This window comes from Brassica napus, chromosome C9, assembly GCF_020379485.1.
Source record: "Brassica napus cultivar Da-Ae chromosome C9, Da-Ae, whole genome shotgun sequence".
NCBI lineage: Eukaryota > Viridiplantae > Streptophyta > Magnoliopsida > Brassicales > Brassicaceae > Brassica > Brassica napus.
This window is the reverse complement of record NC_063452.1, coordinates 37,466,350-37,538,438: the sequence shown is the minus strand read 5'-3', so window position 1 is coordinate 37,538,438 and position 72,089 is coordinate 37,466,350. Positions and strand designations below refer to the sequence as shown.

General features: G+C 41.4%; 4 protein-coding genes and 1 non-coding gene across 6 annotated transcripts in view; 3 read left to right on the top strand and 2 right to left on the bottom strand.

Annotated features, from left to right (window-relative positions):
* Positions 1-3,001: 3,001 nt before the first annotated feature.
* On the bottom strand, positions 3,002-3,106 carry LOC125593714. The gene has a single exon (XR_007329612.1). It is a non-coding gene; the product is annotated as a small nucleolar RNA R71 (small nucleolar RNA).
* Positions 3,107-22,103: 18,997 nt separating this feature from the next.
* On the top strand, positions 22,104-22,627 carry LOC106383219 (uncharacterized protein K02A2.6-like). The gene is made up of 2 exons (XM_013823346.1): positions 22,104-22,436; positions 22,541-22,627. Exons 1-2 carry the CDS (start codon positions 22,104-22,106, stop codon positions 22,625-22,627), a joined length of 420 nt encoding a protein of 139 aa, XP_013678800.1.
* A 21,029-nt stretch (positions 22,628-43,656) lies between these two features.
* On the top strand, positions 43,657-49,783 carry LOC106382734. 2 transcript variants are annotated; one of them, XM_048768614.1, is made up of 4 exons: positions 43,657-43,907; positions 44,002-44,214; positions 44,547-44,604; positions 45,973-49,783. In XM_048768614.1, the coding sequence occupies exons 1-4, from the start codon at positions 43,672-43,674 to the stop codon at positions 47,044-47,046; spliced, it is 1,581 nt and encodes a 526-aa protein (XP_048624571.1). In that variant the 5' UTR covers positions 43,657-43,671; the 3' UTR covers positions 47,047-49,783. The 2 variants fall into 2 exon arrangements, with proteins under 2 accessions (XP_048624571.1, XP_048624572.1); XM_048768615.1 differs by lacking the exon at positions 44,002-44,214.
* Positions 49,784-65,782: 15,999 nt separating this feature from the next.
* On the bottom strand, positions 65,783-67,767 carry LOC106383075 (squamosa promoter-binding-like protein 13A). The gene is made up of 3 exons (XM_013823188.3): positions 66,799-67,767; positions 66,592-66,725; positions 65,783-66,520 (listed from the first exon to the last, which is right to left on the bottom strand). Exons 1-3 carry the CDS (start codon positions 67,251-67,253, stop codon positions 66,030-66,032), a joined length of 1,080 nt encoding a protein of 359 aa, XP_013678642.1. The 5' UTR covers positions 67,254-67,767; the 3' UTR covers positions 65,783-66,029.
* A 1,531-nt stretch (positions 67,768-69,298) lies between these two features.
* The window catches only part of LOC125592643, a 3,065-nt gene continuing 274 nt past the window's right edge, over positions 69,299-72,089 (top strand). The window contains exons 1-4 of the mRNA XM_048767969.1: positions 69,299-69,748; positions 69,947-70,786; positions 70,829-71,371; positions 71,689-72,089. The exon at positions 71,689-72,089 is cut by the window's right edge and continues 274 nt beyond it. Of these exons, the coding sequence (XP_048623926.1) occupies positions 69,299-69,748; positions 69,947-70,786; positions 70,829-71,371; positions 71,689-72,089 (2,234 nt within the window). The remainder of the gene's footprint in view (positions 69,749-69,946; positions 70,787-70,828; positions 71,372-71,688) is intronic.

Genomic DNA, 72,089 nt, shown 5'->3' with positions numbered 1-72,089 from the left:
AGCAATATGAGAAAGCGTTAGACTTAGGGTTTCTATTCAGTTAATCAGGATTATAATAGTATAGAAGCTAGGGATGTATATTGGATATTCTAGAACTCAAACTAAATAATAATCTATCAACTTCCGTTTCTTTAAACTATATATTGTCGAGATCTCAACTCTCGTTTGTTGATATGGAGAAAGTGTCGATCGATACTATCAATGGATAGTCTATCGATACACCTTTCAGAACGTTGATCGATACACCTATAGGGTTTTCGATCGATATTCCTTCCAGCAAGCTTTAGCGAGCAGGTTTGAATTATGTTCACTAGGTTTCCTAGATCAAATTTCGTTTGTTTCTAGCAATCGTAGCACAATATAAATAAGTTCAGGTAAAAGACCAAACTTCCGCTTGCGCTTAATTATCCGAATATCCGGGTTCTAATTAGCTACTATAGAACCCAAGCAATAAAATCACCTCAATTGATGGATATCACTAACCACTTAGCAATTCTATATTTGGGGCTAATCCTTCATAATCCTATTGAACAGTAAACCTAACAAGGTGAACTACTAGAACATAGCAAAGCAATTCATAACAAAATGTAAATAAAAATGCACAAAATAGAATAGAATAAGAAAACTGGAGTTCCAATACAAAGCTCTGAAATGAGTCTTGGATCTTCTCTCCAAATCTACTTAAAACTCTAGAGGTTGATTGCTGAGAAAAACTAGAAAGTAGGAAAGATTTTGTTGCCTAGAACTATGGAAAAGCACATAAATATTAGGTTAAAAGTCGGTCATGGGTATTTCTGTAAATATGTATTGACCTGAGTTTTAAGCCGGCTGGAAACGTAGCTAGATTTTGCGCGCTTCGCTGTGAATCGATGGCACAAGATGTGCGTTAATAGACCATGGATTTTACCCATTATTAGCCATGGTTTATAAGTGTTTTAAGATATATTTACTAATATATAAAGTCTATTTAGAGTATTTACAGGTCAAGGTACTATCTGCAGGGAAATGATGTATTTGGAGCTATTTGGAGGTTTTTTGAGCTTAGCTGGAAGCAAGAGATGATCGACGGTCACCACTCAATATTGACCGACAGTTATCACCAAATATCGACCGATGTTGAGCTCTTCATATCTGTCGATAGACAAGCCACCCGAGAATTAATGACAAATTAGAAGATTTCAAGTTTCACAAAAGTCTCAATAATTACATCATTAGTCTCTGGCCGCCTGTTAAGCTATTTATTAGGGTTTTGTATCATTTTAGAGGCAGACTTGCATAGAGACCTTTTAGACCTAGTTAGGACGAGGCAAGAACCCATCATTCTGAAAGAGGAGAGCTTAAGATTGGAGAGATAGATCATCTACTGCAAAACAGAGAAGATCTTGAACTCCTTTGCTTTCACTATTTCTGTTTACTTTTTGTTGTTTATTTTATCTAAGTATTATTCAGATCATCATAACTATGTGTTTCATGAATATGTCTGAGTAGTCCTTACTGTTAAGATTTAGGTTTCTCAAATGGGTTGACAATTGTAATACTGACACAACAATTGTTAGGGTGTTTAGAAATATAGTTCATTCATCTAGTTGTGCTTAAAGCTAAGTTTAGGATTGATCACCCTTTAAACTTAGATCTTAGGATTAGTTGGGATCAAGCCATTGCTTGACTCAATACCTGAAAATAACTAGTATGATCTAACTGACTGGATACAAACGAGAGTTAATCTAGTGAGTTAGATAATATAAATCAAACATGTCCGTAAAGCTTTTTGGAAGAAGTATCGACCGACGCAGTGATAGCCCTGTCGATCGATATTTTGAAAGGTGTATCGATCGATATTCATAAAGAATTATCGATCGACACTTTCTCATGATTACCATACGAGAGTTGAGATCCGAGATCCAGATTAGACAATCAAATAGATTATATCTTAGTTTGAATTCAAGAACAATTAATATTAATAAAACCCTAAAACCCCAAATTAAGTTTTACTTATCACACCTGAGAATATACCTGAATCTAGCTACTTTACCCAACTGTTAACAACCTCAAAACAATCAATCGAGCAATAAACTTGATCACCAATCCATTTACTGTTTGAAAACTTATAAACCATTCGATCTAGATTTATTTCAAGACCATAATCTATTGTGTAATCCTAGAGTCTCTGTGGATTCGGTCCCTAAGTACTATATCTGAACCTCTTATTTGAGAGAGTAATTCACTCCTTAGGTTAATTTGAGTGATATCAAATTTGGCGCCGTTGCCGTGGACTCTTTCTTATTGCCATTAGATTACGTTTAGAATTTAATCTAGATTTTGTTACTAAACTTGCTAAAAGTTTTCTCTCTTTTCCTGCTGACACAAGAACTTCAAGATGGAAAACATGGATTTCGGCCGGAGATCGATCGACGAAGTGAGAGCAAGATCGAGCAACAAGTCGACAGCAATATCGGTCGACGTCAGACATCAAACATCGATCGACAACACCCCTCCGGAAGCAGGTAAGTTTTCTCTTACCAATGATGCTAATGAGGGAGTAGTCCTAGGAGAACCTAAAGGTCAACTAAGCAACGCAAATAACCAAATTATGAATGAACAGGGGACTGAAATCCCAGTTCAAATTAAATCTATCTCAGAAAGAGATAATGAATGGACATTGCCTTTGCAAGACTACTTAAACCCTGGTAGGACCTTTTCCAATAGGTCCGCCATTAGATTACCAAAAGATGATACCAAGAAATCCGGGGTCAGCCTCGAGTACTTAATTATGGTACGTAAAAACCCTTTCCGTGGGACCATCTCAGAGCGACCGCACAATCACATCGAGTATCTAGAAGATATGATGGACGACGAATACAATCGTTGTAAACGTTTTCCATTTTCCTTAGAAGGCGACGCCAGGAAATGGCTAGACCAACTATCAACATGATCTTTGACCTATTGGAAGGAGATAAGGAGTACCTTCATAAATCAATTCTTCGATGAGGCACGCTACTGGGATTTAAGGAAGATAATCTCCACATTCCATCAAGGTCCACGGGAATCGTTCAGAAACGCATGGGAGAGATTCAAGAGCTACCAACTTGAATGCCCCCACCATCTTCAGAGCCACAACTCATTAATACCTTTTACGGAGGTATTAACCTTCATTACGAATTCACGCTTGACACAGCCAGTGAAAGGAGCTTCAGTACCAGGAACCCTGAGAAGCGAAGCGTTTGATCAAAAATGTAGCTACGGGTAGATCCTACGAAATGATGGACGTAGAGTTAGGAAGGAAAGTTGACCCAGTTGATGAGTCACCTTTACCCGACATTAAAGAACATCTAGACTCATCCCATCCTGCTTTTGAGGGACCGAACCAATTTCGGATTTACCAAATGGATGATGATACCCTATCTGAACTAGAACCACAAGTAGATTTCGTAGATAGCCAAACCTTGAAAAATAAGTATCCTAATCCCGATAGCTTTACCCAAAATTATGATGCTACTGTTGGATCACGCCGAGGCAGAGCAAAACCAAGCTTTTACGGCAAATCGCAAATTGGCCACTGACCTGAACGGAAAGATAGACATAATCTACAGTGAGCTAATGAGGAAGTTTGACGCTTTAAGTGAACACATTAAGAGACTGGACAGTCAAGTTGCAGAAAATGCAACCGCCATCAAAAGAGAGACAGGACGTCTCCCTTGGCGGACTGATGCGAACCCGAAACGTCAAGTTAATGCCGTGTTATTAATAAGCGGAAAACGCCTCATTTCGAGCGCAATAGAAATCAACAACGCAGAAAAACATGCTGTAGTTGAGGAAGCCGGTAAAAATAGGTCACGCCCTATAATCCTCGATGATCCTAGCACCGAGTCAGGAACACCTCGAGAGAAAGAGCAACCCAACACTGAGAAAGGGGCCATGAACCTCGAGGAGGAAGAAGGAGAATTGGAAGAAGATGTCGAAATCGATCGACAAGAAAGAACAAACGTCGATCGACAAGCCACAGTAAATGTCGATCGACACTCTGGAAACAATGTAGATCGACTCTCGACTCCTGGTGAACCAGCCATAGAAAGAGTATATAGGACTCTACCACCCTTCCCTCCAGACAAGACGCAGACTAAGCGAGAGCTAGATAAAGTGATCTGCAAGAAAGCATTCGATAAGATCACGTTGGAAATGCCATTGAGTGATGCAATAAAAGTATCACCTTCAATAAAAAAATATGTAAAAGATATGGTATCCAACAGTTTTCCAGCCGCTGAGCGCAGCGTCATGATGGTTTCAGAGGAAGTAAACGCAATAATCCAAGGCGAGATCCCGATCAAGAGACCCGATCCGGGCAGTTTTGTTTTGGATTGCAATATACGGAATAAAAATTTTCCTCGAACCCTTTGTGACCTAGGTTCCAGCGTGAACCTCATGCCGCATTCTGTCGCAGTATCCTTAGGATACAACAAGTTCAAATTTACAAAAATAACTTTGGTTATGGCCGATAGATCCGTTAGATTGCCTGAGAGAGTGCTTGACGACGTGCCAATAAGAATTAATGAATGTCACGTCCCGACGGATTTCGTGGTACTGAAATACCAGAATGAACCAAAGGATCCCCTTACTTTGGGTAGACCATTCCTAGCTACAGCAGGTGCGATAATCGATGTCAAAGAGGGTAGAAAATGTCTAAACATTGGAAACATTCCGATGACTTTCGACATGGATAAGCTGATAAGACGACCCTTGTTCAATAGCAGGTGTTTTTGAGTTTTGGTGCTTAAAAAGGAAATAGCTAGACTTAGGATTTTTATTCAGGAAAGTTGGAATTATAATCATATAGATGCCTAATTAGTTGCATGCATGATAATGTAAAGCTCAACTATTTGATCAACAAGTCTTTCGGCTCTTGCGGGCATTGACTTGTTGTCTATTAACTAGATCTATGATCTCAACTCTCGTTATATTGATCTATAGAATGTGTCGATCGATATTCCAATGGGCGTATCGATCGATACACCTTTTGCACCGCCGATCGATTATTCAAGTGTGATATCGATCGACGCGCTCTAGTCAAGCTTTATGCGCAGGTTGAATGAATGCTTACTAAGCTCACTAGATCAGCTATCGCCTTGCTCATAGCGAGAAACATAGCTCTATTAGAATGTTTTCAAGATGAGAATTAAGCTATGGCTTTTATCAATCAATCCAATGGTAGGTTCTAGGTAGCTAATCTAGAAACATGCATTAATGAACAATTCTAAAGATGATTATCACAACTCAGCAATCTATAGTTGGGGCTAATCCCTCCTAACCTATTTAAACTCTAAAATCTAACCAGAGAACTACTCAGACATGGCTAAGCAATTCATAACAACAGTTAAGTACAAAAACTTCATAGAATAATAAAATAGATATCAATAGAGTTCCAATCACAAATTATAACTTTGGATCTTCTCTTTTATCTATCAGTAAAACAATGAAACACAAGAAAAGCACACTCTGCCTCTAACATGGCGGCAAAGCTTATATAATTAGGATAAAAACTCGTCAGGGGCAATCTTGTAAAATAGAATCTTGGGCTTCAAGTCGGCTGTGACCAAACGGGCTTCCTGCGCGCTTTGCTGTCGATCGATATCATGTCTTGTCTATCGGTCGATATCTCCAAAACATTCCTGATCTTATAAATATAATAAATAGACTCTATAATAATATAATTATTAGTAAAAACACCTATAAACTATGGATGAAAATGGGTAAAATGCATAGTCTATCAATTCCCCTAGACTTACCCTTTTGCTTGTCTTCAAGCAAAAACAAATAGGCAGTCTCTCTGAAAGAGATTTTATAAACAGCAGGGACTCACATGATTTAAAACTTAGAATCATCACCTTTACAATATTGCAATCCACATCTAAGAAATCCTAATCACAAAAGTACATCATACCATATCCTAGCTTAGTAACCAAATTCATCTAGCCAACAACTTAGCATAATATTGTCTTTCATTCCCCTCTACCAACCTCATTTCCTTAGCATAAAATAAAAGTGAAGGCTTTACCTTGGGAGTATCTCGATCACATGATTCTAGGATTTTCAAACAAGTATCTGGACCTGCAGGTAAAGATTAGTTCATATCCTCTCTCTCTACAAATTTTCTCTCTTGATCAAAGTCTGCTTATATGCAAGATCTTTAACCAAGATTGGACAGGCTTCCATGAATCAAGCCTTAATGGTGGTTGCCACCAAGTCCTGTTCACTTCTTTTTGACCTATATCCTAGGATTATTTGTGAAGCAAGCCTTAATGGTAGTAGCCACCAAGTCATGTTCTAATCCTTTACCTATGAAATTCTTATGAAGCAAGCCTTAATGGTTGTAGCCACCAAGTCATGTTCGAATTCCTTCCTAATAAATCTCTGATATAATATTTTTTTTTTTAGGTATAAAATATATATTTCGAAAATAGAGAGAGAAAGAGTGATAAATCTATATACACAAGGCTTTACCTTCCAGACTTGTTTGAAGAGTCCAATCCCATGTATACCAAGCCCCAAGACAAACAGTTGTGTCAGGTTTAGTGTTGGAGGTCAACTTTGCTTCCTTCAAAACAATCTTAGCAAGAGTGGATAGTTGACAGGTTGATCCACTTTAGTATCTTTAGTACTATCTGCAATCAGTAAGTGTAGAATGGTTCTAAAGAGTGGTTAGATATCTAGCAAAATCTATAAGTTCATAATCCCTTTCTTGACTCAATAATAACTAAATTTCAAAACATTTTTAATAAGACTAATAAGTAAATAAATATCAGTATACCTTCCCCCAGACTTAAACTACACTGTCCCCAGTGTAAATTCAATCGGAGTTATGGTTAAGAATAAATCATAAGGACTCAATGTAACAAGTAGGAACGATATATCAGACCGGAATAGATGTCAACCGATGTAAGTATGTTGATGTCGGTCGACGCAGGTAAGGCAATGTCGATCGATGTCGACTTGTTCGCGTCGGTCGATACTGATGGCAATCGTCTACTTGGATCTTCTTGTTGTTTTTTTTATTATGACCTGCAATAATTAAAAACCAACATAAATAGTAAATTAATAAAAACTTAATAAATATTACATAATAGTGGGTTGTCTCCCACTCAGCGCTTTGTTATAGTCATTTAGCTTGACTTTGGGGGTGTTTTGGCTAGTAGTGTTGAGAACTGGGACTTGTTGGAAAACAAGTATCCATCTCTTCTTTTCGCTTGTTGAACCATGTACCAGTGAAGTCTCTCATTTCTTCATCCCCTCTGCGCCATTTATCCTTCATTGCTGCAGTTGTGTTTTCAATCCTCTGCAATCTTTCACCAAGACTCTCAAGGTTGAATTGATGTCTGGTAAGTGCGGCGTAAGTGTCAGCTGAGATCTCCTTTCCATTGTAAGGTGTGTTGGACATGTCAGATGTCGTCTTTGGTACTAGCCGGCCTCGGTTTGTATCACTGTCAATCGATGTTGAATTGTGGGTGTCGATCGATTTGTTGTTGCGTCCATCGATTGATATCGATGCTTCTGGTCGACACGCAATGCAACTCTGAATCTCCACCAACTCCCCTTGTATACTTCGACCTTGGAGGTCAATGCACTGATTGTAAGATCCATTGGGAAATAGATGTCATCACATCTCCCATCAAGCCTCTCCTCTGTTGTTTCTAGAGCTCTGTAGATCCATCCTACCAATTGATCTATCTCTTCATGGTGTGGAAATCTGGTTGAGACTTCATCGTGTGAGGGCATGGCGGATTGGTGTCGATCGATGCGACCAAACGGTTGTCGGTCGATATATGATGGTGTCTATAGAGCGATGGTGATTGTCTGCTATCGATCGATTGGGGTTGTCTTCTATTGATCGATGGAGGTCGAGCAACGTTGGTCGCGTTCTGAATTCTGGCTATGTCTTGCTTCATCTCCTCCATGCAAGTGGTTAGCCAACTTATGCTATCATTCAATGGATAGTAGACACCATCAAGCTTCATCTGGAAGGCTTCTTTGTTCCTCTCATGTTCACCACAGACTCCAAAGAACATCTCATTGATCTCGTCCTTTGTGTAGATCTCTGGTACCAACTGTGTCTGTGTGAATGAGCTAGCATGTTCAGGAAGACATATGTAGGCTGATTCATCTCTTGAAGCTCTTTCCAGAAGTCTTCTGATATCCTTGGTGTGAACAGGAATGGTGTCCATCTAGATCTCTGGCAAATTCGCGGTCATCTCTATAGACTCCATACTCATCTTTCTCTTCCCAGTAAAATTTCATGTTACCATAAAGGTCATAAGCTCTTTTGCCGAATTCTGGCCGTCTGGCGACCATTGGGACGTCTTTGTTGTTCGATGGATGGGTTGTATGGCGAGATCGATGTTTGAAGCTGTTTTCTATGCCACCAGCTGTGTCATAGAACTCCTTTGTAGTCTTCTGTTCGCGGTTGCTGCGTTGATGCATGAACAGATTGTCTGCTCCATTGGCTGTCTGAAGGATATCTGCAATATCTTCTCGAGAAACGTGTAGTGTGCGGCCGTCTATGGTTTTTTTGTAGCCATTAGGGTCCATGAAAATACCAAATTCGTCAATTCGTCTGGAGTTAGATACTGATTAACAAATTTATCTTTTTCACTTACAGTGGTTTTCGGTATTGGATGGTTGTCGATCGACGTGGTATTTTTGATGTCGATTGATTGTTGAGGAAACTTGTCAATCGATTGCGGATGACGAGTGTCGATAAATTGACTAGAATGAGTTCTTTCCCAAGCAGCTTCTGCTTTAAACTGATATGTATCATCGCGTTTTTGCATGTTGAGAAGCTCCTCGTCTGTGAAACTATCTTGTAGTTTATCTGCTCCTGGTGTGTAGGTTACTGTTTCTATTGCAAAGCTCTCGTGGTGGTGTTCATCTGCCCAACTACCAATCGAGTAGTCTCCATCTCGCACACGGTTGAAGTCAATGTCGACCGATTTATTGTAGGCAGTGTCGGTCGATTTCTGGTGACCATTGTGGATCGATGTTGCTGTGTGAGTCTCGATCGATTCTGAATATTCAGTTTCATACTCATCTCCATAGTAGCAAGCTGCAATGATTCATGGATCATTGATTCTTCTGGAGATCGTCTGTGGCTTCTTGACTGGGATAGGGTCGTAGTGGGCATTAGGATCAATGAGTGTTAGACACAACTGGTTGGTTTGCAAGTTGCATACTACTCCCACTGTTGACAAGAAAGCTCTCCCAAGTAGTAGAGAAGAGTTCCAGTTTAACTTGATAACTGCTGGGGTCAAAACGGTTAAGACGAAGTTAACGTCCAAATCCCCGAAGAAGAAAAACGTAGAAAAATTCTTTGACAAATGTTTTTTCGAAATAGATTCTTCTTTGCGAAAAACTTTTGCGGAAGAAACGCGAATCATCGGACAAGAGCTCGAGAAGGATCGTTACGCAGCGACCGAACTCTTCCGAAACGTCGATACGACATCAGTCCATGCATTCTCGTCTACCCTTCGATGCTATCTCCCGAATACCATAGCGAACCCGTCTCACATTCCCCGCCATTTCTAAGTTATCAATCAAACTTTACCGTTAAAACCGCGGAAAGTTCATTCTTTATCGAAAAAAACCGTAATAAACGCTTCGATTCGAAAGACGGCCCAAAGGGACCTAAGACATGACTCGAGGCCCGACTTACGATTTCTTAACCAACAGCCCGTAAACCGCATGTCGGTTTACGCTTGGTTCGCAAGGGAAGATAAATGTCAAGTTTCCGCGGATAAATACGAAATTTGGAAGATAATTACGAAGATCAGACAAAATGGTATATCTCCATTTTTATGCTATGGCGGCTTAAGGGCAGAAGAGGAAAAGCGTAAACCGACCTTGGAGCCAGTATATAAGGGGTCCTAGGCGAGAGGCACAAAAGAAGACTTTTCTCAAAGCAAACTTAGCACTTAGAGCAATTAGGCAACTTTCCGTTTTTGTTATTTCGAGCTGCGACTCAACTAGGTTTTGCAGTCTTAGGTTGTTAGAACTAGAAATCTCGCCGACAGCTCTCATAGCCGAGGCTTCTACCTTGTTGTAACTCTCATACGCGAATTCGGAATAAAACTCCTTTTGCTCTCTTTTACGATTTCTTATTTCTTTTCGTCTTTACTTGCGTGTTCTGATTGCTTGGCGTGTGGTTTAACAGATATCCGGGACCTCTGGGAAATTAGGGTTTTTCCAAACTTTCCTTATTTAAACGGAAATCGACAGTGCGAATTTCGGTTCCCACAGTTTGGCGCTAGAAGGAGGGGGATACGGATCAATCTAACTCTCGACCACATCGCGCTCAACCAGACATGTCAACTGACGACACGGATAACGTACAGACTCCTCTCAACAGAGGCAGCGGCACCGATCTCCACACTCCCGCAGCAAACATATCCGCGGCCAACGCACCAGCCAATGCCGCGGCGCTCGAGGAGTTCAAAAAGATGTTCGCCACCTACGAAAAAAGGTCGGAAGAACAGGATAAGCTCGTGAGTACCTTGACCAAACAAGTTGAAACTTTAACGGCAAGGACTCGAGCAATCCGCCCCCGTGGAACCACTAAAGTCCGCGGGAAAAGACTCGACTTTGCGACCCCACTAGACAGGCTTGGAGCCGCCCAGGAACGACCTTCGGGTCAAAACCCTAGCGAGAAGTCTCCCGTCAAAAGGGGAAACTCAGAAAGCCCTCCGCCTCCCGTGAAGGCTTCAGAGGACAACAAAGTCGAGTAAATCGCCCTGGATCCTAGCGATGTCTCCAATAATATTGATGAGGACGCCGATAGACATCCAAGAAGGACCAGAAGCCGATTCACTCGGGAAAGCTCTCTGTTCGACAAACCAATGACACAAGAGGAGGAAATCCTCTATTGGAACGAACAGGAAGAGCTGGCCGAAAAACAAACCGAGCTCACTCGCAGTAAACGCCGACAAGCGCGGAAACCTGCTGACGAGATGTCGGATATACGCGATCTTCGCGACTATATCACCAAGACTGCGGCAGAAGTAAGAGCCGTAAAATCTCAAATCCATAATGCTACGAGTGCGGCCCCCGAGTTCGACAGACTGCTGGAAGGGGCTCGGAAGACCCCTTTCACCGCTCGAATCTCAGATACGAGGGTATCCAATCCAGGAAAAATCAAAGTACTGAAATATGATGGTACAACCGATCCGAGAGCGCACCTTCAGGCTTTCCACATCACGATGGGAAGAGCGAGGCTGAAGGACGGCGAGAGAGATGCCGGCTACTGCCGCCTGTTCATCGAGAATCTAGAAGGAGCAGCCCTCGAATGGTTCGCGCGCCTTAAACGAAACTCTATCGGGAGTTTCCGACAGCTCGCATCGGAATTTCTCAAGCAATACTCTATGTTCATAGATAGAGAAACTTCCGATGTCGATCTCTGTAGTCTGTCCCAGAGGGAAGAGGAACCCCTTCGCGAGTTCATCAGCCGGTTCAAGTTGGTGATGTCCAGGGTCAGCGGGGTAAGCGACAAGGTGGCCATCGACGCGCTCAGGAAGGCGCTCTGGTACAAGTCAAAATTCAAAAAATGGATATCCCTCGAAAAACCGCGGACGATCCAAGACGCCCTCCACAAGGCGACGGACTACATCATGATCGAGGAAGAAACAAAAATCTTATCGCAAAAGCATAAGTCGGCGAGATCGTCCTCGAAAGATGTAGACCCAAAAACAAGGAAGAAGAACCCTCGTAACGACAAGTATGTCCATCACGAGGGGGAAGAACTCCAAGGAGCACATAATTACGCGATCGGCTCAAACCAGGGTTGAACCACGGGTAATACGTGGACTCGCAACCAATGATATGACGAAAACACCTTCTGCGAGTTCCACCAATCCCGAGGACACTCCACGACTAACTGCAAGGTCTTGGGAGCGAGGCTGGCCGCGAAGCTACTAGCCGGAGAACTCTCGGAAGTAACCAGCACGAAAGATCTCATCCTCGAGACCAATCGCCCCCCGAAGCCGGACAGAAATCTCCCGTTGGAGAAATCTCCCGTTGGAGATATCTCCCCAAAGAAACCAATCCGGGGATAAACGCGGCAAGAGGCCAGACGACAAGGAGAACGATAACAATCGTCGTAGAGTCAACATGATCATCGGAGGATCGCAATTCTGCAACGATACGGTCTCCCCCATCAATGCTTACCAGCGGAAGGCGGAGTCGAGCGCAAACTGGCCTACATGGTCTCCTACCAAAGATGATCAGAACTGCTCAATCCCCTTCACAAAGGAGGAAGCCAGCGGGATCGATCAGCCTCACTGCGATCCGCTCGTCATACGAGATCTGGAAGTCGGAAGAGTTCTCATTGACACAGGGAGCACGGTAAATGTAATCTTCCGTGACACTCTCAATCGGATGAGCATTGAACTCGGAGAAGTAACTCCAACTCCGAAACCGCTCACAGGCTTTTCTGGCGAAGTATCGATGACCCTCGGATCAATTCAGCTACCTGTCATGGCCAAGGAGGTCACAAAAATCGTAGAGTTCGCGGTAGTCGATCATCCTGCCATATACAACGTGATCATGGGAACCCCGTGGCTCAACGCTATGCAAGCCGATCCATCGACGTACCACCTGGGCGTCAAATTCCCGACCCCAAACGGAGTCGCAGCTATCTCGGGATGTCAGAAACAGTCGCGACTGTGCTTCCTCGCAGAACACAAGTTAAGACAGATGACAGCCTCTGCAACGGAAAATCGTAAACGCACGAAGATCGATAAATCTTCGACCAACAACGTTTCGAGAAAGGACGATTTCACATCGTCTGCCGACGCAGACGCTTCGGGTGTCGAAACTCGACACGAGGCCGGAGCCGACACTACAATTCAACCGGAACATCCGGAAGAGAACACTGACCCTGCCACGATCATCTCGATCAAGGCGGTCAGCACGGTGAAAACCGCCGAGTAAAAACGCTCGCGGCATAAAACAGAACTACGAGATGGCTTGATCCACGAAAGGGGTACGTAGGCAGCTCGTCGAAGGACGAGTTCAACTATCCCCCTCTCCAAAAAGAGGGGGGGGGAGTGGGTGTGCATACTCGTATACTCCCACATAGAAAAAGATGCGTTATTTGTAATCGAATTCTATCAAGATTTCTAAATTTTTTACGAAATATGCGTCGCAATTTTTATGACATAATCGCAAAACAATCTCACTTCAGCAATATACGTATAGTCTTCGAAATAACTACGAGACGTCGCCAAGTTAAAAATCGAGATGATATGAACAAATTGTCCGAACGCGACCACTACAAATCTTACACTCCGTTCGTCGATTGGCCCCGACGAACACATCAGCCGTCTTAAACAAACGCAACCTGATCACTCTTTTGATCTTCAAACGTCCAACACAAGGACAAAAGCGTGCTACAAAAAAAAATCCGAAATTTTGGTCTAACACTTCTAGTTTGCTTAAAATTGTCTCTGGAAAGATGCTCGATTCGTATCATACAAGTCGTATAAGCCGAGAACCTATCGCGGACTTTAAATCGGTACGAATCAGGTAGAAATCGCAACAGGAAAACCGATAGCCGGCTAGTCACCGCACAAACCTTAAAACCGAGAGTAAACCTAGGTCTTGCCCTAAACCCATCGAATTGGTCTCAAACATCACAAAGACATGATATCTAAACGATACGAGATTCCTAAAACATGTCTCTTCGTTCATAACTCAACGTTCCCGAAAAACTGTATATGATTTTTACGAAAACTCATGTGTCGAACGAACTAACAGATTGAACGCCGCAACGAAGATGAATATGAGACGACAACTCATGTTCACTTCAAACCCACTCTAACAAAGTAACCCAAACAAACATCCATTATATAAACCGCATAGCGGTAGGGGTTCAAGGCCACACTCGGCCAGACATATATGAAACAAAGGCCACACTCGGCCACTAAATACTAGATAAAGGGAAAAACTCCTTCCCATCAAAACGCTCACAGGTCAAAGTTAAAACTCCCGGACAAGGAAGCTCCGAATGCATCAGTGGGAAAGTTCACTTCCTCGTCGTCACCAGCAAAATCAGTCGTAGTTTCTACGGTGTCAGGGGAAATCGGGATGGGATCCCAGAATCCCTGGATCTTCCCAGCGATCGAAGGAATGGTCGCCTCAGCGTGATCATGATCCTTCATGCCACCCTTCATTAACTCCATCTCCCTCTCGAAAACGTAGTCATCTTCCTGTGTCTTCCAAAGGCTCCCGACAGAGACGCGACACTCACGGAAGTCGCCCAGCGAGTTGAAAGCACCCTTAAGATTCCCGTACTCAACCTGGAATTGAGAAGCGCGAGTCTTCATCACCTCGACAATTTTCCTCTTGCCCTTCCGTTCCACCCTGCAAACAGCCCTGGCATGATCACGAACGAGTTGGGCGTCTCGCGCCAACATCTCGTCTCGCATGCGAGCAAGATCCTTTTCCGCCTTCTCCGCTTTAAAGCGATAGATCATGGCCTCTCTATGGTTCGCCTCAATGGCCGATCCAAGAAAGTTCAAACCATGTAAAACCGATTGACACGTTATAAGCAAAACATAATAACGATCGTCAGCATTCTTAAAATTTATACCCCGTTAATGATGCGAGATCCTTCCGCAACAACTTTCGGCCTCCCTGACTCGCTCGTGGCCTGAGGAGCGTCAAAGCCCGACGGAAGACCAGCGAAGAAATCATCGAAGTCCGGAATAGGGACCTTGTTCGTACCACTTCCATCGCCAAAAGCAAGGTTCGGATCCCATCCTGGAAGCATGCAATCGTCCACCGAAAACACCAGGTCGCCGAGATCAATATCTTTCCCCGACACAATAGTGGGAGCGGCGTTGGGACCGGCGTTGGGACCTTGGTCTTCAGGCTCGGAATTACTCCTTTTTTCTCCGCCCAAAGCAGGACCAGGATGCACAAACCTCAACGCCTTTCGAACTTTCTTCGGCGTAAAAGAAGTCCAGAAAAAAGGACCATTCTTGAGCAGATCCCTAATCGCAATAATGTCCTCAGGAAACGGAGCAAGAGGGTTGATAAAGGGACGATCGTTCGGCAACCTCCGAAACAGTGGGATACAACTCTCCTCAACGGACGCTATGTCTACCAAGACATGGAAATCAACTGGAACTAGGGCATTACCAATCTGCACCCCTAGGTCTCTCACAATTCCTCCTGAGTTCTTCTGGGAACAATCCACAAAAGTGAACAATTCCTGCGAAGGCTCCACCTGCAGACCCAGATGGTCTGTCATAACTCTAGGTAGGATGCTGACTGATGCTCCTATTTCGCACAAGGTACGTGGGAATTCAATACCCTGCACTGTGCATGGTATTGCAAATTGCCCAGGATCACTCTTCTTGTTTTAATGTAATCCTTTTCCTCATCTTTTCTATAGCTTCACAGAACATTCTCCTAATGTCTTCTTCTTTCTCTCTATTTCCTCCGAAGAACATCCACAATCTGTGGCTGTAATAAGCTTCTTCGAATGGCTTATGTAGAGGAATCCTGAAGACTCTCTTTAGGAAATTTTCTTTTTCTTTTTCCTTTTCATTAGCCCCCCTCTTCAGATGTTTCGCCACTTTTTCCTTTCTTCTCCTTAGGGTTCTTCCAGTAGAAACCCTATCCTCTTCCATAGGATCATCTCCATCATCTGAAGGTATCCTGACAGGCTCTGGTGGTTGTTCTGAAGGTTTAGGTTTGGGCCTGAGTGCGTTAAGTCGTGCCACATCTATCTTCGGCATTTGTGATATACCATGGATTTCACCCATTTTTAGTCATGGTATATAAGTGTTTTAAGATATATTTATTATGTTTTAGAGTCTTTTCAAAGCAATTACAGGTTCAGCTACTTGATAGAAGGAAATGATGCTTTTGGGACACTTTGGAGTACTTTTACGCGTAGAGAGTCGATCGACGCTTGAAGAGAAATATCGATCGACCAGAGCCAATTAAAATCGATCGACAGCCGTTGAGCGCCATCGATCGATATTAGATTACTCGAGGATTAATCACGAAATTAGAAGACTTCATTTCCATAAAGTTTATTAATTGCAACCTAAGCCCTTAGCCGCATGTGAGGCAATATGTACTAGGGTTTTGTATCATTTTAGAGGCAGACTGGCCTAAAGACCTTGTTTGGGAGAAGAAGCATTTTGTCTACCATTAGAAGAGCTTAGGAATGGAGAGATAGATCTGAGACTGCATAACAGAGAAGATCTTGAACTCCTTTATTTCTATTACTTTTATTTTCTGTGTTCAATATTTCATGTGAGTTCTATTCAAACCATCATGACTTTGTCTCTCATGAATATGTCTGAGTAAATCCAATTGTTAGATTTAGGTTTCTCATAAAGGATGAATGTATGTGCTGCTAATAAGACTGTTAAAAAGGTGTTTTGATTGTTCTTTCACGCTTGTTAAGCTTAATGCTAAAATTAGGATTGATCACCCTAATTTTAGGTCTTAGGATTAATTGAGATAACCAACTATTACCCTCAATACCTGAAATAGCCAGCATGATCTAACTGACTAGATAACAACGAGAGTTGGTCTAGAAAGTTAGAGAACAGCTCCAAACCCTCTCGCAAGGCTTGCTAGAAGAATCATCGATCAACGCGACTATCGTTGTTTCGATCGATTGTTTGAAAGGTGTATCAAACGATGTGCATCATGTCACATCGATCGACTCTTTTTCGAGATCAAAAGACGACAGTTGAGATCCGAGATCTAGTAAAGAAAACCTATCTGGGTTTACCATTGTTTGAGTTTAAAAACCGTCAAACCCTTTAGTCTAAATTAAGTTGCATGCTTTCATACCTGAGATTTTGCCTAAGTTTAGCTGTTTTCCCATCCTTAAAACAACTTCAACTTAAACAGCCGAACAATTGCCTTGTTCGACTCATCATTTACAGCTTTTAAACAAACAAACCTCTTAGTCTATCTTTATTTCTAATCCCTTAGATCTGTTGAGTAATCCTAGAGTCCTTGTGGATTTGATCCCTAAGTACTGCATCTGAGAGAGTAATTCACTTCTTAGGGTAATTTGAGTGATATCAAATTTGGCACCGTTGCCCGGGACTCTTTCTTATTACCATTAGATTTAATTTAGAATTTAGTATAGACTTGTTACGAAAAACTTACTAAGTTTTCTTTCTTTCCCTGTCTACGCAGACACTAAGAATGGAGAACATTGAACTCGGCCGAGCATCGATCAACGAAGATGTAATGTTATCGAGCGACGTGGAGACCGAAGAATCGACTGACACGGAGCTCCCGACATCGATCGACACCGCCCAGCCGGAAGCAGGTAAGTCTTCTCTTACCGAGCTTATTGATGAGGAAGTAGTCCAAACTGAACCAATAGGTCAATTGAGCTATGAGACTAGCCAAACTAAACAGGGGACTGAAATCCCTGTTGAGATAAATCCAACCTTGATAAAAGGTGAAGAGATAAGATTGCCTTTGCAAGACTACCTAGACCCTGGTAGAACCTATTCCAATAGGTCCGCTATTAAAATACCAGGAGACGATACCAAGAAATCTAAGTTCAACGCAGATTACTACTGTATAGTTCGTCGAAACCCATTCTGTGGATCTCTCCCTGAGCACCCGCAAGATCACATCGAAGGATTGGAAGAATTAATCCCAGATGAATACAATCGTTGCAAACTATTCTCATTTTCCCTAGAGGGAGAAGCTCTCAGATGGCTAAACTGTTTAGCAACATGATCCTTACTTGTTGGGAAGAGATTAGAAACGCCTTCCTTAAGAAATGTTTCGATGATGATCGATATTGGGAAGTAAGGAGACAAATCTTTACATCCCGCCAAGATCTACGTGAATAGTTTAAAAACGCCTGGGGAAGATTCAGGAGCTATGAACTTGAATGTCCCCATCATGGTTATTCAGAACCACAACTCCTTAACATCTTCTATGGAGGTGTTAACTTGAGCTACAAAACTACACTCGACACGGAGAGTGAAGGAAATTTCGTCACTAGGAGCCCCGAAGATGCTAGACGCCTTATCAAAAATGTAGCAACGGGAAAATCCTACGAAAAGATGGATGAAGAAATAGGAAATTCGATAAATTCAGAAGATAATTAAGATTTGGTAGAGATTAAGAATTCCCTCAATTCGCTTCACTCTTTTCTTCAAAATCAACACCGATCTGATAAAGCCCAGATCGAAAATGATGCCTTGTCTGATATGAAAAATCAATTAGAAGAAGAGACAAGCTATTCAGACCCCTATCTCGTATTTAACATTGATAGTTTTACCCAAGCTTATGACATTGCTGTGAAATCACGCACTGGAAAGGAAAAGTTTAATATCAGACAAGCACTTACTGGTAACCGTAAAACAAAGTCAGATTTTTATGGCAAAATAAATATGGTTTACGAAAAGTTAATGGAGAAGGCAGATTCTTTGGGTGAGCTTATCCGAAAATTAGAAAGTCAAGTAGCTGAAATTGCGACTGCCATTAAAAGAGAAACAAGACGTCTTCCCGGGAGAACTGATTTAAACCCTAGATGTCAAGTCAGTGCCGTAATGTTGCGTAGCGGAAAACGTCTCGCGACAAACACGAAGAACAACACCGAAATTGGGAGTTCTGCCAATGCTGATGAAACAGGCGAGAGCAATTCTCAGCCTATACTTCTTGATGACCCTGACCCAAAAACTTCTCCCGAAAACGGGAAGTCTACCGCTGAAAAAAATATGGAAAAGACCATAGACTTAGAAGTAGAAGACGATTCGTATATTGAGGCTGAAATCGATCGACACTATGGTAACCACGTCGATCGACCGGTGAAACCTGTCGTCGATCAACTTTCAGATAACCCTATCGATCGACATTCCACTCAACCGGAACCAACGATTGAAAGAGTCTATAGAACCCTACCCCCTTATCCTCCTAAAACGCAGACTAAGAAATCATTAGAATATGCGATCTGCAAGAAAGCATTGGATAGAATTACTATGGAGATGTCTCTTAGTGATGCTATGAAAATAGCACCTTCGATAAAGAAGTGTGTGAAGGGTATGACTTCTCCAAATTATCCAACTGCGGAACAAAGCGTGATGATGGTGTCAGAGGAAGTAAGTGCCATGATTCGAGGAGAAACTCCAACTAAGAGGCCTGATCCTGGTAGTTTTGTCCTAGATTGCAATATACAGAACACGCGTTTTCCTCGATCACTATGTGATCTTGGATCTAGCGTGAATCTTATGCCTTACTCTGTCGCAGTAACCTTGGGATATAACGAGTTTATGCCAACTCCGATAACTTTGGTTCTAGCTGATCGGTCTATCAGGGTACCTGAAGGGATTCTCGAAGACGTTCCCGTAAAAATTAATGATTGCTTCGTGCCTACGGATTTTGTTGTGTTAAAATACAGACAAGAACCAAACTACCACCTCATTCGGGGTCGGTCATTCCTAGCTACAGCTGGAGCGATCATTGATGTGAAAGAAGGACGAATAAATTTGAACATCGGGGACATTTCGATGACCTTTGATATGGACAGGCTAATCAAGCAACCTTTGATAGATGAGCAAGCCTTCTATGTGGAAGAAGTTTCTGAGGTAGATAAGGAATCTTCCATAGACATGTGCTCAGACGACCCCTTAGAAAATGCTCTTACCAATATGGAAAAGGAAATCTTCAGCATAGATAATGGGACAGACGATTACGTGCGACTGATGGATGCAAGTATCGAGGTCGTGAACATCGAAGAAGATGATGACTCAGACATTATCTTCGATCGATACCTCAGACAGGCCGTCGATCGACAACCATCTTCATTATCTAATTGGTCTAAAGACAAAGCACCAAAGGTTGAATTAAAACCCCTCCCCAGTGGTCTTAAATATGCATTTCTTTATGACCAATCCTACCCTGTTATTGTCAACGCCAATCTCACTAGTGGAGAACTTGTGTTATTATTAAATAAACTACGCAAGCACAGGAAAGCAATCGAGTATTCTCTCGATGATATTCCTGGTACTTCTCCTGATCTTTGCATGCACCGTATTCATTTGGAAGACGACGCTAAAACGTCGATAGAACAGCAAAGGAGATTAAATCCAAATCTAAAGGAAGTAGTCAAAAAGGAAATTATTAAACTCCTAGATGCTTGAGTTATCTATCATATTTCGAATAGTAAATGGGTAAGCCCCGTACATGTTGTACCCAAAAAGGGAGGTATTACAGCAGTGAAGAACGAAAATGATGAACTCATCCCGACGCGTACCATCACTGAACATCAGATGTGTATCGACTATAGGAAATTAAATGCCGCTACTAGGAAAAATCACTTTCCCCTGCCCTTTATTGATCAAATGCTGGAACGTTTAGCCAATCACCAGTATTACTGTTTTCTTGATGGATATTCCGGATTTTTTCAAATATCCATACATCCGAATGATCAAGAAAAGACAACCTTTACATGCCCCTATGGAACATTTGCGTATCGCAGAATGCCATTTGGCCTTTGTAATGCCCCCACCACTTTCCAACGTTGCATGATGTCAATTTTTACAGACATGATCGAGGACTTTATGGAAGTCTTTATGGATGACTTTTCAGTCTACAGATCAAATTTTAAGAGTTGCGTCGATAATTTATGCAAGGTATTGGAAAGATGCGAAGAAAAGAACCTTGTCATAAATTGGGAAAAATTCCTTTTTATGGTTAACGATGGCATCGTATTAGGACATAAGGTTTCCTCCGCTGGTATAGAAGTAGACAGAGCCAAAATCAAGGTGATGACCGGTCTACCAGCACCCAAAAATGTAAAAGACGTGCAAAGTTTTCTCGGACACACCGGCTTTTATAGGAGGTTTATACAAGACTTTAGCAAAATTGCTAGACCTTTAAATAACCTCTTGTGCAAGGAAGTAAAGTTCGATTTTACACCAGAATGCATGAAAGCTTTCGAAGATTTAAAAAAATCCCTTATAACTGCCCCCGTCGTTCATGCCCCCATCGTTCATGCCCCCGACTGGAATCTCCCTTTCAAGATCATGTGCGATGCGAGTGATTTTACGATAGGAGCAGTTTTGGGCCAAAGAAAAGATAAAAAGCTGCATGTCATCTACTACGCCAGTCGTACGTTTGATGAAGCGCAACGGAATTATGCAACAACAGAAAAAGAACTACTCGCCGTAGTTTATGCATTTGAAAATTTCCGTCAATATCTAATTGGCACACATGTGATAGTTCACACTGACCATGCTGCCATTAAATATTTGATGCAAAAGAAAGATACAAAACCTCGACTCATACGCTGGATTTTACTACTCCAAGAGTTTGATATTGAAATTAAAGATAAACGAGGAGTAGATAATGGAGTCGCTGACCATCTTTCTCGGATCAGAATAGAGGATAACGTCCCTATAGACGACTTCTTCCCAACAGAGAACGTTGCACAAATAGACACATCTTTTGTAGGTCAAATTTCTCTCACTTCCGATGAGACATCGATCGATGTGAAAGAAAACATATCGATCGATTCCAGTAGTGATAAATCAGCCGATAACGACAGTATCGCAACGCCTCGATCCCCTAGTAACCACAATCACGGCACCTCGTCTATAAAAATAAATATTGACATAAAGGTTAACGTTGCTGGTGATAAGATAAATCTCATACCTAATGAAGAATCGCAACAAGAGGTGCACGCAATTGGTAGGAACTCGAAAGATCGACCCTGGTATGCTGATATAGTAAACTATTTGGCAACCGAAGTCGAGCCTGAAGAACTCAAGGGGTATATGAGGAAGAAATTCTTCAGAGAAGTTAGAAGATATCATTGGGATGAACCATACCTCTACAGGCATTGCTCTGATGGGATATACAGACAATGCGTATCTGAAGCTGAAATTATGGACATTATATACCAATGTCATGGATCTGACTATGCAGGACATTTTGCCACCTACAAAACAGTTTCGAAAATCCTTCAAGCAGGATTCTGGTGGCCGACGACTTTTCGCGATGTCCATGCATTTATAACACAATTTGATAGATACCAAAGATGAGGAAAAATCAGCAAAAGACACGAAATGGAACAGAAGTTCATTCTGGAAGTCGAAGTCTTTTATTGCTGGGGGATAGATTTCATGGGTCCTTTCTCATCCTCATACGGAAACAAGTATATACTAGTCGCTGTAGACTACATATCCAAATGGGTTGAAGCAGTAGCTTCCCCAACCAACAACGCATCTGTAGTTACTAAGCTTTTCAAGAGCATAATCATTCCGCGGTTTGGAGTTCCTAGAATAGTCATTAGTGACGGTGGAACCCATTTCACCAATAAGGTCTTTGATGGATTGCTTAAAAAGAACGATGTTCAGCATAGAGTAGCTACGCCCTACCACCCACAAACCAGTGGACAGGTAGAAGTCTCTAATCGGCAAATCAAAGAAATTCTAGAGAAAACTGTAGAAATATCCAGAAAAGATTTGTCTAGAAAACTAGATAATGCACTTTGGGCCTACAGGACCGCCTAGAAGACACCGTTGGGAACAACACCATTCCACCTCCTTTATGGCAAATCCTGTCATTTACCAGTCGAACTAGAGCATAAAGCAGCTCGGGCCACTAAACTTCTGAATTTTGATATAAAGCCTGCTGCTGAAAGGAGACTCATCCAGCTTAACGAGCTTGATGAAATCAGACATTTAGCCTATGAAAATTCGAAACTATATAAAGAAAGGACTAAAGCGTACCACGATAAGAAACTCTTATCCCGACATTTTGAACCGGATGATCAAGTCCTTCTTTATAATTCTCGGCTAACGCTATTTCCTGGAAAGCTTAAATCTCGTTGGTCCAGACCATTCACAGTAACAGACGTAAAACCCTCTGGAGCCATAACTCTACAAAGTGATAAAGGGGATGAATTCACAGTGAACGGCCAACGAGTGAAACATTATTGGGCCAAACCGCCAGCAAATCAGGCAACCCATTTTCTTTTCAAAAAAAGAAAAATTACTTTTATTGTATTTTTATTTATATCTATATTTATATTTATATTTTATTATTAGTAAAATATTAGGAGTAATAGAAATCAGGAGTCGTTTATATGGAGAAATATCGATCGATGTAGCTGTCTTGTAATCGATCGATGCGGACATATCGAGGGTTAACCTCATTTAACTCGACATCCGCCTCTTTCTCCTCTCATTCCCGAAACCCTAACGAAATCAAAACCTCTCTTTTCTATCTCGATTCTTGACGGAATTCCTCCGTTTCTCGCCCTAATCCACTCGATTTCTCATTCTCTATCTGTTTAGTTCATTCACTCACCCGATCTACAAGGTTTGACTTCAAAATTCTCTATTGTTAGGAATTTTTAGAGTTGTGTTTTGAGATGAACTAGAACTTATGATTAGGTGCGGATTTGAGATGGTTTTGACGTTTCTAACGATTATCTAGTGTTAGGAATTTGGATTTTATGTTGTTAATGCCCTGAAAATACGATTTGGAATTGAGTGATCTTTGCAGGCTTTGCGATTCGACATCAATCGATGCGAACTCTATACCGTCGATCGATACCATTATTTTTGACTAATTCTTCACGACATATATCTATCGATGTCTCACATACTTCATCGATCGATATCACAATATATTGACAACACTATCTCACTTCTACTCTCTTTTCTGATTATTTTCAGATGAGCTCAGACGAATATGCAGATAGACGTGACGAAGAGGAGATACGACGAAGCTAGCACATCCATACAGCACCGCGACCCTTGGCCTCGTGACGATAAAACACCCATCGACACATTCGAGGAGTTCGCTGACCCGAAGAAAGCGGTCAACAGCAAGGAGTGCATCAACCGCGTGCTCAAGGACGAGTGGGACGACTACGACAACATGTTGTACAACACTTGGCTTGGCGTCTCTATCAATCCCACACGGTTCATCGACCCATACATCTTACGGAAGCTCCGGATCGAGACAGACATCAGGGAGATGATCACACAGCTCGGACTTGGTACCATGGCCACTCCCGCATACGATCTCCACGTCGACTTGGTCAACGGATTCTGGGAGATAATCGGCACGGGAGCGGGGGACTCCAACTCCGCTACGCAGAAATCCGTCACCCCACCCTCCGGTACTTTCTACGGGCTCTTGCAAACACGTTGGTTTGCAAGATGGAGCCCAACAAGGTCAGGATACAGGAGCTTACACTACTCTTCTGTGGAGTAAACGGCTTGTTGAATCTGACTCATCTCGTTGAGATCGACGACGTGGTGACTCCAAACCTCGGAGCCATTTTTGCTGCGCACTTTGTGGACCTGAAGAAGAAGCCCTTCACGGGCAAAGGCAGGAAGAAGGAGACGGTTGGGAGTTTGCTGACACCGATCTTTGAGTATCTAGGTATCCGCCTAGACCCGAGCACAGCCGACCGCTCCCACTGCTTCTTGGATGAGCAACACCTGATGAACTCAGGTTGGCTCAAGGAGGAACTTCTCTGGAGTTTTAGGATCGGGAACCAGCACCGTCTACTGCAGATGCCGAACAGGATGATCACAGACTTCGATGACCAGGTCGATAGGCTCCGGTTCATGCCCGATCCCCAGCTCCTCCACGATCTTCCGGCCATCCCGCGCAGACCTCCTGGAGTGCGTCGAGCCAGAGCTACACAGGGACCACCGCAGGCACCTCTTCCTGATTTCCCGATCATACCAGACATCCCTATGCGCGATCAGGGAGACTTTCAGAGGGTAGTTGTGGATGCTCTTCGTGCCATCTGGGCTAGAGTATTTTGCACAAGCAGGAGGACCATAAGATCTCACTCACCAGCAGCAGCAGGACCTTCTAGGCAGCGCAGGGATCCTTCGTCTGGGAGCGACGACGAGTCCAGCGAGGACACCGACTTGTCCTCCCATTTCTATCTATTTCCCTTATGAACTTGTTTTTCTATTTTTCGAACTTGTAGGATTTATATTTTAGACATATCTATGCTTTATGTTTGAGACTGTTTACTTATTTCTTAGGTTTGGAGTGTCAAACAGAGCTAACTACACTGTCAGATCATATGAGTTAGATTCCAGACATGACGCAGAATTTTCTGTTCCTCGCCATCGATCGACACGGAGAGGATGGTATCGATCGATGTGGGGGACAGAGAGGTACGACACTTTGCTCTAACATCTCAAACATCTAACTTTGCTTATCACCACCTTTGGACACTTTACAACGAGACAGTGTAATTTTAGTCTAGGGGCGGTTGTACTAATACCATCTTCTTGAGTTTTGTCAAAAATATTTTCAAACATAATCTTATTAAGTCAAGAAGGGGACTATGAACTTATGATTTTTACTTGAATGTCTAACCACTTTTTAGCACCATTCTAGATTTACTGATTGCATATAATACTAAAGATGCTAAAGTGGATCAACCTGTCAACTATACACACTTGCCTAGCTTGTTTGAAAGAACCAAAGCTAACCTCCAACACTAAACCTGACACAACTGCTTGTCTTGGAGCTTGGTATACACCGGATCGGATTCTTCAAACAAGTTTGGAAGGTAAATCCTTGTGTAGATTTATCACCTTTTCTCTCTCTATTTCGACCCTAGATTTATAGGTAGAGATATTTATTTTCTAAAAAAAATATATATATATATATATATAGGTGACTAGTTAGGTGGAATCCGAACAAGACTTGGTGGCTACAACCATTAAGGCTTGCTTCATAAGGATTCCAACAAAAAGAATTCGAACTGGACGTGGTGGCGGCAATCTTCAAGGCTCAATTCATATGAATTCTTGGATATAGATTAAAAAAAAAATGAACAGGACTTTGTGGCAACCACCATTAAGGCTTGATTCATGGAAGTCTGTCCAATCTTGGTCAATGATCTTGCAATATAAGCAGACTTTGACTGAAGAGAGAAATTAGTAGAGAGAAAAGATAGGAACTAACTTTTACCTGCAGATCGAGATACTTGTTTTAAAATCCTTGCATCATGTGATTGATACTCCCAAGGTAAAGTCTGCACTTTTATTTATGCTAAGAAATGAGGTTGGTAGAGGGGAATGTTAGATAAGATTTGCTAAGTTGTTGGCTAGATGAATTTGGTTGAAAAGCTAGGATATTGCATAATGTGCTTTTGTGATTAGGACCTTTTAGATGTGGAATGCGATATTGAAGAGGTGATGACTTCTATGTTTTAATCTGTGAGTCCCTGCTATTTCCAACCCTCTTTTAGAGAGACTGTCCGTTTGTTTTGCTTGAGGACAAGCAAAAGGATAAGTCTGGGGGAGTTGATATACCATGGATTTCACCCATTTTTAGTCATGGTATATAAGAGTTTTAAGATATATTTATTATGTTTTAAAGTCTTTTCAAAGCAATTACAGGTTCAGCTACTTGATAGAAGGAAATGATGCTTTTGGGACACTTTGGAGTACTTTTACGCGTAGAGAGTCGATCGGAGCTTGAAGAGAAATATCGATCGACCAGTGGTGTGACCCTGATCAGCTCCGTACTAAAGAACATGAAGTCAAGGAGAGAATGAGCTAGGAAATGGATCTTGACACGACCTGATGAGCTTTAAGGAAAGCTAAAAGGCTTGATCCATGAGGTACTGGACCGAGAAAACGCTATGGGCCTTGATGTGGCCTTTATAAAGCATGGACTGACTTTAAACAATCATGGACGACCTGTGACAACCCTGATTGACAAGGAAATGGATAGGATGAAGCTGGTTAGACAGGAAATGGAATGGGAGATTCAGTCTGATCGAGAAATGGACTGGTCAAACCGACATATGCGAGAATTGAGTTGGAAATAGAAGATTGAGAACCAGAGCAGGAACTGGAACATGATGAGGACCTTTATCATCCAAATGAGCATAAGGAGCAGCTTGGTCGGACCTGGAACAAGATGGATCGAGCCCAAGAAAGAGTTGTTCGAAAAAGGCCTTTATCGGCCCAAAAAGTGGAAGGACAAGCCATCTTGGTTTATGATTGGCCCAATATGATTATGCACGACCATTATGGTCTATTTTAAGTGTATTTGGTTTTATTATTTATGTAAACTCATTAGGAAGAGGTTTTGGGCTTTATAAACCCATTAGGAGTCAGTTTTGTGTTTTAAATCAATTAGCAATAGGATTTTGTTTTGGTTTTCCTAAACCACATTGGTTTAGGCTTAGGGTTTTATGTTTTATGCTTTTAAACAGCAGCACCATGTCCATGTAACTTTGAATCATTCTTTTTATCAATAAACTTTTTTTGGTGCAAACCAGTCTTGAGACGACACTGACTCCTTTGTTCACAAGTGGTGAACGTTTATATCACACTAAGGGAGAGTTAATCTTTTGTGATCCATCCTAGACATCAAGCAGGACGCCCCTGTGTCTCAGGAGTAGCATAAACAACCTCTGAGCAATCCATAGCTCGAAGGTGAAGTCCATCCGCCATCCAAGAAACCTACAATCTCTTGATCCTTTCACCCACGCCCCTTCAAGTGATTCAGGGACTAGACAGCCTATCCAGGGCCGCACCAAGTGGTATCAGAGCCTCTTGAGGGTTAGGGTTTGATGTTTTAACAAGGGAGCACGAAATCTATCAGTTAACAAGCTGTATTCTATGTCTGGATATGAACAAGAGCTTACAATTCCATTCTTCTATGGAAAGATTGATACAGAGGCATACCTTGATTGGGAAAAGAAGATGGAGTTTCTCTTTGGACTCAAATACTACACTGAAAAGAAAAAGGTATGTCTAGCAGTCAATGGACTCTGTGGAAGTGCATTCTCATGGTGGCAGAGAGTTTCTCAGACTAGGAGATTTGACAAAAACCACAAATTATTTCATGGGTGGAGATGAAGACCTTGATGAAGAAGAGGTTTGTCTCGCAGTGGAAACTTCCAAAACTAAAACCAGAAGCAGCAACGAAGCTTACTACTTTAGATCAGCCTGCTTATTGGTCTGAATTGACATTAAAATCGGCTGAGAGAAGATTTGTGATTCCTGTTCTATCATTGAAACAAGAGGAGGAAAAGCTGCAAGCTTCTATATTAGCTTCTCCAATAAAACAGATTGAGGAGAGTCATAAAACTGAACTAGAACCAACAACTCTTGGTTTAAAACTCGAGGAGGAGGCAGAAGTTGCAGAAGCTGAGTGTGGCCACGTGCCTGATCAAATAAAACAAGAAGAAAAAGTTCCTGGAGGGTCATCTAAAGCTCTTGAATTGGTGCTTGCTACTGTTGAGCAAGGTGATAACTTTAAGTCTTTAGCTTGTGAGTTACTAATCAGACCTTTGGTATGTCTTCAGCTCAGCTTAGTGGAACATCTGAGAGTTGTTAAGGGCCTGCAGCAAGTTGTTTTTGAACCAGGAGGAAGCTTCAGTGTTAGTATAAGAAGTAACAACAATCTGGTGCAGAAAACAGTTACATACAAGCTTGATCTGCAAGGTTTCTTCACTCCTGAAAAACAAGATTTGAGGTCAAATCTTTTTGAAGGGAAAGAGGATGATGTGATCTTGAGTATCTGCAGTAAAAATAGAGGAGAAATAGGAGGTAACACGCCCTTGATTAGTCCCATAACTAATCAGAACCAGCTGAGATCAACAAAACAGAAACTTGCTGTGGTTAAAAAGATGCCAAAGCTTGAGAATGAATATGGGGATCTTTACACACGACCACCAGACCCTATGCAGCATGAGAACCAAGTTATAATGAGCATTGGGCAAGGTGTATTGAGAGAAATCATAGATATTCTCCTAGGCAGCCACAAGGAGCTAGTTCGGCCACCAGATCAATCAGCAAGGTTTCTGCTTGTTGATACCACTTGGTACGGCCCTGGATAGGCTGTCTAGTCCCTGAATCACTTGAAGGGGCGTGGGTGAAAGGATCAAGAGATTGTAGGTTTCTTGGATGGCGGATGGACTTCACCTTCGAGCTATGGATTGCTCAGAGGTTGTTTATGCTACTCCTGAGACACAGGGGCGTCCTGCTTGATGTCTAGGATGGATCACAGAAGATTAACTCTCCCTTAGTGTGATATAAACGTTCACCACTTGTGAACAAAGAAGACAGTGTCGTCTCAAGACTGGTTTGCACCAAAAAAAGTTTATTGATAAAAAGAATGATTCAAAGTTACATGGACGTGGTGCTGCTGTTTAAAAGCATAAAACATAAAACCCTAAGCCTAAACCAATGTGGTTTAGGAAAACCAAAACCAAATCCTATTGCTAATTGATTTAAAACACCAAACCGACTCCTAATGGGTTTATAAAGCCCAAAACCTCTTCCTAATGAGTTTACATAAATAATAAAACCAAATACACTTAAAATAGACCATAATGGTCGTGCATAATCATATTGGGCCAATCATAAACCAAGCTGGCTTGTCCTTCCACTTTTTGGGCCGATAAAGGCCTTTTTCGAACAACTCTTTCTTGGGCTCGATCCATCTTGTTCCAGGTCCGACCAAGCTGCTCCTTATGCTCATTTGGATGATAAAGGTCCTCGTCATGTTCCAGTTCCTGCTCTGGTTCTCAATCTTCCATTTCCAACTCAATTCTCGCATATGTCGGTTTGACCAGTCCATTTCTCGATCAGACTGAATCTCCCATTCCATTTCCTGTCTAACCAGCTTCATCCTATCCATTTCCTTGTCAATCAGGGTTGTCACAGGTCGTCCATGATTGTTTAAAGTCAGTCCATGCTTTATAAAGGCCACATCAAGGCCCATAGCCTTTTCTCGGTCCAGTACCTCATGGATCAAGCCTTTTAGCTTTCCATAAAGCTCATCAGGTCGTGTCAAGATCCATTTCCTAGCTCCTTCTCTCCTTGACTTCATGTTCTTTAGTACAGAGCTGATCAGGGTCACACCAACCAGAGCCAATTAAAATCGATCGACAGCCGTTGAGCGCCATTGATCAAAATTGGATCACTCGAGGATTAATCACGAAATTAGAAGACTTCATTTCCATAAAATGTATTAATTGCAACCTAAGCCCTTAGCCGTCTGTGAGGCTATATGTACTAGGGTTTTGTATCATTTTAGAGGCAGACTGGCCTAAAGACCTAGTTTGGGAGAAGAAGCATTTTGGCTACCATTAGAAGAGATTAGGAATGGAGAGATAGATCTGAGACTGCATAACAGAGGAGATCTTGAACTCCTTTATTTCTATTACTTTTATTTTATGTGTTCAATATTTCATTTGAGTTCTATTCAAACCATCATGACTTTGTCTCTCATGAATATGTCTGAGTAAACCCAATTGTAGATTTAGGTTTCTCATAAAGGTTGAAAGTATGTGCTGCTAATAAGACTGTTAAAAAGGTGGTTTGATTATTCTTTCATGCTTGTAAATCTTAATGCTAAAATTAGGATTGATCACCCTCATTTTAGGTCTTAGGATTAATTGAGATAACCAACTGTTACCCTCAATACCTGAAATAGCCATCATGATCTAACTGGCTAGATAACAACGAGATTTGGTCTAGAAAGTTAGAGAACATCTTCAAACCCTCTCGCAAGGCTTGCTAGAAGAACCGTCGATCGACGCGACTATCGTTGTTTTGATCGATTGTTTGAAAGGTGTATCGAACGATGTGCATCACGTCACATCGATCGACTCTTTCTCGAGATCAAAAGACGACAGTTGAGATCCGAGATCTAGTAAAGAAAACCTATCTGGGTTTACTATTGTTTGAGTTCAAAAACCGTCAAACCCTTTAGTCTAAACTAAGTTGCATGCTTTCATACCTGAGAATTTGCCTAAGTCTAGTTGTTTTCCCATCCTTAAAACAACTTCAACTTAAACAGCCGCATAATTGCGTTGTTCGACTCATCATTTACTGTTTTTAAACAAACAAACGTCTTAGTCTATCTTTATTTCTAATCCCTTAGATCTGTTGAGTAATCCTAGAGTCCTTGTGGATTTGATCCCTAAGTACTGCATCTAAACCTCTTATTTGAGAGAGTAATTCACTCCTTAGGGTAATTTGAGTGATATCAATCTGCACTCGGTAGGTGATAGGGGCTCATCGATCGATAGGCGGTGATGGCTGTCGATCGATATTAGCTTCTGAGTGTCGATTGACGTTGATGTTGGCATGTCGATCGATTCGGACTTTGTCAGGGCTGGGCGGATGTGGGTGTTTTGCTGCGAACTCCTCGTGAGTTAGAATCTTCACGGCATTGCAAGACGCGGTTGACTCCGTAGGCGTTGTCGATCGATGCTCTAGTACTCCTGTCGATCGATTTGAGTTGGTGTATGTTGATCGATGCTCGGTGGCTGGTGTCGATCGACACTAATGTGACCCGCCGAAACTCATCAAACTTTCTACCTCGAAGTCGCCTTCTTGCAGCTTCTCTTCCTTCACCACTTGCCAAAAGTCATCCTCAATAATGGCATTCACGTGGTACTTCATCACATCATCCCCTACTCCTCTTGCTGAAGCTTCCTGCCTCCTAATAGCATCTCCTGTCTGCACCACCTGTATCTCCATCTTCTTCACATGAGAGCTCAAAGTCTCAAACTTTGTGTTCAGGTTGGTGTAGACAGAATCTATCTTCCCATTGAAGTCCACAGTCATTCGCTGCTGTGCCTCAAGAACCCTATCGAGCATCTCCTCAATCTTGCTGTCTTGAGTAGGCGGCGGTGGCTTCTGGTAGTAGGAACTTCCAAAATTCATGTTGTTGTTGTAGCTGTTGTTGTAGGGTTTCTGGTATAGCGAGTTTTGGTTGAAGCTACTCCTATTTCCATATGAGTTTCTGTTTCCACCCTGGTTTCCTTGGAATCCAGCTCCACCGATGTAGTTTACTTCTTCTTCCTCTGCTCTACCCTCTACAGCTTCTGCATCTTCAACAAAGCTAACCTGCTTCTTGAGAAGCTTGTGAACACTGTCCAGTTTTGCCTTCACCTCATCCATCTGATCATTCCCAAAGATGGTGGCATATCTCTTCCTTTCAAAATCAGTGTTCTTGGTGTTGTTGCTGGATGCTAGGTTTTCAATCACCTTGACTGCCTCCTCTGGATTCCTGGTGTTGAAGTTTCCATTGCTGGAAGCATCAAGAGCCATCTGGTACTGCACCGCGATGCCTCTATAGAAAGTACTGAGTAGCAGTACTTCATTGAATCCGTGGTGTGTACAGTTTCTCTGGTAAGACTTGAATCTGATCCAAGAGCCTCTGAATGATTCTGCAGGCTCCTGAGTGAATGTAGCAATCTTGCTCCTCAAGTCTTCAGCACGCGCCTCATCAAAGAAATTGCATAAGAATGCATTCTTGATGTCGCTCCAGGATTTAAGAGATCCTGGTTGTAACTGCTTGAGCCAATGCAGAGCTTCTCCAGCAAGTGAATATCTGAAAAGCTTGCATAATAGGTAGTCCTCAGAGACTCCCTCGACTCTAATAGCAGAAATCAGATCCTCGAACCTCTCCAGATTGTCCATAGGATGCTTGTGGGATAGTCCATGGTAGGGTAGCTGTCCCACAAGTGTGTAGTACTGCGCTTTTAACTCAAAATCACTCTCAATGGTGGGAGGAAGGATGGATAATCTGTTGGTGTAGTAGCGATCTGGACGGTTGTTGTCGTCAGCCAACGTCCTGGGTTGCGCAGCCACATCTACAGGTAAGGTAGTACCTGTAGTAGTAGCATCGGGCTCAGGGATTGCAGCCCCCTGAGCATCTATTCTCTGACCTACTGCATTACGCAGATGACCCTCCTGGTCATGTAGGTCTCCATTGTTGTCCCGAATAAGTATCAAAGTCGCAACCATGTCTCGCGGTTCAATATTGATCCATGTCTGAGATGGAATGTCGATCGATGTCGGGTGAAGGGTATCGGTCGACGGAAGGCTTGTGTTGTCGATCGACAAGGGTGAGATGACCCTCCTGGTCATGCAGGTCTCCATTGTTGTCCCGAATAAGTATCAAAGTCGCAACCATGTCTCGCGGTTCAGTATCGATCGATGTCTGAGATGGAATGTCGATCGATGTCGGGTGAAGGGTATCGGTCGACGGAAGGTTTGTGTTGTCGATCGACAAGGGTGAGCGAGAATTGGTCGACGGGACTGGTGTCTGGGTCGATGGTGGTTGAGCAGAATCGAGCGACACGGAAGTGTTGTTGTCGGTTGATAGGGAGCGCGGTTCCTTACAGATCGTGCATTCCAAACTTGCAGGATCTGGTGAGAATATCAGCTAGGATTCCTTGTTGCTTCTGGTACTGCTGGGCACGTACCTGAAAATCCAAGAAAAAAAAATTATGTTTGAATACTTAACAAAAATTAGAAAATAGGCGATCAAAGCTCCCCGGCAACTGCGCCAAATTTGATACCACTCAAATTACCCTAAGGGGTGATTTATACTCTCTCAAATAAGAGGTCGAGTTGTAGTACTTAGGGATCGAATTCACACGGAGCTAGGGAACCTAGGGATTCTTATATGATTTGTTAAGCAAAGTTGTTTTAAGAGTTTTAAAAGTAAATTGTAGTTTTATATTGAACAAGTGTTTGTTCAATAGCAGGTTTTTTTGGGTTTTGGTGCTTAAAAAGGAAATAACTAGACTTAGGGTTTTTATTCAGGAAAGTTGGAATTATAATCCTATAGATGCCTAATGAGTTGCATGCATGATAATGTAAAGCTCAACTATTTGATGCTCGCGGTTCAGTATCGATCGATGTCTGAGATGGAATGTCGATCGATGTCGGGTGAAGGGTATCGGTCGACGGAAGGTTTGTGTTGTCGATAGACAAGGGTGAGCGAGAATTGGTCGACGGGACTGGTGTCTGGGTCGACGGTGGTTGAGCAGAATCGAGCGACACGGAAGTGTTGTTGTCGGTCGATAGGGAGCGCGCTTCCTTACAAATCGTGCATTCCAAACTTGCAGGATCTGGTGAGAATATAAGATGGGATTCCTTGTTGCTTCTGGTACTGTTGGGCATGTATCTGAAAATCCAAGAAAAAAAATTTATGTTTGAATACTTAACAAAAATTAGAAAATAGGCGATCAAAGCTCCCCGGCAACGGCGCCAAATTTGATACCACTCAAATTACCCTAAGGGGTGATTTATACTCTCTCAAATAAGAGGTCGAGTTGTAGTACTTAGGGATCAAATTCACACGGAGCTAGGGAACCTAGGGATTCTTATATGATTTGTTAAGAAAAGTTGTCTTAAGAGTTTTAAAAGTAAATTGTAGTTTTATATTGAACAAGTGTTTGTTCAATAGCAAGTATTTTTGGGTTTTGGTGCTTAAAAAGGAAATAACTAGACTTAGGGTTTTTATTCAGGAAAGTTGGAATTATAATCCTATAGATGCCTAATGATAATGTAAAGCTCAACTATTTGATCAACAAGTCTTTCGGCCCTTGTGGGCATTGACTTGTTCTCTATTAACTAGATCTATGATCTCAACTCTCGTTATATTGATCTATAGAAAGTGTCGATCGATATTCCAATGGGCGTATCGATCGATACACCTTTTGCACCGTCAATCGATTATTCAAGTGTGATATCGATCGACGCGCTCTAGGCAAGCTTTATGCGCAAGTTGAATGAATGCTTACTAAGCTCACTAGATCAGCTGTCACCTTGCTCATAGCGAGAAACATAGCTCTTTTTGAATGTTTTCAGGATGAGAATTAAGCTATGGCTTTTATCAATCAATCCAAAGGAAGGTTCTAGGTAGCTAATCTAGAAACATGCATTAATGAACAATCCTAAAGATGATTATCACAACTCAGCAATCTATCCCTCCTAACCTATTTAAACACTAAAATCTAACAAGCGAACTACTCAGACATGGCTAAGCAATTCATAACCATAGTTAAGTATAAAAACTTCATAGAATAATAAAATAGATATCAATGGAGTTCCAATCACAAATTATAACTTTGGATCTTCTCTCCTATCTATCAGTAAAACAATGAAACACAAGAAAAGCACGCTCTGCCTCTAATATGGGGGCAAAGCTTATATAATTAGGGTAAAAAATCGTCAGGGTCAATCTTGTAAAATAGTGAAATCTTGGGCTTCACGTCGGTTGTGACCAAACGGGCTTCCTGCGCGCTTTGCTGTAGATTGATACCATGTCTTGTGTATCGATCGATTCCAGCTCTCCAATATCGATCGATAGTCGATCTCGATGGTCATCTCGGGTGCTTGCTCCAAATATCTCCAAAATGCTCCAAAATCATCACTTATCTCCAAATCATTCCTGATCTTATAAATGTAATAAATAGACTCTATAATAATATAATTATTAATAAAAACACCTATAAACTATGGATGAAAATGGGTCAAATCCATAGTCTATCAATGACATAGAGGTTGGCGCTTCGGAAATCAACGTCGATCGATATTTAATAAAAGATGTCGATCGACAATCATCCTCCTTGAAGGAATGGGATCCCAAAAAGGCACCAAAGATTGAGTTAAAACAGCTGCCCGCTGGACTCAAATATGCTTTTCTCTATAAAGATTCATACCCAGTAATCGTGAACGCCAACCTCACCACTGGAGAACTTGCATTGTTATTAAATAAACTACGCAAATACAGGAAAGCCCTCGGGTACTCTCTCGAAGATATTCCTGGCATTTCTCCAGATCTGTGCATGCACCAGATTCACCTAGAAGACAGTTCGAAATCGTCAGTGGAACACTAAAGGCGACTGAACCCAAACTTGAAAGAAGTTGTTAAAAAGGAAATAATTACCTCTAGATGCCAGAGTCATTTACCCGATTTCGGATAGCAATTAGGTTAGCCCCGTGCATGTTTTACCAAAAAAGGGTGGAATCACTGCGGTGAAGAATGCAAAGACGAATTCATTCCCACGCGAACCATCACTGGACATCGAATGTGTATCAATTATAGAAAGCTAAACGCTGCTACCAGAAAAGATCACTTCCCTTTACCTTTCATCGATCAAACGTTGGAAAGATTGGTGAATCACCAATACTATTGTTTTCTTGACGGATACTCTGGATTTTTTCAAATCCCTATTCACCCTGACGATAAAGAAAAGACCACCTTTACATGCCCTTACGGAACATTCGCATACCGCAGAATGCCATTCGGTCTTTGTAATGCCCATGCCACCTTCCAACGATGCATGATGTCAATTTTTACTGATATGATAGAAGATTTCATGGAAGTCTTCATGGACGATTTCTCAGTATATGGATCCAGTTTCAAAAACAGTCTCGATAACCTATGTAAAGTTTTGGCAAGATGCAAAGAAAAGAATCTCGTTCTACTTTATGGTTAACAATGGAATCGTCCTAGGACATAAAGTTTCTGCTGCTGGTATAGAAGAAGATCTGGCAAAGATTGAGGTAATGACCGGCCTGCCGGCACCCACAAACGTAAAAGATGTGAGAAGTTTTCTCAGAAATGTCGGATTTTACAGAAGGTTCATACAAGATTTTAGCAAAATCGCTAGACCTCTCAACTCCCACCTCTGTAAAGAAGTTAAATTCGACTTCACACCAGAGTGCGTAAAGTCTTTTGAGGAAATAAAGAAAGCCTTGATTACCGCCCCCATCGTACAAGCACCTGATTGGAATCTTCCTTTCGAAATCATGTGCGATGCGAGCGATTTTGCTGTAGGAGCAATTCTGGGCCAAAGGAAAGACAAAAAGCTACATGCAGTTTATTATGCTAGTCGAACTCTTGACGAAGCACAAAGAAATTACGCAACAACAGAAAAATAACTGCTCTCCTTGGTTTATGCATTCGAAAAATTCCGTCAATACCTGGTCGGTTCTTAAGTCATCATCCATACTGACCACGCTGCAATTAAATACTTGATGCAAAAGAAAGACGCGAAACCACGACTCCTGCGATGGATCCTTCTACTTCAAGAATTTGACATCGAGATTAATGATAAAAGAGGAATAGAAAACGGAGTTTCATATCATCTTTCCCGGATAAGAATAGAAAATGACGTCCCTATCGATGATTTCTTACCAACTGAAAACGTTTACCAAACGGATTCGTTCATCGGGAATGTATGTCTCACTTCCGAGGACCTATCGATCGACGATAATGATGCAATGTCGATCGATTACGACAATACCAGGTCGATCGACGACAACGATAGTATGTCGAATGACACTTCAGATATTCTGAGCAAAGATACAAATCCCAAAACCCTCACCTTCGATATAAAATTTAATGTCACGCACAACAAGCTGTACCCTGACCGTGATTCCCCCGTAGATGAAAGTCTGCATCGAGAAGTGCATGTAGTCGGACAAGGTTCAAAGGACAGATCTTGTTACGCTGATATAGTAAACTATTTAGCTGCTGACATAGAACCGAACAGTTGAGAGGCTACACAAGGAAGAAATTTTTAAGAGAGGTTAGGAGATATCACTGGGACGAACCATATCTCTACAAACACTGCTCTGACGGCATGTATAGACATTGCATCGCCGAAACTGAAATACACGATATTTTATTCCAATGCCATGGATCCGATTATGCTGGGCATTTGCAACCTTTAAAACGGTATAAAAAATTCTTCAAGCAGGATTTTTGTGGCCAACCATGTTTCGTGATGCTCATGCATTCATAGCACAATGCGACAGATGCCAACGAAGGGGAAAAATCAGTAAAATATACGAAATGGAACAGAAGTCTATTCAAGAGGTAGAATTCTTTGATTGTTGGAGAATAGATTTCATGGGCCCTTTCCCTTCATCGTACGGAAATAAATACATCCTAGTCGATGTTGACTATGTGTCAAACTGGGTTGAAGCGGTAGCTTCCCCAACAAACGACACATCTGTAGTTATTAAGCTTTTCAAAAGCATTATCATCCCGAGATTCGGAATACCCCGAATAGTCATAAGTGACGGTGGTTCCCATTTCATCAACAAAGTTTTTGAAGAACAACTCCGTAAGAACGAAGTACACCATAGAGTTGCTACACCCTACCACCCGCAGACGAGTGGGCAGGTAGAAGTCTCAAATCGACAGATCAAAGAAATCTTAGAAAATACCGTGGGCACATTTAGAAAAGATTGGTCTAGAAAATTGGAAAATGCACTCTGGGCCTACCGGACTGCCTTCAAAACTCCTATAGGAACCACCCCATTTCTCCTGCTATATGGAAAATCAAGTCACTTACCGGTTGAGCTGGAACACAAAGCAGCCTGGGCCATTAAATTATTAAATTTCAACATCAAACCAGCTACCGAAAGGAGCCTCATACACCTTAACGAACTGGATGAGATTAGACATTTAGCCTATGAGAGTTCAAAGATATACAAAGAAAAAACGAAAGCATATCATGATAAAAAGATTATTTCCAAGCACTTCGAACCAAATGATCAAGTACTTCTTTATAACTCTCGGCTAACGCTGTTTCCCGGAAAACTCCGATCTCGTTCCTCAGGTCCTATTACTGTTGTGAATGCCAATCCCTATGGAGCCATTACGCTTATAAATAATAAAGGAGACGAATTCACGGTAAATGGCTAACGAGTACAGCACTATTGGGCTAAACCGCCAAATATCGGGCCTATAAACTTAGGCCCGCTTCCCGATAATTAGAAGAATCGAATATCGAGTCAAGCTAAGGACTAAATTAAGCGCTGAATGGGAGGCAGCCCATTTTTAGTTTTAAAATTTTTAGAATTTTTAGGAAAAAAAAAAGAAAAAAACACACAAAATTATCAGAAAACAAAACGCCTGTCGATCGATGACGACACCTCATCATTGATCGACATCGAATGAATAGACACGGGTTCATTTAAGTCGACACATAAGTCGACATTTGCACAAACCCGAAAACCCTACGAAAACATTCCCATCTCTTTTCTCTCTTGTTTTTCGCCCAAATCCGACGATTCTTGCGCTCAATCCGCCCGAATTTCAACCCTCTATCAGCTTAGATCACTTAAGTCATGCATCATCATGGTATGAGAGTAATTCACTCCTTAGGGTAATTTGAGTGATATCATGCGTCGATCGATGTTTGTCTCTGATCGTCGGCCTTTAGGCAGGTTCGATGGTCATCTACGAGCTTCCTCTCATTTTTTCTCTAAAATACACCCAAATCATCATTTTTCTCCGAACCACTCAGAACCTGTAAATGTGCTAAAAAGACTCCAATATATAATAAAGAGTTCCTAAAACACCTATATACAATGGCTAAAAATGGGTAAAATCCAAAGTATATATATCAACAACCTGAGAGAGAATTGGGTTATCACGAGTTCAACTCAGTAACAAAGGCAACATTAAAGAAGAGAAATATTTTTAAGAACAAAGATGCATATGCTTTTAATGAGTTTGGTTGTGCAGGATAATCGCGAACATGAAGGCCATTTGATGACCTTAATGGAGGAGTAAGGGACATGTTAGATCATTAATTCGGAGAAGAGACAAAAAAAAAATATTGTGGTCGTGAGGCACAAAGGAAGTTGCAGCTATTTCAAGCACAACATTATTACTACCAAAGCCCATCGTTCAAAGGAACACTGCCGAAACATGATAGATCAATCACTCATTGCAGTGATGCCAAACAAACATCTGAGGCTAGTCTACACAACAAACTTTAGAGGTGGGTGAGCCAAGAAGTTGTAAGCAAGAACGAGCTAACCAATAGCTTAGAACAAAAACCACTAATGTAAAGAGAGAAGATGAGAAAGAACATGAATGTTACATTCTCTCTTCTCAATATGAACTTGCTGTTAATAAAGTTTGTGATGAACTAACTTATCTTGAACCGGTGCAGCCGAGTAAGCATGTTTTAGTTCCACAGGTTTTATAAGAACACTCCGCAGAAGGAAAACCAGGTTGTTTACCACAAGATGAAGTGATGGAGCAGCTTCCAGCTTGGAGCCAACAACAATTGCTAAGTCATTGTCTTCTTACTTACAAAGCACTATAAGGAACTTCATATCATTAGTTCAATGCCTTAATTGTTTGTTATGGTGTCGTCTAAGGATGTAACACGTTTTGGTCTTGACAAAGTTAAAAAAAAATTGGGTTTCAAGCATTTTGATAACATAATTTATTCTTATAAGAAAATTGAACCAGATAAATCTTGCGACATAAAACATGTACATTGTGGTAAATACAACTATTCTGGTTTTTCTTTTTTTTTTTGTGGCTGGAGCAGTTTATAGGACATAAATGTTTTTTAGATAACAATGAAAATACATTAGAGCTAGCTTCGAACCAACAAGATTTATGTTTCTGAAAACGTTATGAATCATTTGCTAGCTTTAAAGAAATTTTTTTTGTTATGATCTTTTCTAAGCATAAAAAAAGTCTCTGATGATTTATTTGCAACCACATGTGCATGTAAAGAACTAATGGACAGAAATTTGCATGAACTTGAATCGTTTAGAATTGATGTTAGGCTTGATTTTTGTGAAATATGAAAAGGTTTCAAAACTTGAGCTTAACCATTTGTGTTCTGATTATGATAAATATTGGCATGTTTTGAGAACATTCTTTGAGAACAATGTTGTTTATAGATTTAATGACATTCTAGTGTACAAAACATTTTGTGATGATCATGAAGGACATCTAAAGTGTGTGCTAGATAATCTAGGGAAACAAAACTTGATTCTTGTTTTAAATAAGAATATGTGTTACATGTATGATGTTGGGTTTCTAGTTTCTGTTGTGAGTATCCAGGATATACAGGTTCAATATCATTGGAATGCAATGAAGAAGAGCAAGCACAATGCCAATCATTATGAGATAGGAAGCTGAAAGTGCTCAAGGAAGCACTATCCACTGATCCAAAGAAGAAATTCAGACTTGTTAAAAATCTTTCAAAAGGAGGAGTGAAGGACGTGGTCATCTTCGCAACTGATCAGGATGACCCAAGTTGGACAAATGAAGAGTTTAGAGAGGTCACTGACAAACCACATATCAGATGGAGGTATGGAGATCAGTTCACTTGACCACCTAATCTAAAAGAGCATTCAATTCGAACCAAAAGGATTTTGGTTCATAAACAAAGGATTGGATGAAAATTTTTCATCCCAATACCAATACAAAGGATAGGAATCAAAAAGCAGCTTGACAAAGTGGAGGAACACTTGGAGTCGGAAGCGCACGGAACCGGTCGGAAGCGTGTCGGAATCGTGATTCCAAAAAAAAAAAACAAGTTTTAGAAGCTTGATGGAACCGGTGATTCATATTTGGAAGCGTTAGAATCCAAAATTGGAATCGTACATAAACAATAAAAAAGAAACATTAAATTTTTATGTTTTATTTCCTTAACTGAATACTAATTAAAAATTGGAGCTGGAGAGACACGGTGATAAATGGTTGCTATCTTTCTTGTTCTTTCTACTAGGACCAGAAGATCTAACAAAGTAATTCTCTTTAATTTTTATATCTTTGTTCTATTTTTGTCTTTTACAAAACATGAACCTTTCTTTTGTATATGGTTCAATGATTGAACGGCTGGGGTGAAAATTAAATTTGGATTATGAAACTAAAGTTAATATCTCTTGTAAATATTAGTTGAAAATTTAATTATGAAATTAAATTTAATGTCGCTTGTAAATACTTGTTATCAAGACTTTAGATTTTGATTTGTGTGTGGTTTACATTAGACACTCTTACTTTTTCAGAAGTTTATTTTATTTGATGATTTAAATTATATATATATATATGCTTCCAACACGTATCCGCTTCTTATTTTTTGAAACAAATCGCTTCCGCTTCCACGTATCCGCTTCTGATTCCATGTAACATAGGTTACAACACTTTGTGTTTGAGCCCGGAGGGAGTCCTTGTATGAGGTCTAGAAAAATGCAAGATAAGCAGGTCATGCACGAGTTCAATGACCTAGAAGGTTCAGATTTGAGGACAAATCCTTTTGAATGAGAAGGGGGTGGTATGATATGGATCAGCCTCAACTTCAAGGGTTTGACGACAAGGCATGACTCAAGTAGACAATGGGCCAATGTACGACCTAATAGACTGAAATGAACTCAAGTAAGGTTTAATGGGCTAAAAGGAGTTCTAATAGGCTGATTCGTGAAGTTTGGACCGACAGAAGACAAAGTCACTGTTACAAACTTCATAGAGTGTGGAGGATCATTAGTTTGTCAGGAAATAGAATGGACAAACATGTTTGGATAGGAAATGGACTAGACAAGTAAAAATTATCGAAAAATGGACTGTCTGTGCAGAAATTGGCGAGAGGTGGATTGGAATGGAAGATAAAGATGCATGGATGGAAATGGATTATCAGGAGTATTTTCATTAACCAAACGAGCATGCAAAGCAACTTGGTCGGACCATGATTGAAATGGTACGAGCCCAATAAAGAAATGGTCGAAAAGCATTTATCAGCCCATAAAATGGAAGGACAAGCCAGCTTTGTCTAAACTTAGTCCAACAAGATTTAGAACTTTATTTATTTGGCTAAAAAGATTTAGGATTTTGATGTGTGCTATTTAAAGTGTAATTAATTAAATAGTTTTGGATTGACTTTGGTTATCCTAAACCAATTAGAATTATAAATATGAATAAGCCATGTAAATCAATTAGGATTAGAGGTTTGTTTGCACAAACCAATTTGAGTTATGACTAGGGCTTTCTTAAACATTAGGGACATGGGGTTTCTTTATATCTTGTAACCAACTGAGGTTTCGGATTCAACCATTAATCAATCTAAAAACTTTAAGCTAAAAAGCATGTTTAGTTTCCTTTGCTTTCTCTGTTCAGCATACCAACATTGACCATCACACTATATCATGATCCATCTCAGGCACTAGACAGGGTTATCAAGCGTTTAGAGAGTAGCAATGCATCCTATGAGCTACCACAACTCCAAGGATAAGGTTCGTCATCCATCCAAGAGTGCTAGTAGCCTCTTGATCACTTCACCCATGCCCCTTCAAGAGACCAGGCAGATCAGCCTACCTAGGGATGCACTATTATTTTATCAAAAGCCTTGAATTATTCTGCCCATGAGAGGTTTCACTCCTCATGCAATGACTCAAAATCCTTTGGTTACACACCTTTGTTTTGCAGATGATATGCTGATATTCTTTGACGGGAGTGAGAACTCAATGGCTTTTATCATTCAAGTCCTAAAACCTTCTATTTAGGGTCAGGGGTCGGTATAAATCTTGCTAAATCTGGTGTATATTTGGATGGGCAGAATATACAGGCCGCAAAATATTTGGCTGAACGTCTCAGTCTTTGTCGGGGGTCACTACCAATCTGTTATTTGGGTTCACCTCTCATGCCTTATAAGCTGAGACCGCAAAATTATTAACATTTGATTGATATAGTAAGGAAGAAGATTACCTTTTCGACAGTTAATAGATTTTCTTATGCTAGAAGATTGCAACTGATTCAATTGGTTCTATATGTAATATTTAACTTTTAAGCCTCATCCTTTCCGTTGTCAAAGGGTTGTACTGAAGATATTGAGAGATTATGCAGTGCTTTTCTTTGGAATGGAGGGTCTGATTCAGAAAGAGGTGCCAATATATCTTTGAATTCCGTATGTACACCTAAATCATCGGATGGCCTGGGTCTCCGTAAATTGGAAGCCTCTAACACGGTTTTTGGATTAATGCACATTTGGTTGCTCTTTGCACCTGATGGAACTGTTTGGGTGGCGTGGGTCAAAAATATATTCTAGCATAAAGAATGTCTTGGGGGCGGTGTAATGACCCCAACCCCAAACTATCCCCAAAGGCCATTTTGTCTTTCTTTAAAAGAGAAAGAAAGAAAGAAAGAAAGAAAGAGAAAGAGAGAGAGAGAAAGGGAGAGAGAGAGAGAGAGGGAGAGAGAGAGAGAGGGGGAGAAAGCTCACCAGAAGTCCTAGCCGGAGCCACCACATGCCAGACCGTTGAGCTCGCCACCACCATCATCCGCAACCAAAGGTAACCGGAAACCGCCATATTTTTGAGTTTAGTTTCGGCCGTTTTAGTAAATCGACCATAACTTCTTAACCGTTGCGAATCTCGTGCATCCAAGCCCATCATCGTGTTCCACTCATCGAGACGAAGCCGTAGACACCAACCGCGTCACGATCGGAGCCCGGACGAATCCGTACGCGCCTCCAGAAAACCGCCCTTCGCGCGCGCGTGAAACGCACGCGCCGCCGCCGGAAATCGTCACCACCGCAGCTCCGCCGCCGGACCACCGTCCGCCGCCGCAGCTCCTTCGTCGCCGCCGGCCAACTTTCCGGTAAGCCGCCGCAGCTCCGCCGTCGCCGCCGGTGACCGACACCGGTGACTCACCGGCGACTCGGTCAACTCGGCCAAGTCAACTCAGTGAGTCAACTCGGTTGACTCGGTTAACCGATCGGTTAGCCGGTTTAAATTGATTTCAATTCGGTTAGGTTAAACCGGTCGGTTAAAATCAATTGGAAATCAGTTAGGATAAACCGGATTAATTAATTAATTAATTAATTAATTAATTAAATCATTGATCTTTGACCAGCGGGTTGACTTTTCCGTAAATACCCGTTTTAAACCGTTCGAAAGGTGTTCTGACTCGAAATTTCGATCTGATTTCAGATTTGGAGTCCATTTGAGCAGCTGGAGTTCATATATACCACTTATCTTCATTGCTAAGGTGAGGGCTACTCCGTTAAATCCCGAGCTAGTTTAGTACTACCATTATGGAAAGTTTAGTTTCGAAACATGGATCCGTCTCTTTGAATCGAGTCTGTTTGAGAGTCTTGGTTGTTCATTATTGATATTGATTGTTAAACCGGAAATATGATAATAGAGGATTCAACGGTTGATTGAAATGATTGCTGCTAAAAACTGTTAATTATATATATGTATATATGTTAGTCCATGTGTTGAGATTGCGGGGTGCATAGGTATCTGCACTAGGCCGCGGAATTTGCGGGGTACAGAGACGTTTGTACTAGGCCGTGTGATTGCGGGGGCACATGACGTCTGTGCTAGCTACGCCTTGTTTGAGAGATCGCGGGGTACGGAGATATCTGTACTAGGCCGTGTGTTTAGCGGGGTACAAAGACGTTTGTACTAGGCTGCATTGTTTGAGATTGCGGGGTGCAGAGATTTCTGCACTAGGCCGTGGAATTGCGGAGGGTACAGAGTGGACTACTGTACTTACGACGCTTGTAGAATTATATTTATAGATATATATCCTTATGAAGGAAATGCGGTATGATATCATCGCATTGGTTGTAGCATGTCTAGTCCTCTAGACATATGTTGATTGTTTTGTGTGGTGTAATCGACACCGTGTTTGTTTCATGCTAGAGCTAGGCCTACATTTTAGTAGTGCTATGAACTGAGTCAGTGGTTTGCGGATTAGCATCCCATACCTCACTGGGCGATTCCCCTGTCGCTCACCCCTCCTTCTTTCCCCCTTTCAGGTGAGACCGACGAGCAGAAGTGATTATACCGGACCGGTGCTTTTGGGCTTTTACTACTATTGGGCTTTTGGGCATCTATCTTTTTATCGCTTTTATCGTTATCGGGCCTCTAGGCCTTTGGGCTTTTATCGTTTATGTTATTTCGTATTTCGGAGTCTCGGTTTATGTCGTACTTTATGTTTCAGATTTTATTTTATATTATGGAATTCAAGCGTGGATGTGGACTTTCAAATATTTATATATGGACATTTCAGATATTTGTACTTATCGAATTATTTTTACTATTTCGAAAGTGACGGGTGTCACATTTTGGTATCAGAGCTATTTACTTATCGTAACATTTTATTATGTAAATCGGGGTGTCACATTTTGGTATCAGAGCGGGTTCCGTCCCGGCTCCGACCCGGGATGGCAATTTTGGAGACCTTGGTTTATTCGGTTTAAACGATTTTAGACGATTTCAAAATATTTTTGGGGATTTGGGAACTTTGAAAATAAAAATAAATAGCACCTTTCCGTTCGGTATCACTCCTTCTTAAATGTTGGTAACCACAGATCGGCATAAGTTAACTTTTTCGCTTTTCCTTCAGATGGCGCCCAGGAAGAGAGTTGTTCGTACTCAGACTCCCAGAGTTGCTAGAGAGGCTGAGGATGAGCATGTCCAGCCCGCAGTTCCGCAGCAGGCGGCTCCGCCTATTGATCAGGATGCTTTGAGACAGATGGTTCAGGATGCGGCTAGGCAGGCTGCACAGGAGACAGTCCAGCAAGCTGCCCAGGAGGCTGCCCGAATAGCTGCTCAGGAGGTTGCCAGACAGATGGCTGCAGTACAGCAGGGTCCGCAGATTCGCATGCAGCAGGCTCCACCAGTTCAGGTTCAGCATTATCATCAGGTTCCACATCAGCCGGCTCCAGTCCAGCAGTACCCTCAGGTTCCTGTTCAGCCGGTTCCAGGAGTTTTTCAGGTTCCACCACCGCCACCTGCATTCCCAGTTCAGGTGCCCGAGGTTGATGAGACATTTATCAGGGTGTTGGGACAGATGAAGTATGTGAGTTTGGAGCATTTCACTGGAACGACGGAACCTACAGTTGCTCACGATTGGAAGCACAATTTGGATAAGTGTTTGAAGACCATCTCGTGCCCACCAAGGCTCAAGCTAAACATCGCTGAGTTGTATTTGCGCGGAGATGCATCAATCTGGTGGGATGGAGTGAGATTGATGCACCGTGGCGAGCTGACATATGATGATTTTCTTTACGCGTTCAACAAGAAGTATTTTCCGAGGGAAGCTTTGCATGAGAAGAAGAATGATTTCGAGCATTTGAGGCAGGGTGCAAAGTCTGTCAGGGAGTATGAGCGGGAGTTTAACCAGCTCCGCAGATTTGTGGGTAACAACATAGATGAAGAGGATCTGATCAGGAGGTTCTTAGATGGGATGCGAGTAGAGCTTCGTGGTAGGTGCAGTGTGGTTACCTACACCAGTTTGGAGGATCTGGTAGAGAAGGCGGCTGTGCAGGAGAAATGTATGGGTGGGGAGCAGAAGTTCTCCAAAGCAGTTCAGCCTAAGGCAGGAGGGGCTTCGGGGTCGCAGAAGAGGCCTTGGGAGCAGACTGTAGCACCCCGTTGTGGGCGTTGTCGTCGCCAGCATTTTGGAGAGTGTCTCTAGTGCTTTAACTGTGGTCTGGTTGGGCATATCTCGAAGAATTGTAGGAAGCCGCCACGTACTCAGGTTGCAGCGCCAGCAGCAGCAGTAGCACCAGCAGTGGCAGCGAGGAACTGTTACGGCTGCAACCAGCCGGGTCACATCTACAGAGATTGTCCGAGGAGAGGCAATGCAGCGCTTCCACCACCACCGAAGCGTCCAGCCATCGCTCCACGGGTCTTTACAGTTGGAGATCCCCAAGGAGTTGAACCGATAGCGGGTATGTGACTTTTTCATACTTGTTGTGTTTGAGTATTTTGGTTTGTGGTTGTCATGTGTAGTTAGCAAAATCTCGTGTAGGATCGGTTTCGGTTGGAGGAAAGTCAGCTCACACTTTATTCGACACGGGAGCCTCTAATAGTTTTGTGAGTCCACGCTTAGCCCAGTCTTGGCCTTTTCGGGGTGTCTTCGAACCGAAGGCTAAGAAGATTCAGACTGCCGGCACGGAAAAGTTGGGAGCAGTCGGCATTCATCGCAATGTACCAGTTATTCTTGGAGGAGTTGAGTTTCTCGGAGATTTGACGGAGCTGGAGATGAGCTGCTACGATGTTATACTTGGAATGGATTGGTTGTCACGACATCAAGTAGTACTGGATTGTCCGAGAGCGAGAGTCCATATCCCCAGAGTAGAAGGGAAGATCATATTCCAAGGGATTCTGACGCACCATGGAATTTCCATTGTCTCCATGTTGCGCGCAGATGAGCTACTGGAGAGAGGAGCAGAAGGATTTTTGGCGACCATTTCGATGGTTAAGGAGGATGGTCAGCAGGAGCTGCATGACATTCCAGTGGTTTCCGAGTACGAAGACGTTTTTGAGGCTTTAAAAGGGCCGCCACCAGCTAGAGCAGACGTTCTTGCGATCGAGGTGGAGCCAGGAGCAACACCAGTTTCACGAGCCCCATACCGCCTTGCACCAGCTGAGATGGCGGAATTGAAGAAACAGTTGGAAGAGCTATCGGATAAGGGATTTATCAGGCCGAGTACTTCACCGTGGGGAGCACCAGTGTTGTTCGTGAAAAAGAAAGATGGGAGTTTCAGACTTTGTATCGACTATAGAGGTCTGAACAAAGTGACCATCAAGAATAAGTATCCGCTTCCGCGTATTGACGAGTTGTTGGACCAGTTGCAGGGAGCTTCTTGGTTCTCTAAGATTGACTTGGCATCGGGATACCACCAGATTGCGATAGCTGATGGAGATGTGCGGAAGACGGCCTTCCGTACACGCTATGGGCATTATGAGTTTGTGGTGATGCCATTTGGATTGACGAACGCACCGGCAGCGTTCATGAAGCTTATGAATGATGTGTTTCGGGAGCACTTGGATAAGTGTGTGATCGTTTTCATCGACGACATTTTGGTTTATTCTCGGAGTAAAGAAGAGCATGCTGAGCATTTGAGGATTGTGCTGGATAAGCTTCGGGAACACCAGTTGTTTGCCAAGCTGAGTAAGTGTAGCTTTTGGCAGAGGAAGATTGGATTTTTGGGCCATGTGATTTCAGAAGTAGGAGTTGCAGTAGATCAGGAGAAGATTACCGCCATTTCAGAGTGGCCGACGCCAAAGAATGCTACGGAGATCCGCAGTTTTCTCGGTTTGGCAGGGTACTACAGGAAGTACGTCAAGAGTTTTGCTAGCATTGCAAAGCCGATGACAAAGCTGACGGGCAAAGACGTCAAGTTTGATTGGTCAAACGATTGCTCGAGGAGTTTCACTGAGTTAAAGCGACAGCTGACCCATGCGCCCGTTTTGGTACTCCCGAGGCCAGGGATACCATATGAGGTTTACACCGATGCTTCAGGCACTGGTTTAGGATGTGTATTGATGCAGGAAGGTCAGGTCATTGCATATGCATCACGTCAGTTGAGGCCTCACGAGGTCAACTATCCTACGCATGATTTAGAGTTAGCAGCAGTTGTATTTGCACTGAAGATCTGGAGATCATATTTATATGGGGAGAAGGTGAAGATCTTCACGGACCATAAGAGTTTGAAATATATCTTCACTCAGGCGGATTTGAATTTGAGGCAGCGTAGGTGGGTCGAGTTGTTAGCAGACTACAACCTGGATATTGCTTATCATCCGGGAAAAGCTAATCAGGTAGCAGATGCCTTGAGCAGGCGCAGGAGCGATGTTTCAGGAACCAAGGAGGTTCAAGAGTTTACTAGGACACTTGCTAGTCTCAGATTGTGTGCCACTACCGTGGAAGGTGAGGCAGTTGGCCTCGAGGCTGTGGAGCAAGCAGATTTGTTATGGAAAGTGCGTAAGACTCAGGATGCTGATGAGGCTTTGTGTAAGCAGATCGAGATTGAGAGTATTGGATATCATACAGCTTCGAGTGGGATGTTCATGTATCGGAACCGGGTTTGTGTGCCTAATGATGAGTTGTTAAAAAAGGAAATCTTGCAGCAGGCACACCACTCGCGTTTCTCTATTCATCCAGGAAACACCAAGATGTACAAGGATCTCAAGCGTTATTATCATTGGCCTGGTATGAAGAGGGATGTTGCTTCATTTATATCGCAGTGTCAGACGTGTCAGATGGTCAAGGCCGAGCATCAGGTGCCTAGCGGGTTATTGCAGAACCTGCCACTGCCAGAGTGGAAATGGGACATGGTAACTATGGATTTTGTGACGGGGTTGCCAACCACCTTAGGTGGAAAGAATGCCATCTGGGTAATCGTGGATAGACTTACCAAGTCAGCCCATTTTCTAGCTATTAAGAAGACGGACAGAGCTGATCAGTTAGCACAGACTTACATCAGCGAGATTGTGAGATTGCATGGAGTTCCTGTCAGCATTGTATCAGATCGAGATACAAAGTTTACGTCCGAATTTTGGAGAGCCTTCCAGAAGGCGCTTGGGACGAAAGTGCATATGAGTACGGCTTATCACCCGCAGACAGACGGTCAGTCAGAGAGGACGATTCAGACTTTGGAGGATATGGTTAGAGCTTGTGTTTTGGATTGGGAAGGAAGTTGGGCAAAGTACCTACCCCTAACAGAGTTCGCCTACAATAATAGTTATCACTCGAGCATTAAGATGGCACCATATGAGGCTCTTTATGGTAGGCCTTGTCGCACACCGCTTTGTTGGACCGAAGTGGGGGAGCGACGTGAGATAGAACCTGCAATGGTTCAAGAGACAGTTGAGCAGGTTGAGATGCTTAAGATGCGGCTTAGGGAAGCCCATGACCGTCAGAAGAGTTATGCAGATAAGCGGCGTAAAGATTTGGAGTTCCAGGTTGGCGACCTGGTATACCTGAAAATGAGGACATTTCAGGGAGGATCTAAGACTCGGAAGCTGAAGAAGCTTAAACCGAGATATATGGGACCATATCCCATTTTGGAGCGAATTGGAGCAGTTGCTTACCGATTGGATTTATCCGAAGAGTTATCAGATTTCCATGACGTGTTTCATGTTTCTGTTTTGAGGAAAGTCGTGAGAGAACCGGAGCTCATTTTGCAGCAGCCGCCCAGTGACCTTGGTAGGAATTTGCGTGCGCCGTGTCAGCCAGTAGAGCTATTGGATCGCCAAGTGAGAGCAGATGATGGTATGATGACTATGTTGGTCAAAGTTCGTTGGGAGAGAGATGGTATTCAGGAGGAGACTTGGGAGTCCGAGCCCCAGATGAGGATTGATTATCCGGAGCTTTTTCGGGTTGACATTGGGCATGACAGCTTATGAATTGAATTCGGGGACGAATTCCTTGTAAGTGGGGGAGAATTGTAATGACCCCAACCCCAAACTATCCCCAAAGGCCATTTTGTCTTTCTTTAAAAGAGAAAGAAAGAAAGAAAGAAAGAAAGAGAAAGAGAGAGAGAGAAAAGGGAGAGAGAGAGAGAGAGGGAGAGAGAGAGAGAGGGGGAGAAAGCTCACCAGAAGTCCTAGCCGGAGCCACCACACGCCAGACCGTTGAGCTCGCCACCACCATCATCCGCAACCAAAGGTAACCGGAAACCGCCATATTTTTGAGTTTAGTTTCGGCCGGTTTAGTAAATCGACAATAACTTCTTAACCGTTGCGAATCTCGTGCATCCAAGCCCATCATCGTGTTCCACTCGTCGAGACGAAGCCGTAGACACCAACCGCGTCACGATCGGAGCCCGGACGAATCCGTACGCGCCTCCAGAAAACCGCCCTTCGCGCGCGCGTGAAACGCACGCGCCGTCGCCGGAAATCGTCGCCACCGCAGCTCCGCCGCCGGACCACCGTCCGCCGCCGCAGCTCCGTCGTCGCCGCCGGACAACTTTCCGGTAAGCCGCCGCAGCTCCGCCGTCGCCGCCGGTGACCGACACCGGTGACTCACCGGCGACTCGGTCAACTCGGCCGAGTCAACTCAGTGAGTCAACTCGGTTGACTCGGTTAACCGATCGGTTAGCCGGTTTAAATTGATTTCAATTCGGTTAGGTTAAACCGGTCGGTTAAAATCAATTGGAAATCGGTTAGGATAAACCGGATTAATTAATTAATTAATTAATTAAATAATTGATCTTTGACCAGCGGGTTGACTTTTCCGTAAATACCCGTTTTAAACCGTTCGAAAGGTGTTCTGACTCGAAATTTCGATCTGATTTCAGATTTGGAGTCCATTTGAGCAGCTGGAGTTCATATATACCACTTATCTTCATTGCTAAGGTGAGGGCTACTCCGTTAAATCCCGAGCTAGTTTAGTACTACCATTATGGAAAGTTTAGTTTCGAAACATGGATCCGTCTCTTTGAATCGAGTCTGTTTGAGAGTCTTGGTTGTTCGTTATTGATATTGATTGTTAAACCGGAAATATGATAATAGAGGATTCAACGGTTGATTGAAATGATTGCTGCTAAAAACTGTTAATTATATATATGTATATATGTTAGTCCATGTGTTGAGATTGCGGGGTGCATAGGTATCTGCACTAGGCCGCGGAATTTTCGGGGTACAGAGACGTTTGTACTAGGCCGTGTGATTGCGGGGGCACATGACGTCTGTGCTAGCTACGACTTGTTTGAGAGATCACGGGGTACGGAGATATCTGTACTAGGCCGTGTGTTTAGCGGGGTACAAAGACGTTTGTACTAGGCTGCATTGTTTGAGATTGCGGGGTGCAGAGATTTCTGCACTAGGCCGTGGATTTGCGGAGGGTACAGAGTGGACTACTGTACTTACGACGCTTGTAGAATTATATTTATAGATATATATCCTTATGAAGGAAATGCGGTATGATATCATCGCATTGGTTGTAGCATGTCTAGTCCTCTAGACATATGTTGATTGTTTTGTGTGGTGTAATCGACACCGTGTTTGTTTCATGCTAGAGCTAGGCCTACATTTTAGTAGTGCTATGAACTGAGTCAGTGGTTTGCGGATTAGCATCCCATACCTCACTGGGCGATTCCCCTGTCGCTCACCCCTCCTTCTTTCCCCCTTTCAGATGAGACCGACGAGCAGAAGTGATTATACCGGACCGGTGCTTTTGGGCTTTTACTACTATTGGGCTTTTGGGCATCTATCTTTTTATCGCTTTTATCGTTATCGGGCCTCTAGGCCTTTGGGCTTTTATCGTTTATGTTATTTCGTATTTCGGACTCTCGGTTTATGTCGTACTTTATGTTTCAGATTTTATTTTATATTATGGAATTCAAGCGTGGATGTGGACTTTCAAATATTTATATATGGACATTTCAGATATTTGTACTTATCGAATTATTTTTACTATTTCGAAAGTGACGGGTGTCACATTTTGGTATCAGAGCTATTTACTTATCGTAACATTTTATTATGTAAATCGGGGTGTCACAGGCGGATTTTCAGTATTTTGGATCTTGGATTTGGCGAATATTAATGAAATCGAGGACACTGACTACCGTTTGTTTCATGCAAGGTTCATTCTAGTAGTCAACCACTCTTTTGGCAAGATGATTGGATATGGTTGGAACATTTGGTTGGAATTACATGTGCCAACAGTCCGCATATGTCAGATATTCATTTAATGGATACTGTCTATGTGGCGGTATCAGGTGATTCTTCGACATTTTCCAGGGAATTACATCGAATTATTCAGCTTCTATAATCTTGTTTGCCATTTTCTCCTATGTTTATTGAACCAATATTGCTAGATGTGTTTCTTTGGCGTTATTTTCCAGGTTCTCCTCTGGGTTAGTTTTTAGCTGCAAAAACGTGGGTTGCGGTCTATCATGAAGATCCTTCAGTTCATTGGTGCAATTCCATATGGTTCAAGTTACGTATTCTGAAACACGCTTTCCATGCATGGGTCGCGGTTCACAATAGGTTCCCCACAAGGGACCGGTTGTGAACATGAGGTTTAAATGTCTCACCCACATGTCATCTTTGTGACACTTCAGATGAGTCATCGAACCATCTGTTATTTGAATGTTGTTACTGAAGTGATTTTTTGACCTTTTTCTTCAGCCATACAATTTTAAATGCACCGTCTATATTCCTTAAAGTGATCGATTGGATGCATAACTCTTTGCCAAATGATAAGATTAAAAAAATTTGTAAGCTTGTGTTGCAGGCTGTCATGTACGCTTTGTGGAAGAAGAAAAACCTGAGACTGCATACTTTGGAAATCCTGCTTAAATAGAAGATGATTAAAAAATTTGGGTGCTTTTAAAGACGATTATATAGTATGGATGTAGAAGTGGACCATAGTGTTTAGCAGATTTTTTTGGTTCCTGCATCAAGAGGCTAATCATATTTGTATTTTTCGTTTAGCTTCTAGTGATGAGTTCGTTTGACCTTATAACCGCTTCACATGTGTTTCTTATGTTTTCATTTAGCCTCCAATGTTGGTTGTCTATGTTGTCAATCTTTTTCACTTTGCTATGTATTTGGAAACAATGTTCTGATTCAAAAATATGAATTGAATATAGTAAAAAATAATTAATAGTACAAAAGTTACTTCCAAATGTTCAAATATCTTTTGCGGCTAGTTCAGCTAGTTTACTAACTTGCTCGCTATAAGGAGAGGCTAAAGCAGGGGTAGCGAAACTAGGAATGGAGTTGGCTTTGAATATTAAAAGGAAATGGGAGAAAAATAGAGAAAGGTAGTGGGAAGAACAGTAGGATAACTGCTTACTAACAAACCTAACCTACAATCCATCCTCACATACTAAGAAAAGAGAAAAGATATCAATTACAGAGTATGAACATTTGATCTCACATAAAAATACTTGTATAAGATGATTATCATTCCAATTAGAAAGCAATCGATAAACCACCGCCACAAAGTTGATTAACCAAGAGTAGTCCTCTATAGGCTCACAAAGCAGGTAACCACACCCCACTCTCTATTTCAGACATTGGTACGATTTCTTTCTCATCTCGTTCTAGGAATGTTCTTCATTTGAATGATGTTATGTTGGTTCCTTAAGTATTTATCCTATTTCTTATCAGGAATGGACATAAGAGCTTTCGTCACGGTGGTTGCTTTTTTCAATAGAATGATCATAAAAAGTTTATATGAGATGTAGCACAAGTCCTCAAACTCTATCAACTGAAAAAAAGAATCTTGAGTAAAACAAACTTGATACTAAATTGTACAGTAAAATTTGAAGTTTCTTTAATATTATAAGTTTTAAAATTTTGAGAGTGGTGATATTAAAATATGTGCACAAAGATCTTATTTATTCTTCAAAATTCACAAGATCTCTCTCTCTCTCTCTCTATTAGCTCTATCTTCTCACTCGAACTTTCTTAAACCAAAGATCATCTCCGGTGGCCAGTGACTCTCGTCGCCGGTTGCCACCCCTTTTGTTTTTGGTTTTGATGTAAGATAGCTACAATCGTTTATCGATTGATCTTTTCTTACGCTATGTTGGATCTAGTTGTCGCAGTGGCGAGTTTAGGTTTCCGGCTAGTCCGGATTTGATGCTTGCTGATCTCACTCAAATTACTCTAAGGAGTGAATTAGTCTCTCAAATAAGAAGTTCAGGTGTAGTACTTGGGGATATTCACAGGGAGCTAGGGAACCTAATAAATCTAATCAGAGTGATTAAGCTAGGTTGATTATGATTAAATGTAAATAGCAGGTTTGTGAGCAAGGCAGTTATTCGATTGATTTTTTTTAAACGTCTGATTAATAATGCTATTACAACGATGAGAAATATTACATAGACGATTCTAGAGCCGAAAATTCTACCATATGAGAATGCACGTCTGACTGCATCACTCCGAGCCGCCCTATGAGATCCATGTTCGATGATACGCCCTGCACCATGCTGAAGACCTCTTGTAACATTTTTTCTCCATAATCTGCATAATTTGCGTTTTCTCAGGTTTGAACCCCAGACCTCCTAGTGTAGAAGCATTAATGAACCCTTAGTCAAACCACTGGACTAAGGGGGCTTCCAGTTGCTCGATTGATTTGATTGGGTTTTTGGTTCTTTAGATGAAATAGCAAGACTGAGGGTTTCTATTCAGGTATTCAGGATTATAATCCTACAGATGCCTAATAAGTTGTATGCATGATATTATAGAGCTCAACACTTATAAAAAAACGACTGGCTCTCGCTTTCTAGGTTTGTCTATTGACCAGATATAAGTGTCGATCGATGATTCTATAGGAATATCGGTCATTACACTTGTCGAACCGTCGATCGATTATTCGATTGGAATATCGATCGACGCGTTTAGGAAAGCTTTACGCGCTGGTTGAATTGTGCTCACTAGGCTTCCTATATCAGCTCTCGCCTTACTCTAGCAATCCTAGCTCAATTTGGATGGATTCAGGGTGAGATGCAATTGATGACTTAAGTCTACAACTTCTAGATCAAGTTCTAGCTAGCTAAACTAGAAACATGCTTTAATGACAATCCTAATGATGAATATCACAACTTAGCAATCTATAGTTGGGGCTAATCCCTCATAACCTATTTAAACACTAAACCTAACAATAGAACTACTCAGACATGGCTAAGCAATTCATAACAGCAATTAGGTATAAAAACTGCATAGATAAATAGATAGATATCAATAGAGTTCCAATCACAAATCTCTTTGGATCTTCTCTCCAATTTACTAAAAATCCTAGAAAACCTTTTTTGTGAAAATATGAAAACAAGAAAGCACACTTTGCCTCTAACATGTTGGCAAGCTATATATAATTATGTTAAAACTCGTCCGGGGTAATCTTGTAAATTGGTGAAGTCTTGGGCTCTAAGTCGGCTGAAACCAAACGGGATTCTACGCGCTTCGCTGTCGATCGATGTCACAGGGTGTGCATCGATCGATTATTGTCTCTGAATGTCGACCAATGGTCTTGCTCGATGGTTAGCTCAGATGCTTTCTCTAAATATCTCCAAAATGCTCCGACATCATCAATTTCTTCCAAATCACTCCTGATTCTATAAATATAGTAAATAGACTCTAGAATATAATAATTAGTTATAAAAACACTTATAACCCATGGCTAAAAGTGGGTAAAATCCATTGCCTATAAACTCCCCCAGACTTACCCTTTTTCTTGTCCTCAAGCAAGACATACAGGCAGTCTCTCTGAAAGAGGTTTGAAAACAGCAGGGACTCACAGATTTAAAACTTAGAATCAACAACTTAGAAAGTCCTAATCTCAGAAGCACACTATACCATATCCTAGTCTAGCAAACAAGTTCATCTAGTCAGCAACTTAGCAAATCATGTCTGAGAATGCCCTCTACCAACCTCAATTCTTGCATAAATAAAAGTGTAGGCTTTACCTTAGAGGTATCGATCACAAGATGCAAGGATGTTCAAACAAATATCTGGACCTGCAGGTAAATAAAAGTTTCTTTCCTCTCTCTCTCTACTAATTTCTCTCTCAGTCAAAGTCTGCTTATATTGCAAGATCATTGACCAAGATTGGACATGCTTCCATGAATCAAGCTTTAATGGTTTTAGCCACCAAATCTTGTTCACTTATTTTTGACATATATCCTAGGATTATATGTGAATCAAGCCTTAATGGTTCTGGCCACCAAGTCATGTTCTAATCCTTTACCTATAGAATTCTTATGAATCAAGCCTTAATGGTTGTAGCCACCAAATCATGTTTGAATTTCTTTCCTATTTTATCTATAATTATCTATCTATGTATTAAATTTTATATATATATATATATATATTTCGAAATAGAGAGAGAGGTGATAAATCTACACAAGGCTTTACCTTTCAGACTTGTTTGAAGAATCTGATCTCATGTATACCAAGCCCCAAGACAAGCAGAGTTGAGCTCAATTAGGTTGGAGGTTAGCTTTGGTTCCTTCAAACATTCTCAGCAAGTGTAACATAGTTGACAGGTTGATCCACTTTGGTATCTTTAATGCTATCTGCAACTAGTAAGTCTAGAATAGTGTGGTTAGATAACAAGCAAAATCAATAAGTTCATCATCCCCTTATTGACTCAATAAAAACTTTTTTGAAAATATTTTAATAAGACTCATGAAATAGACTAATATCAGTAAACCTCCTCCCAGACTTAAACTACACTGTCCCCAGTGTAAATTCAGTCGTAGTTATAGTGAAAACTAAAGCATAAGTACTTAATTGAACAAGTAAGAACGATATACTAGACCGGATGTCGATCGATGTAAAGGTGTTGACATCGGTCATTGCAGGTGATGTTCTTTCGATCGATGTCGGCAGTGTTTCGTCAGTCAATACTCCCAACTCAGCGCTTTGTTATAGTCATTTAGCTTGACTTTGGAGGTGATTTGGCTAGTAATGTGGAAAGCATGTACTTGTTGTGAAGCAAGTTTTCATCTCTTCTCTGCTCTTGTTGAACCATGTACCAGTGAAGTCTTGCATTGCTTCGTCTCCTCTGCGCCATTTGTCTTTCATTGTTGCAGTTGTATTCTGAATCCTCTGCAATCTGTCTCCAAGACATTCAAGTTTGAACTGATGTCTCACAAGTGTGGCGTATTGATAGACTATGGATTTGACTCATTTTCATCCATGGTTTATAGGTGTTTTTACTAATAATTATTATATTATAGAGTTTATATTTATAAGATCAGGAGTGATTTGGAGATAAGTGATGATTTTAGAGCATTTTGGAGATATTTGGAGCAAGCACCCGAGATGACCATCTAGCTCGACCATCGGTCGATATTGGAGAGGAATAATCGATCGACGTTTATGTCCTGACATCGATCGACACAGAAGCGCGCAGAAAGCTCGTTTGGTCACAGCCGACTTGAAGCCCGAGTCTTCACCATTTTACAAGATTACCCCTGACGAGTTTTAACCTAATTATATAAGCTTTACCACCATGTTAGAGGCAAAGTGTGCTTTTCTTGTTTAATTATTTTCACAGCAAAGGTTTTTAGGATTTTGATAGATTGGATAGAAGATCCAAAGTTATATTTTGTGATTGGAACTCCATTAATATCTATTTACTATTCTGATTAAGTTTTCTTACCTAATTGTTGTTGTGAATTTATTGGTCATGTCTGAGTAGTTCCATTGTTAGATTTTAGGGTTTAAATAGGTTAGGAGGGATTAGCCCCAACTATAGATTGTTGAGTTGTGATAATTATCATTAGGATTGTTCATTAATGCATGTTTCTTGATTAGATACCTAGAATTTGCCCTAGGATTGATTGATAAATGCGAGAGCTTCATTCTCATCCTGAAAACATTCTAATTGAGCTAAGTTTCTTGCTATGAGCAAGGCGAGAGCTGATCTAGTGAGCTTAGTAAGCTACCATTCAACCCGCGCATAAAGCTTAACTAGAAGCGCGTCGATCGATATCATTATTGAATAATCGATCGACGGAGAAAAAGGTGTATCGATCGATATCCCTATAGGATTATCGATCGACACTTTCTAGTGATCGACATACGAGAGTTGAGATCATTAGATCTAGTTAATAGACAAGTCAAAACATGCGAGAGCTGATTGACTTGTTGATCAAGTAGTTGAGCTTTACATTATCATGCATGCAACTCATTAGGCATCTGTAGGATTATAATACCAAGTTTTCTGAATAAAACCCTAAGTCTAACTATTTCCTTTTAAGCACCAAAACCTCAACCAATCTATTGAACAAACAATTGTTCAATATAAAATTGCAATTTACATTTAAATCTCTAAAACCATCTTGCTTAACAAATCATATTAGATTTCTTAGGTTCCCTAGCTCCCTGTGAATTCAATCCCTAAGTACTACAACTCGACCTCTTATTTGAGAGAGTATAAATCACTCCTTAGAGTAATTTGATTGATATCACGTATGCGTCAGTTTAGATCTCCTCTCCATGGTTATTTGTATCAGACATATCTGATTTCCCCTTTGGTACTAGCCTTCCTCGGTTTGTTGGTGTAGCTTCGTCGATCGATGTCCTTCGTCGATCGATGTCGATGCCTCTGGTCGACGAGCGATATATCTCTGAAACTCCACTATCTCCCTCTACATTGCCTATGTCTGAGATGTCAAAGAACTGATGGTAATGTCCCAGGGGAAATAGATGTCATCACATGTCTTATCAAGCCTCTCTTGTGCAGCTCCCAGAGTTCTGTAGATCTTTTCTACGATCTCATTAATCCCTGCTCTGGTGTAAGAATCTGGTAGAGACTTCATCGGGTGTAATGGTGACGGGTCATCGTCGATCGATTTTGGAAGGTCTCTGTCGATCGATGTTGGAATGTTTCTATCGATCGATTCTGGTGTGGTTGCTTTGGCCGCACGCTGTGCCTACATATTGGTTATGTCTTGCCTCATCTCCTCCATGCATGTAGTCAACCAACTAATACTATCATTCAGTGGGTAGTAGACCCCACCAAGCTTCATCTGGAAGTCATCTTCATTCTTTTTTTGGGCTCCACAGATTCCAAAAAGCATCTTATTTATCTCATCACTGGTGTAGATTTCTGGTACTAGCTTGGTCTGTGTGAATGACCTTGCATTTTCTGGAAGACATAGGTAGTTGTGCTCATCCATTGAGGCTCTTTCCAGATGACTTCTGATATCATCTTTGGATACACGGATTATTTGTCCATCTACATCTCGGGCATGTCTGTGATCATCTCTGTAGACTCCATACTCATCCTTCTCTTCCTAGTGGAATCTCCTAGTTCCATCACGGTCATATGCTCTTTTTCCAAACTCTGGTCGTCTGTCGATCGACGGTCGAGTATGATGTCGATACTTTGGCTTGAAACGATCATCTACTTCACCACCTATGTAATAGAACTCATTTGTAACTCTCTGCTAGTGCTCCGGAATGATGTGATGTTGTATTAAGAGATTTTATGCTCCTGGCTCATGAATTGCAGTTTCTACTGCATAGCTCTCGTGATAGCGATCATCTGTCCAACTGCCAATTAAGTAGTTTCCTTCCTCAGCACGAATACCTCTATACTATGTAGCTCGTTTCTCCTCATAATCCTCATCATACTCTTCTCTGTGGGGAGTAGCTCTGGTTGAAGGTCTTGCAGAGGGTTCTGCGAGGGTGGGATTGTAGTAGGCATTCTCCCAATTGTCTGGACTACTGTCGATCGACTCTTCTAGGTGATTGTCGATCGATTTCTGATTGGCACTGTCAATCGATGTGGGGGTGTGAGTTTCGATCGACGCATAATACTCTGTCTCGTACTCAGCTCCACAGTGGCATGCTGCAATGAGTCATGGATCATCAATTCTTCTGGAGGATTTATGTGGCTTCTTGACTGGAATAGGATCATAGTGGACATGTGGGTCTATGAGCGTCAGGCACAACTGGTTGGTTTGCATGTTGCACATTGCTCCTACTGTTGACAAGAAGGCTCTCCCAAGCAACAGAGAAGAGTTCCAGTTCAGCTTGATATCCAAGACATGGAAATCTACTGGAACTAGGGCATTACCAATCTGCACCTATAGGTCTCTGAAAATTGCTCTAAGCTCCGCTGAGAACAATCCACAAAAGTGAAAGATTCCTTGGAAGGCTCCACCTTCAGACCTAGATGGTCTGCCATAACCCTAGGTAGGATGCTGACTGATACTTCTATGTCACAAAGTGCATGTGGGAACTCAATACCCTTCACCGTACATGGTATTGCAAACTTCTCAGGGTCACTTTTCTTCTTCAGTGCAATCATATTCTTTATCTTTTCTCTGGCCTCATAAAACATTCTCCTAATGTCCTCTTCAGCCTCCTTGGTCTCTCTGGAGAACATCCACAATCGTGGGTAAAGTAGGCCTCCTCGGATGGTTTCTTCAGTGGAATCCTAAAGACTCTCTTTCGAAAACTTTCCATCTCCTTCTCAAAGTCTCAAACTTTGTATTCAGGTTGTTGTTGACAGAATTAATCTTCCCATTGAAGTCGACTGCATGCTCTGCTGTCCTTCATGAACCCTATCAAGCATTGCTTCAATCTTGCTCTCCTGAGTAGGTGGTGGTGGCTTCTGGTAAGATGAGTTTCCATAACTTATGTTGTTGTTGCTGATGTAGTTCTAGCTGTAGGGTTTCTGGTACTGCGAAATCTGGTTGAAATTACACTTGTGCCCATTGCCATATAAGTTTATGTTACCACTCTGGTTTCCAGAACCCTGGAATCCAGTTCCACTGATAAAGTTCACATCTTCTTATACCTCTGTTATACCCTTTGTGTCTACAACATATGCATCCTCTACTAAGCATGCTTGCTTCCTGAGAAGCTTGTGACCACAGTTCAGCTTAGCTTTCACCTCATCCATCTGGTCCTTCCCAAGGATGGTTGCAGATCTCTTTCTCTCAAAATCAGTGTTCTTGGTGTTGTTGTTGGATGCCAAGTTCTCAATAACTCTCACAGCCTCTTCTGGACTCCTGATCTCACACAAATTAACCTAAGGAGTGAATTACTCTCTCAAATAAGAGGTTCAGTTGTATTACTTAGGGATCGAATTCTCAGGGAGCTAGGGAACCTAATAAATCTAATTAAGTTGATTAAGCTAGGTTGATTATGATTAAATGTAAAAGACAGGTTTGTGAGCAAGGTGGTTGCTCGATTGATTGATTGGGATTTTGGTACTTAGATGAAAGTAGCTAGACTTAGGGTTTTTATTCAGGTAATCAGGATTATAATCCTACAGATGCCTAATAAGTTGTATGCATGATATTATAGAGCTCAACACTTAATAACAAACCATTAGGCTCTCGCTTTATAAGTTTGTCTATTGACCAGTGTCAATCGATGATTCTATAGGAATATCGATCGATACACTTGTTGAAACGTCGACCGATTATTCAATTGAAATATCGATCGACGTTTTTAGTCAAGCGTTAATGTGCGGGTTGAATATGCTCACTAAGCTTCCTAGATCATCTATCGCCTTATTCTAGCAATCTTAACTCATTTAGGATGGATTTAGAGTGAAATGCAAGCTATCGCTTATGTCTACAACTCCTAGGGCAAGTTCTAGGTAGCTAATCTAGAAACATGCATTAATGACAATTCTAAAGATGAATATCACAACTTATCAATCTATAGTTGGGGCTAAAACCTCATAACCTATTTAAACCCTAAATCTAACAAAGAGAACTACTCTGACATGGCTAAGCAATTCATGACTGCAATTAGGTATAAAAACTGCATAGATAAATATGTAGATATCAATGGAGTTCCAATTGCAAATCTCTTTGGATCTTCTCTCCAAGCTACTAAAAGTTCTAGAAAACCTTTAGCTGTTGAAAATAGTAAAACAAGAAAGCATACCTTGCCTCTAACATGTTGGCAAAGCTTATATAATTAGGTTAAAACTCGTCAGGGGTAATCTTGTAAATGGGTGAAGACTTGGGCTCTAAGTCGGCTGAGACCAAACGGATTTTATGCGTGCTTCGCTGTCGATCGATGTCACGATGTGAACATCGATCGATTGTTCTTCTTCAATGTCGACTGATGGTCGTGCTCGATGGTCATCTCGGGTGCTTACTCCAAATATATCCAAAATGCTCCAAAATCATCACTTTCCTCCAAATCACTCATGATCCTATAAATATACTAAATAGACTCTATAATATAATTATTAGTAGTTAAAACACATATAAACAATGGGTAAAAGTGGGTCAAATCCATGGTCTATCAACTCATAGTGTTGAAGTTCCCATCGCTGGAAGCATCAAGAGCCATCTGATACTGCACTGCTGCCTCTGAAGAAAGTACAGAGCAGCTGTACTTCATTGAATTCATGGTGTGGACAGTCTCTCTGGTAAGACTTGAAACTGAACCAGGAGCTTCTGAATGATTCTGTAGGCTCCTGCACGAATGTAGCAATCTTGCTCCTCAAGTCTTCAGCACGCGCCTCACCAAAGAAGTTATGCAGGAATGCGTTCTTGATGTCGGCCCAGGATGTGAGAGATCCTTGTGGTAGCTACTTAAGCCAATGCGAAGCCTCTCTAGCAGGTGAGTACTTGAAGAGCTTGCAAATTAGGTAGTCCTCAGGGACTCCATTGACTTTAATAGCAGATATAAGATCCTCGAACCTTTCCAAATGGTCCATAGGTTTCTCGTGAGATAACCCACCGTAGGGTGTATGTCCCACGAGTGTGTAGTACTGCGGCTTCAACTCGAAATCGTAATCATCCAACATTCTGGGTCGAACAGCCTCATCTACAGGTTGAGCAACTCCTGTAGCATCTGTATTGGGCTCACGAATTACAGCCCCCTGAGCTCTATCTTCGGACCTGCTGCATTACGCAGATGACCCTCCTGGTCATGCATGTCTCCATTATAATCTCGTACAAGAATGAAAGTCGTAACCATGACTCGCGGCTCAATATCGATCAATGTTCGGACTGAAGTATCGATCGACGTCGGATGGAAGATATCAGTCGACGGAACCTAGACTAAATCAGACTAAATCTATAGGCGATCAAAGCTCCCCGACAACGGTGCCAAATTTGATCTTGCTCAAATTACCCTAAGGAGTGAATTACTATCTCAAATAAGAGGTTCAGTTGTAGTATTTAGGGATCGAAATCACAGGGAGCTAGGGAACCTAATAAATTTAATCAGAGTGATTAAGTTAGGTTGATTATGATTAAATGTAAATAGTAGGTTTGTGAGCAAGAGAGTTGCTCGATTGATTTGATTGGATTTTTGGTGCTTTAGATGAAATAGCTAGACTTAAGATTTCTATTCAGGTATTCAGGATTATAATCCTACAGATGCCTAATAAGTTGTATGCATGATATTATAGAGCTTAACACTTATAAACAAACCGATCGGCTCTCGCTTTCTAGGTTTGTCAATTGACCAGATATAAGTATCGATCGATGATTCTATAGGAATATCGATCGATACACTTGTCGAACCGTCGATCGATTATTTGATTAGAATATCGATCGAAGTGTTTAGTCATGCTTTATGCGTGGGTTGAATTGTGCTCACTAGGCTTCCTAGATCAGCTCTCGCCTTACTCTAGCAATCCTAGCTAAATTAGGATGGATTCATGGTGAGATGCAAGTGATGACTTGAGTCTACAACTCCTAGATCAAGTTCTAGCTAGCTAAACTAGAGACATGCTTCAGTGGCAATCCTAATGATGAATACCACAAATTAGCAATCTATAGTTGGGGCTAATCCCTCATAATCTATTTAAATCCTAAACCTAACAATAGAAATATTCAGACATGGCTAAGCAATTCATAACATCAATTAGGTATAAAAACTGCATAGATAAATAGATAGATATCAATGGAGTTCCAATCACAAATCTCTTTGGATCTTCTCTCAAATCTACTAAAAATCATAGAAAACCTTTGCTGTGAAAATAAGAAAACAAGAAAGCACACTTTACCTTTAACATGTTGGCAAACTATATATAATTAGGTTAAAACTCGTCAGGAGTAATCTTGTAAATTAGTGAAGTCTTGAGCTCTAAGTCGGCTGGAACCAAACGGGCTTCTACGTGTTTCGCCGTCGATCGATGTCACATGGTGTGCATCGATCGATTATTGTGTCTGAATGTCGACCAATAGTCTTGCTCGATGGTCATCTCAGATGCTTCTTTCTCCAAATATTTCCAAATATCTCTAAAATCATCATTTTTTTCCAAATCACTCATGATCTTATAAATATACTAAATAGACTCTTGAATATAATAATTAGTTATAAAAATACTTATACACAATTGGTAAAAGTGGGTAAAATTCATGGGCTATGGCTTGCCCCTTTAGCAGTTCCATGTCTTTCCACTTGCTTTCACCTGGATTTCTTTATCTTTTGATTATCTTCAAAATCTTTTTCTAGAAGTCTAAATCTTGCTCCTTTAAAAGTCGTTTGTCAATAATTTTGGAGTAAAGTCTCTTGGATGGAAAAGATGATGAAAGTGATGGAATTAACTTAATCGATGTTTGAGAGTTTCAGTAGAGTTGGCCTCTCTTGTAGATGGTCCAACAAAGTTTCTCTCTAATTCGTATTAAGGTTTTCCGGTTTTAACAATTGAAGGATGTAGAAGTTCCTGATTTGAAGCAGTGGCTGTTGGCGAAAGATTGAGCACAAGGATTGTAAGTCGGAGTATGGAATGTTGAGGATGAGAAAAGAATTTGCTTTGGTGTCTGACTGATTGGAGTCACCGAAAACGAAGCTTGGAGTCACCGGAGATAAAGGTTGGCAGAGCCGGAGAAACTAAAGGGTCAAGCTGCATGTTTCCCAATCAACATGTGTTTCATTATTCTCTGTTGAGTTTCCACGTGTTTGCTTATGTAATATTTGTAATAGGTGATGTATTCTTATTTGTATCCTTGACTCTTGGGAATATAACGTGGTCGACAAAAAAAAGATCTTATCTATTCTTAGCTTTTAAATGGCTGTTAGACCAAGACAACTAGACTAAATACAGCCTACACAACAACTAACAAAATATCATAAAATCTCAGAATTCAGCATAATATCAATAACAATGATATAAAACACTCAATAATGAAATAGAAAGATAAGAGCGAAAGAGATGCACACACTCGCATCTTTCTGAGTCTATCGATCTTCCTACTTTTTCTTTTTCTTCTTCTACTACTCCCAGTGAAATGGGAACGTTTGTGGAAGAGCCACAGCCTCAATACTGGATATAACCGATCCATCCGAGACTGCAGTCGCATTCTCAAACAATCCCAACCCATAAAAACCCGTCTCTGCTGCTTCCTGGTACAAAGAAAGTGGCGGCTGAAGCAAATGAGGGACCGAAGAGGAAGAGGATGACAGAAGAGAGAGAGCACAATCAGAGTCATGGATGCAACTCGTCATTCTCTCACACAACGGTGCTGTTCTTGAGCTCTCTTGTTCTTGCAAGGAGGGTAATAGTTTCCTTCTGCTGCTTGAAGAAGAAGATATTGGGAACATTATGCCTGTCTTTGCAGGAGAGGAACCAGAAACTCCCTGGTTCTGCCCGTTACTCGAACCGTTGGCCATAGCTACGCTCACAAGACCATTTCCCCAGCTCGGGCTCGCAACAGATGTAGTTGGAAACACATACGAAGAGCTGGAAAATTCCAACATTTTGCTACCTGACAAGATGGTGCTTCTTCTATTAATTAAGGACTAAGTCTACTGGATACAAGAAACAAAGAACAGAAACCTTGGAAACCGGCAAAGAAGTTTGCAGGACGAGAGATATGGTCGGGCTGAGGCTTCCGTCTTCTTCGATTGTGTCCATCAAGACGTTTCCTACAACTTCTCTTGCCTTCATCAAACTCTTCCAAAGCATGAAACCTGATTATACACAAATCTTAACATTAATCATTACACAAAAAAACATTCAAATATGTAGCATATTCTCATTTACCTGCTGCATTGTTGGCAAAACCTCTGTTTATGGCCGTTGATTGTAACCACAGGAGTTTTTGAGTGAACCTCACAGACCTTATGTCTCTTATGGTACTCTCTACAGTTACTAAAATCAGAATCGCATCCATCAACAAGACAAATCGGGATCTGGCTGTTCCCAATAGCATTCCCTCTTTTCCTCTTTGACGAACCAGAGCTTCTTGGTTTTGCCATTTTACTCTCTTTCCACTTACAAAGACTTGGCACTTGCTCTGTATTACCATAAGCAGAGGAGGAGGAGTTTCCAATGTTTCTTCCAAGTTTCAGATCGAATGAGAAATCTCCTTCTGGCTGCAATCTTGGTGATGATGACCCACCAAACGAGATTGAGCCATCGATTGGAGCTATATCCGGTACAGATTCTTGGTCGAATTCGGAGAAATAACCGGAGCTGAGTTTGAAGTTCCAATCCATTCAAAGATTGTATTTTTCTTCACTTACTATAAGAAGAAACACACACAGAGACACAACAATCTCAAGATTTCTCCTTTTGGTATTTGTTAATCTAAGTTGACAACGAGATTTAAGGGAAAAAAACAGTAAGATCAACTATGAAACAAGAAACCCATAAATTTATAGCTCGATTTAACTGATGACAAAATAAAACTCGATTTAACTTTAATTTTGCACACACATGAAGAAAAAAATATGCAACTTTGAACACAAACCTAACAAGAAATCACTTCTATTAACGAGAAATTACAAACATAATTGGATAATTACCTTCTTCTTTTTTTTTTGAACACAACTTTGGATAATTTACCTAATGTTTCAATTTTGATATAAAGGAAAAAGAAGAAGCAAATTTGATCAGTGGTTCACAAAAAAAAAAAGAAGCAAATTTGATCCTTGAAAGTACTCAAAACTCAGAAGCGGAAGCTGGTTCAGAAATATTATAAGACTATTTTATCTAACACAATGTTCTGTTTTTCTAATCTTCTATTTCGATTAATACAAAACCCCTAAAAATGGATAAGCTTAGTGTACTTAAAAGACCAAATGGTAAGGGTAGAAATATAGAACTAGAACATATCCCATGAGATGGGAAGAAAGCAAACTTGAAATTAAAAGAAAAAAATAAAGTACATATATAAACTTGCAGTTTCGAGTTTTATTTCATCATAAAGGCCCTCTTTTCCCGTCTACATCCTACCAAGCCAGAATTTAAAAATGCAAAAAAACTATTTGAGAGATTAAAGAAAGATGAAACATGTTATTCATAAATGATAGAATATAAGAAAAGTTGGTATTTTAAGGTTGAGAAAACTTACCAAATCCATGCACCTGCCAGTAGTTAGTAGCAAAAAATCGAAAAGAGAGAAACGAAATATACATATAAAAAAAAAAAGAGAAAATGACTAGAATGTATAACAAAAACTGGTTTATTACTAAAGTGTTAAACATCTTTTTAAAATGATTAGAATGTTTGGAGACCCATAGTAATTGATTTTAAGGATCTTTGATTAGTTTTTTTTAATTGAAATTACTTTTAAATATATAATTCATGTCATAAATTAAATTACACATCACCACCACTGTAGAAACCAAACCGTCACTTCTCCAACATAACTAAATCGAAGTTTTTTAAAAAAAAACTAACTTAGAACATCGTTTTGTCGTCTCGAAGAAGAACCGTCGAAGAAGGAACCGCGAGGATACTCTCACTCTCCGTCATCGACATTGTCTGTGTTAACTTCCTCTTCGCCGCCGTCTTCGCCGCATTCTTATCTCTGAGTTCGTCTTTTCTGGTAGGATATCGCGACGTTATATATTGTGTTTTGTTGAGTTTGTGGGTCAGTTATGTATTATATTTCATTTGATTTATATTTTGTTGCGGCTGAGATAGGGTTGTGTTGCGGCTGTGATTTTGTTTTGTTGGGGGTTTGGTTGCGTTTGAGTTAGGGTTTTGCTGCGGCTGAGTTATAGTTATGTTATGGCTGAGTTATATTTGTGTCGTGAATAACCTAATGTTATGTTATGACTGTGTTACTCTTATGATGCGGCTGAATTACTGTTTTGTTGTGGCTGATTTTATTGTTGGGTTATATGATCAGATGTATGTTACTGAAGTTAAATCAGGGGATTACCCACCAAGACTTTACCCTGAAGGGTCTTCTAACCTAGAAGGTAAAGTTATTAATCACAATTTCCATCCAGGGCATTTCCCCCACGTTAGAGAAACAATAGGACTTGACGTGTGGGAAGAACTGGTGAACTCTCCCATTGGAGTAGTTGCTAGGCTAGCTGAACGCGAAAGCATGTGGTCTGGTAGGACCGTGCACTATCTACTGTGTAGACAGCTGCGAGTTATAAAGAAGGAGATATGGTGTCTCGTGGCTGATGAGGCTATCAGGTTTAGCTTGCTCGAGTTTGGTTAGATCACTGGGCTAAACACATGTCCATTGCCAACAGAAAAATTTGATCCTAGTCAATACAACGAGTTTTGGGGGGAGTTGAAGATGCCGTTTGGGATGGGACCAAAGTTAGATGAACTGAAGGCAGCATTAGTGTTCTGTCCTCTTTGGAGTTTTGAAAAGCGCAAGTGGTTGGGGCTGCTACTTCTTCAAGCCATGGGAGTTTATTATTTGCATCACAATTCAAGGATACCCTTTCAAAGTGCAATAAGGGTATTCGACGATGAAGCCATGAGGTCGTATCCATGGGGTCGGACTGCATACGAAGTTCTAATTGACTCTATTAAAACGTTGGCTACAGATGGAGGTTCATACACAATAACCGGCATGAAGGACGCGTTATTGATTTGGGCTTATGATTCCGTCACATGCTTCGGTGAGAGTTTTGGGAGAGTGATCAATAACGAAGACGTTCCGCTTTTGCGATGGGGTGGAAAGCGTACACGTGCAAGCTTTGATAAATTGTTGTCTGTCGAAATCGAAAAGCATGGCGAGGTAAGGTTTAACGCTGACTTAATTTATTTGATGGCTGGGTTCGGAGTTACTTAATGGCTGAGTTATGTGTTAAATTACGGCTGAATTATTTTAGTTGATGGCTGAGTTATGTGTTAAATCACGGCTGAATTATTTTAGTTGATGGCTGAGTTTTGTGTTAGTTTGGAGGCTGAGTTTTGTTATAACCTGGTGTTGCAGGTGCGTGTGAGGAGAATGGTTTTGAAGGACTCAATTGAAGAGATGTTTCCTATTTGGCCGGGTGAAGATGACGACCCACAACTCGTTAGGTTGATACTAAACATACATTCAGGTATATTTGTGAAAGGTTTGTGGGAAGTGCAGGGGAATGCAAAGGGGAAGGGGGATGAGAATAAGAGAATGAAGGGTGGAGTTTCGTCAGAAGCTGAGCCACCCACTAAAAAGCAGAAAAAAGTTAAGACACAGAATGAGTTTGAAGCTGATGCAGCGGGAAAGGGTTCTAGCGAGAAGGAAGGTAGCAAAGAGTTGGACTTGGAGAACAAAGCGACTCTAACGACCATTGTGAGTACTCTGGATATTATTTCCAGAAAATTTGATCAGGTTGATTCACGGTTGGAAGCTTGCGAGTTAGACCGGAACAGACCATTGATGGACCAAAAGACCATTAATGACAGGGTGAATGCTTTACTGGAGGAGCGTCTGAAAGATCTGGGGATTGGGAAAATTCCCGAAAACCATGATAACCCCTCTCCACTATTATCAGATAACTCTTTATCGATGGCATCACCGGTGGTTCGAACGCATCAGAAGTCTGTCAATAGTCCAGCGTTAGTAGCTGCGACTCCTGGTAAGGAGTTTGGACCGAAAAAGAATTTGGCCAAAGAGCTTGAAAAGGAATCAGAGGTGAAAAGGACTTTGGATGAGGAGTTTGGTAGTGTCGATAAAGCTACTGATATGCGGTCTCTTGATTTCGTAGTAGTTTCTCCTGCAAAGGCTACTAAGGATGATAAGGCTGCTAAGGATCCAGCCTATGGACGCGGCTGCAGGCGCAAGCGTATTGTTAAGGGTGAGGAAGCCAATGAGAAGAAAAAAGCAGTGTAGACAGATGCTGCGTTTAAGAGGAAGGAGAAGGCTGAGGCTAAGAAAAAAGCTGATGAGGATAAGAAAAAAGAGGCTGAAGCTAAGAAAAAAGAGGTTGAGGCTAAGAAAAAAGAGGCTGAGTCAAAGAAGAAACAAGAGGCTGAGCTAAAGAAGCAAAAACAGGCTGGGTCAAAGTACAAAAAGGTGACTCCACCGCGTGACGGTGTAACAAGATGCAAGGTACAACCTGATGTAGAGGACAGTTCATTGGCTGATATAACTGACGAAGTTGTTGCAGAACAGAACGAATTCGCGCCGGAGTCTGATGTCGAGAATTCTGAAGTGGTTAGATCTGCCATAATTAAGGACTACCGGGAGAAAAATGTTCGGTTAACTCCAAAAGGGTTGTCAATGACGGCAGTTTCTTCATCATTAGTTTTTTCGAACGTAGGACATAATGAAACGACGTGCATGAGGAAGAATGTTACTCCTTCATCAGCAATATATGACCCTCTAGCACCTGTTGATCCGGCGCTATTGGAGAAACTTATGCAACACATCATGGCAATTCCACCCAAACCACCAGCAGCACTAGGTAAAAAAAGAAGTACTAACAGCTGATCATGAGAGTGACTTCTACAGCATACTCATCCATGAGAGACCGTGGCCGGAGAATGAGTATGGATGGGTGTTTGATAATGTAAGTCTTTATTACGACTGAGTTATATATTATTTTATTTTATTACGGCTGTGTTATCTAATTTTCACGGCTGAGTTATATATTCTTTTATTATATCACAGCTGAGTTATATATTCTTTTATTATATAACGGCTGAGTTATATATTTGATTACGACTGACTTGTTAATATTATTTATGTAGCATGTCGTGGCGTATATGAACGTCCTCATTAAAAGGTCCATGCGAGAGCCCACTCCATTCTGGTCCAAGCGGATTGCCTTCGTTGACGTTTGGTGGCAAAGTTTTTTGATTCACGATTACGCTCAGTTCAAGATGAAACCCACAATGTTCATGTTCAAAGGCAATGGTTATAAAGATATGATAAATGGTAGGATTCCCAATCATTGTCGAACAAACTTGAAGTGGTATGAAGATGTGGATCACTTGTACAGATGTCTTCAAACCGGCGGAAATCACTGGGTTGCCTATAACGTGGATCTGAAGAAGGAGAAGATTGATTTCTACGATCCAATCTTTGGAGAGGTAACACTCGAAAGTGAGCAGAGAATTCTGAATTCATTTAAACCGCTGACGCACATGAT

Bases quoted from the DNA above. Each gene is read 5' to 3' on its own strand.
- LOC106383219 (XM_013823346.1), top strand. From the start codon at position 22,104: ATGGAACAGAAGTTCATTCTGGAAGTCGAAGTCTTTTATTGCTGGGGG. The intron at 22,437-22,540 runs GTAGAAGTCTCT...TTGGGCCTACAG, and splicing joins ACCCACAAACCAGTGGACAG to GACCGCCTAGAAGACACCGT.
- LOC106382734 (XM_048768614.1), top strand. From the start codon at position 43,672: ATGTCTTGGGGGCGGTGTAATGACCCCAACCCCAAACTATCCCCAAAG. The intron at 43,908-44,001 runs GTAACCGGAAAC...CGTGCATCCAAG, and splicing joins ACCATCATCCGCAACCAAAG to CCCATCATCGTGTTCCACTC. The intron at 44,605-45,972 runs GTGAGGGCTACT...CTTTTCCTTCAG, and splicing joins CACTTATCTTCATTGCTAAG to ATGGCGCCCAGGAAGAGAGT.
- LOC106383075 (XM_013823188.3), bottom strand. From the start codon at position 67,253: ATGGATTGGAACTTCAAACTCAGCTCCGGTTATTTCTCCGAATTCGAC. The intron at 66,726-66,798 runs GTAAATGAGAAT...GTGTATAATCAG, and splicing joins TTTTGCCAACAATGCAGCAG to GTTTCATGCTTTGGAAGAGT. The intron at 66,521-66,591 runs GTTTCTGTTCTT...CCATCTTGTCAG, and splicing joins CTTCTTTGCCGGTTTCCAAG to GTAGCAAAATGTTGGAATTT.